Source organism: Mustela lutreola, chromosome 9 (genome assembly GCF_030435805.1).
Source record: "Mustela lutreola isolate mMusLut2 chromosome 9, mMusLut2.pri, whole genome shotgun sequence".
NCBI classification, from domain to species: domain Eukaryota; kingdom Metazoa; phylum Chordata; class Mammalia; order Carnivora; family Mustelidae; genus Mustela; species Mustela lutreola.
The window spans coordinates 1,201,079-1,269,402 of NC_081298.1; the positions used below are offsets into that span (position 1 = coordinate 1,201,079).

Genomic DNA, 68,324 nt, shown 5'->3' on the forward strand with positions numbered 1-68,324 from the left:
CGCGTTTCTGATGTGCTGCCAATTAAATAGACCCGAGTGTAAGCGAGGCCCAGAGTAGTCGCTGTCCACGCCTCGCGTCTGTGCCCAGGGACCACCCAACGGCGGCACAGGGTGCGTGAAGCCCGGGTACCGTGCACTAGCACAGCTGGGGCATGGGGGCACTAGCCTCTGACCCGACCAGAAGGAGCTGCCTAGGGCCCTGCAGCAGCCAGGAATCGGTGGTGGAGCGTCCTCAGAGCTCTGCCCAGACGGACCCATTCTGGAGAGGACCCATTCTGGGGAGGGCCCATTCTGGGGAGGCCGGTCCCCGTATGGGCCCTGTTTGCTAAGAGGAACACTGAGGCAGGGCTCAGTATCACGTGTTCAAGGTCACACACCTGTTAAGTGCCAGAACTAAGATCAGGTTTGGAACCACCCTCCACGGGGAGAGCACTTTAGAAGTGAGTGTGTGTACGAGCACACGTGTGCACGCTCATCCGTGCACATGGACCTGCGAGCGCACATATGCACATAAACGTGCAGGCCACTCAGGGGGGTGATGCCCCAGATCTCAGCAGAGGCCCCAGAGGCCCACCAACTCCTGTAGCTTCCCGCCAACCCCAGACTGGACGCCAGGAATCAGGGGAAAGCTGGGTGGGCGTGGCGCTTGGGACCCAGGAGCCCTGCCCACTTCCCTCCCGGGCTGAGGGCAGCTTCCCCCCTGCCCAAGGCCCACTCTGGGGGCTGAGGGCAGCCTCCCCCTGCCCCGGGGCTCTGGCCAACATGGCTGGTGTTGGGGCGTCCCCCACCATGCTGCGAGGTGCCGGGTCTCCCAGGCCACCGTCAGATGACTGTGGACGCATGGGGACCCTCCCGGGAGATGGGTGCTGCCCCAGCCCTGGCGGCCCAGGACTCTGCCCCCCTGCCCGGTTCCCATCAGGCCTCTACTCTGTATGCCCTGACCTGCCGTCCTCACCCATCATGTGTCCACGGCTGGCGTCCCTGTCCATTCACAGAGTTACCTTGTAAGTTTTTGCTGTAGGGATGTCCGTCGTGACGTCTTCAACGGGCCCCCGTGGCAGGACATGGGCGGGTTTCCGCGGTCCCCCGTGGCAGGACATGGGCGGGTTTCCGCCTTTCCTTTGCTTCTTTCAGCCACTTCCTTTGCGGCATTTCAGGACCGGACATCCGGATATCCAGTGTCCCTGCCTCTGGCCTCCCTGCAGGGCTGGGTGGGACCTTGCGGCCGGGGCCTGTGCAGATTCTCCTCCTGATTGGCAGAAGGCCACCCTCCCGCCGGGTCCTCCGGTCGTGGGGAGAGAGGGCCATGCCCCTTGTGGGGCTCAGCTCTGATACCGTTCCACTGGGGCCGGGCCTCCGGCATCAGAATGTGGGGGACACAGCCGTCCACGACACCTGCCTGGGCCACTGTATCGCTGTGGGGCCTCCGGGAACATCACAAGGCTTCTCAGACCTTCTCAGACCTCCGTTAAAAGGAATCCCAACCACCTGCAGATGCAGACATGTGACTGTGAGCCCCGTGTGCATGTGCCCGGCCCGGAGAGCCAGGTGCCGTGTCCCCCAGGGTCCCGCGTCCTCTGACTCTCGCCCTCACTCCCCTAGCCGCACGTGAGCGGCTTCTCCCAGCGGCACTCCAGGCCTGGGTCCCGGGCTCATCCCTCCTGCCTGGGACGGTCCACGGGGAGCTTTGACACTACACGGCTCTGCAGGGGCTGGTGTAACCCCCAGCGGGGATGTGGCCGGCATTCCCTGCCCTCTGCAGTGGGGCGAGGGGACGTGGCTCCCACAGTGGGATGGAGCCTGTGGAGTCAGCTGACCCTCTGCCCCAGACCTCAGCTGGACGGCGGGAACATGGGGTGGGGAGGGGCGGGCCTTGGGGTCTGGCCCTGGCAGCGCTGGGCCCTCGGGGGCTCCCCCGTCTGATATGTGCTCGTCCCCGACTGAAGCTGCTGTGCCTTGCTGGCAGTGGGACCCCATCCTGGTGCTGACCTGGGACTCCTGTCCCTCTGGCCTCTCCTCGTCATCTTGCCTCCTGCCTGAGCAATGCCGGCGTCTCTGGCACCACGTGGCCAGCCTCGCTGCCAGCCCTGGCTCCTGTTTGGTCCCGGGCACCCTGCTCCCTCCTTCCCCTGCGAAATGCGTGCAGACATCGCCTCCCAGGAAGCTCCTGCCCGCCCCCCAAACTTGCCCTTGCACTTTGACTCCTGGATGCTCTGTGCCCCTGGACGCCCTTCCCTGGCCAGCCTGGCCCAGTGGTCACTTAGGTGAGCTTGGTAGACCCCATCCTGGGGACCTCATGGCCGGGGGTGCAGCAGATGTAGACTGGCATGGATGCAGTGGCCAAGCCCGTCCCGGCGACGGGTCCCTCAGAATGCTACAGCACGGCCGTGGTCAGTCCTGCAGGAGGACAGCATCCTAATTCCAACATTGAAGGGATCAAAACATTGTGTTTCAGCCTGGGAACGGCTGGGGGGGGGCCAGGGACCTCTGTTTCTCCTTTAAATAATATGACCAACATGGGTAGCGGACCAGCTTTCCACCTTGGACAGGACACAGACTCCTGTGTGGTGGCGCCCCATGGCCGCGGCAGACACGGAGGGACCACGTCACGTGTGGGCCCCCGTAGTGAACGCCCGAACAGACAGCTAGAGAGGAACGCGGATTCACGGTTGCCACGGAGAGCGGGGCGGGGAGCTGGGGGTGGCGGCTAAGGGGAGCGTTCTTGTTGCCATGATGAAAACGTTCCAGCTGCCTGCGGGGTGGTCGGTCATACGACTCTGTGAAGAGACGAAAACCCACTGAGTTTCCTTTTAAATGGATCAGTTATATGGGGTGTGATTCGTATTCCAATAAAGCTGTTTGTATGAGTTGAAGGAAGTGCCCAGTCCACAGGCAGGGACAGGACGGAGGGGCTCCAGAAGCATCGCTTCCTATCTGGTGCGGGGCGTCCCTCCCCATGAAGGGGGTCTGAGGGCCTGCCCCGCCAGGAGAGGTTGTGGGGGCACTACCAGTGGGAAATCGTAATACCCTGGCTGAGCTGTCCGTCCCTACCCCCTGCGGCCCTCCCGCCAGCCTGGGTTTGCTGCCGGGATCTCTCTGGGCAGCGCCTCCTGTTCCCTGCCGCTCAGCACAGGGCCTGGCATGTAGCAGGTGCTCAGCTCTCAAGTGTGGTCCCAAACGCCAGGGAGCCTCTGCGTCCTTCAACTCAGGCCCCCTTGCTCCTGGCTGATGGAAGTGGCCGGGGCAGGACCCAAAGGAGGACTGGCATCCGGCTCACATTCGCAGAAATGTGGGGTGTGGAAGGAAGAGAGGGCCCATCTGCAGGCTCAGAGCCCAGGACACCTCCAAGCTCATCCTGCCCTGGGACCCACCAGCCATCATTGTGGACTCTCTGGGTTCCTGGCACCCTGCTGGGAGGGGCTGGCGTTGGGCCAGGGGTCATAGCCAGAGGTGCCTGAACTCAACCAGGGGAAGGCAGGGCACGTCCCGGGAGCCCTGAGGCCTTGGTCCTCCGGCCACAGACCATCCCCAGAAGACAAGGGGACAGAGGTGCCCCGCCATGCCTGTTGGGTGAGCTTCGAGGGGCACCTGCCCTGGGCACCCTAATGCCTCGTGGTGACGGGGCTCCTGCCATGGCACCGCGGGTACTCTGGGCCAGGGGCTGCTCTGAACCTCTAGCCAGGACACGGGGGCCCAGACTGCTTGCCGGCATCCGCCATGGCTTCTTCCAGGGTGTGTCTGCTGAGCACTGTGGTGGCCACGTGCCGGCTCTCTAGGAGATGACATGGACAGGCCATCACCCCACGTGGTCACAGCTCCCTCAGATTTGGACACTCGGGGAGAAAATGCCCCAGGGGGGCGCCTCTCACACAGAAATGCACACGTTTCTCCTGCACGAACCGTTGTGTCCGGCCGTCCTGGTCTGAGTCCTGACGCTCTGCGCTGCTCTGGAGAGTGGCAGAAAGCGGGGCCCTGGTTTGAGGACTCAGGCCCACTCACCGGGGGCTGAGCTCTGGAGGGAAGGGACTCTGGGGTCACAGTGAGGGAGGGGAGAGGCCCACCCAGGCGAGCTCGGGGCCCGGAAAGCACTCATCTGGGGCCAGCGTCCCTCGGACTTGGAGAGCCCGACTCACAGAAACCCACAGGAAACACGTATAAAACCACCAAACTGCAAATTCATGGAAACAAAACACATTGGACCGAGAGATAGGTTTTAGGTATTAAAATATATTTATACACACATCATTTTAACGGAGGACACCCGACAACAGACACTCTGCGAAGTCCCGCTGTGACCGGCGGCTGCGTTCCCATGAGCCTGCGGAGTGCTGCCGCTCTGAGGACGGGAGGGGGGCAAGCTGGACACCCCGAGAAGGCGGCTCCCGCGGGCCCGTGCCCATGCGGATGGCCTCACGCCTGTGCCCTATGCTCAGGAGGAACCGGGACGTCAGGCCCGGCAGGCCAGCAGGGTGTTGTGGACAGAAGCCGCTGGGAAGCATGGCCGGTGGTCAGCCCTGCGCTGGGGGCCAGAGCATCCTTTCATCCAGTGCTTTCGATGGAGCCACACATAAGGCCTGTGTGCGCGGGGAAGGCGGGGGCGGGGGGTGCTCCCCAGGCTCCGGGACAGGAGGGTGACCTCCGGGAGCCACGCCCAGGCCTGCAGGCCTCTTTGATCTTCTAGAACAAACAGCTCAGGTAAGATTGCATAGATGGTTCTGATGTGTCCAGGGGAAATTCAGTGACATGTGGCTGTGTCCTTCACGGAGCGGGAAGTGGGAATGGAATGGCTGCTGGGCCTCATCCTTCCCGAGCTGGAGGGACCATCACCCTGGTCCCCAGGGTCTGGGCTAGAGGTGTGCCAGTCTGCACGTGCCCTGCTTGCTCTCCCTGGTGTCTGTGACTCACACGCGTCCGCCACCAGCTCAGGACCCTTGGAATCCAATGGGAGGTTTCTGGGGGGGTCCTCAGCACGGAGGGGGACCAACCGGTGAGGGGTCAGTCCTTCCAGGGAGAAATCCGACAGCATTCTCGGGAAGTGCCCGTGGATGGAGGGGTGCGCCGTCAGACGGCGCTCTGCAGCCATGGGGCCGAGCGGGAGCCCCGGAGGTCCACGGGGCTGTCGGAGGCCGAGGACGGGCTGGGCAGAGAAGCTGCCAGGCCATCGGGAGACTCTGAGGGGGACTTGTACAAGAGGCAGGCGGTGGTGAAGAACAGGAAACCCAGCACCTGCGGGGAGAGGGGGAGCTCGCTGGACCACACCAGAGCGGCCTGCCCCGCCCCAGCCCTGCTCTGATGAGAGCACCCTTCTTCCTGCAGAACCCTTGTGAGGCCCACAATGCTCTTCGTGAGGGAACGAAAACACCATTTGACTCAAAACAGGACCCAGAGGAGGTGGAGGGCTTCACGGGCTAAACGGCACCCCAGCAGAGACGCCCCAGCCCCGACCCTCAGAACCTGCCGCTGGAAAGAGTCTTCGCAGATGTCCCTTCAGTTAAGGATCTTGAGATGAAATCACCCTGGCTTTGGGGTGTGTCCACCTGGCATGCCAGGTGCCCTTATAGGAACAAGGAGACACACAGGGAGAAGGCCACGTGACCCGGGGGGGCAGAGAAGACCCAGCCCGGATCACCCCCCGCCGCCCCGGCAGAGCTCCTCGAGGGACCGGACCCTGCGCCATGTGGGTGTGGGACGTCTGGCCTCTAGAGCCGAGGAAACCATAAATATTTACGGTTTTCAGCCCCAGGTTTGTGGCCCTTGCTCAGCGTTGCCGAGGCGCTCGGAGCTCAGGGCCCCGCAGGGCTCCCATGCGCAGGGCGCTGGGCACGCAAGCACTCCAGCTGCCGCCTCTCTCACCTTGTACACCAGCCCAGTGATGAGCATGTACCGGCTCATGGCCGAGTTCTGGTACACGAAGCAGGAGCCTTGCTGCCCACACTGGTCCTGCCAGAGCAGGCACGCCTTGTCAATCACCCAGCCGAAGGCGATGGGCCCTGGGATGCCCCCTGTGAAGAGAGGCCCGTCAGTCCTGGCCACGCGCCGGGCAGGGTGAGAACCCGACTGTGTGGGTTCTCAGAAAGGGGGCCTCGGTCTTCAGTGATCTCAGGGGTGCAAGGTGGGCTTCAAAGCTCCCTTCTGGGGGGACCTCTGATGCCCTTTGTGCTAAGGAGAAGCCACCCTCTGGGCAAATCAATGACCATGGGTCCCTCTAGTGGACTGTTAGGGAATGGCGTCCTTCGCTCCCTGGGCAAAGGCCACCTGGGACGCACACCAGGCAGGTGAGGAGACAAATGGTGGGTGCCCTTGTGCAGTGAACACACTGTGCAACTGTACCACTCCACAACGCAGTGCACAGTACCTAGAGTTCTAACCACAATCCACTGGATTCCCAATGCAAAGGATCTCTGCCGGTCACAGACACACCTGAAACGGAAGATAGCATCAACACTCAGCGGAGGGTGGCAGTGTACCACGTCACACCCCCAGGCCTGCAGCCAGGTCCTGGCCCAGCCCCCAGCCATGTCACTGCCTCCCAGGGTGGGAAGCCCGGCGCAGAGGCAGCTCGTGCTCCTGGGGACCCCCGCACGTACCCTGCGGGATCTGCAGAGCTCCACCGTAGCGTGCTGCAAGGGAAGGTTCTGGACCAGAGTGAAACCCAGGCCCGGGGCTTACCGTAAGGTTGCCGTCAGTGCAGGAATGCTGCTGAGGAATGTAAAGATAATTACAACGAATACGAAAACCAGAAGGAGGGACTTTCTTTGACAAGTTGAAGTGCATTTCCCTGCAGTAGCATGGCCAAAACCAGAGGAAAAATTCTGAGGGATACAGCTACAGTCTCGGTATACCTGAGGAGCGCAACAACAGCGCCGATTACCGGAGGGAGGGGCAGGGGCCCTCCCCGAGCGCGGCGCCCTCGGCTCGCGGGCAGCAGCCGGACTCACCTTCCGGCCGTCCGCGCCAGGCGCCGCCTCCCCGGGGCAGCCCGCGTGGCAGGGGGAGTAGTAGGTGAGGCCGTTGGAGCCACACACGGGGCTGTAGTGCTCGGGGCGACAGGCACACGGGGCGTTGCAGGCGGCCGTCAGCTCCAGGTGGCCTTTGGGCAGGGGCCTGCGGGCGGAAGACAAGGCGGCGGTGGGAAGGGGCCAGCACGGGAGGCGGCGGGGGGGGGGGGCGGTGTCCGGCCTCAGGACTCGGCCAGGCGGCCACAAGGGCTCCAGCCGAGGAAGGCGCTTCCCACGCACGGAATCGCTGGAAACGCTCACGCCACACGCGCCGTGCCCCGTTCTGCTGCGACTCCCCGGCCCCGGCGCGTCCTGGCGCCGTCGCAGAGGCAGCGTGTGCCCGGGGCCTGGAACACCAGCACCAGGAGAGGACCCAGGCCAAAGCCCTCCGCCGTGGCGCCCGCACGGGCACAGCCTGCAGCCGCACGTCTGCACAGATCGTGTGCGCACACACAGCGGCAATCACGGACACACACGATTTCCTCGTTTCCACGCAAATAGGAAACTCCATCCGGCCATCTGGTCCTTCCTGCTGCCCTCGGGCACTGTGTTCTGCAGCGGCCTCAAGCCCAGCTCCCGCCTCCCTCCCGTGGTGGCAGAGCCCTCGTGGGGGCCACGGCAGTGGAGCTGGTCCCTCTCCACCAGCGCCACGAGAGGACCGTCCCACCACGGCATGCTTGCGCTCTGTGCGACCTGTCCACTCCGCAGGGAATCCCAGGAGGGGCCGGCCCAGCCCATGGCAGGCCGTCCACACCTGCTTTTGCTCTTCCCCAAGTGCCAACAGAGGGCTGCTGCTCTCACATCCCTATGATGGGGGACACGTGAGAGCCGACCCTGGGCCACTTTCCGTGTGCACACGTGGAGGGGAGCTGGGCAATCACGGTCTCGCTTCCCAGACCAGAACACTGGGCTCATGGCTTCTTAAGGGCTGACGCTGGGCTGTTTCTGAGTGACCGTGAGCCGATGTCTTGCGGCTGTGACCCTCTCCAAAAAGTGACCAACTGCCAACCCCACCTTCCCCATCCCTCGCGGCCACTGGTGCTCCCGATCGGTGTGCTGGGTGTCCCCCCAACCCCCAGTGCCGCCCGGCCCTGACCTGCCGTTGTAGTCGGCTGTCACCCCCACCATGGGCACGTTGGGGCACTGGACGAAGAACACGAAGGTGGCCAGCAGGCTGGTCAGGGTGCAGAGTGCACACAGCTTGACGACACCCGCACCGCGGAGCCTGCATTTGTTCACAAGGAAGCCGCCCAGAAACGTTCCACCGCCGCCTGCTGGCACTACCAGGTACCCTGCCAGAGAGGGGGTGCTCAGTGTGGTCTTGGGGGGTGCAGGACAGGGCCGGCAGCCCACTGGCTCTTCTCGTCCCCAGGCTACGGGGGGGCAGGGCGGGGAGGAGACAGAGGCCCAGAGCCGTCCATCTGTCCATGCAGCAGCCGCTGGTTGGGGGCCGCTGGGGGAGTTTTGGTCCTGGGACCCCCAGGAAGGACACCCGGCCACCTGGAGGTGGAAGGACGCAGAGGTAGGGCAGGTCTGGGAGGGGGAGAGCCCAGTGGCCCCTGCCCGCCTGATGGGGCGGCCCCCAGCACAGCGTGTCCCCTGGCCCACCCAGGCTCACGGGCATGGCCAAGCCCGAGCGTCCAGCTGTTCAAGGGGGCACCACTGCCTAAACCCCTTCTGCAGTGAGCCAGGGACGACGAAGGCCCAGGCCCTGGGGGAGCGCAGACAAACTGGGTTCCCCCGTGCCGCCCCCCAGAGCAGATCCCCTCCAGGAGGGTCTGCCGAGAGAACTGGTCAGCACGCTGCAGTCGGCACTCCCGCCTCTCGGGAAGGACCATCAGGTCCACGTGACGACACCGCTGACCGACTCCCACTCCCGGGGCGTTCCCTGCAGGACCACAGGCCCACGAGCCCTCACGCAGAGCTGGACTTCCCAAAGATACTCCAAAGACCCCTCACCCATCTGAGAACTCACGAAAAGGCAGAGGACCCTCCAAGATGCCACAAGTGTTCTCACCAAACAAGGTGGCGGCTTCTGAGGCGCTCAGGCTAAACTGGGACTCCAGGAACTTGGGACCAAAGGTGGACATGCCGGCAACGAGCGTGGTCTCGGTGGCCCCAGCCAGACACAGCAGGACGAATGCAGGGTTTTTCAGGAGGAGCCAGATGGAGCTGGATGGGGAAGAGAGAAGAGACAGAGGGTCAGAGTGGGCCAGAGCAGGGTGTGTGGAAGTACTGTTCCCGGGGGCCGTGGTCCCATCCACCTGGGCCTGAGAGGGGAGCAGAGTGGGCTGTGAGCTGTGGCCACTCTGCATTCATCCCAGAGAAACTGAGAGAGGGCATGAGGCTGGGCTTCAGCTGGTGGGGAACGGGCTCCAGGAAACAGAGCTGCTAAACTGGGGAAGAGCCTTATCAGTGCTCCCCCCTCCAGTGCGGGGAGACCCTGAGTGCATGGTTCAGTGACCTGCGGGGCAGCTGTGACGACCCTGGCAGATGGCCTGAACCAGGAACCGGGGGCTGGGGGAGGTGCTGTCCCATGTCCAGGACTCACCAGGCCCCACGGAAAGGGAATGGGCACCGGGGGGTGGGGCCCCTTCCCAACTACCAGCACTGGAGAAGGGGGGACAGAGGGGCCCCTCCAAGGAAGCTCCGAGTGGATAGGGCCGCCCCCCTGTTCCTCTTGGTGCATACTTGGTGGGGGCGGTATTGCCGGATCCCGAGGGAGGATCTTGGCATCAGCCCCCCGGACCTGGCCCACTGATTCCGCAGGGAAGCTGGCCTTGCTCCCTCGCTCTGGACAGGGAATGGGACCCCTGCATGGCCCTGGGGGGTACTTGGTTTCAGGTCTCACTGTGGCCAACTCTGAGAGCGTCAGGCATGAGCTCTGGCGGCTGTACCCCCATGTCCCCGCCGAGGGACGGGCTGGGCACCGAAGCCTGCCCCACACTGCCTGGCCTTGGGATGGGCACCAAGTTTCTTTGAGGTCCACTTGCTCTGGCTAAACTGGGGCTCTGCATCTTGTTGGGGTTCAGGCCTAGCAGGGCCTGAGTGCTGGTCACTGCCGAGTAAATGTCGAGAATGGCACAGAACGGGGCGCCCGGGGGCTCAGTGGGTTAAAGCCTCTGCCTTCGGCTCAGGTCATGATTCCAGGGTCCTGGGATTGAGCCCCACATCGGGGGGGGGTCTCTGCTCAGTAGGAAGCCTGGCCCCCCTCCCCCGCCACCTACCTCTCTGCCTACTTGTGATCTCCGTGTGTCAAATAAATAAATAAAATCTTAAAAAAGAAAAAAAAAGGGCACAGAACAAGAGAGACTCCTTAACGAGTCTTTCCTCTGAGCAGAAAACATGAAAATCACAGCCGTGGGGTCCGGAAGTAAAGACGCTCAGCTCAATGGGGGGGGGCTCTCCCGCCTGCCCGTCCCGACTCCCCGAGCCGTCCCCAGCCATCTGGCCACTGGGCAGCAGGTGCCTGGACTAGGCCCCAAGGTGTTTGCAGGTATGGTTGTCCCTGACCCCGGGGCTGGTGAGCGAGGTGGGCTGGGGGCAGAGGTCTCTCTGGAGCCCCCGGTCCTGGCAGGCCGGGTCATCTCGCTCCTGCACTGAGGGAAAAGCAGGTGGTGGCCATGAAGGACACCATCCGACTGCGGCTGGGAGCAGCTCTGAGCGGCCCCCTGGGCTGAAATTCTCAAACCCGCAGCTCAGAGCTGTTCTCTGAAGAGAGCAGGTGCCAGTGCTGTCCTCGGGAGCCCCAGCCCCAGAGACCCAGCTTCCAGGGGTGCCTCTGGTCACCCCTGCGCCAGCCGGGAGATGGCCGCTCTCATCTCGTGCACCTGTCACAGCAGCTGCGAACACCTTCGCACTCAAACTCTCTTTTTAGGACGCAGGCCGACAGTGAACAGACGTCGGAACCTGCAGCCATGCCTTGGCACGGGGGCCTGGAGCAGCGTCCAGGAGGGACCTAAGGACAGACACTCCCCTGGGCCCCGGCATCTCCCACGGGCAGTGCTCACACCCCGGGGCCATTCCCCACCATGGTTCTCAGCAAAATTGACTTTCAGGCTTGAAAACTGATAACAATTCTCTTCGGTTTGGCAGTTGGGTCCCATGTCCAGGAAGGGAAGGAGATGCCCCCAGAGTGGGTGCGGGGGGGGCAGGGCTTGGCTGGGGTCTGCGCCGGCCCCGGCCCCGGCCCTCGTCTGCTGCACCGGCCCTGGGTTGGGCTGGTCCCCTCCCCGTGAAGCTAACAGGATTTCTTACCAATAGCTGGTTCGGGGAGCTACGCCTGGGCACAAACCTCTCGGCCGCCATCCCCAGGGCTGCTGACCTGCTGGGGCCCCAGGCCGGGTGCAGGGAATGGAGGTTCTGCTCCGGTGCAGGCAGACTGGCTGGGCTGGCCCCACACAGACGGTCTCGTAGCCCTTGCCCCTGCGGCCCTGGGCCAGCTCAGCCTGCTCTGGGGGTGCCCTCAGGAGTGGGCAACGCTAGGCTGGTCTCACAGGAAGTGGGAAGCTGGAGAACCAAGCCCTGAATGGGTCAGGGGCCACCCCCCAACCCGTAGCAGGACAGCCCTGTTTCCTCTGCATGAGGGAAGCAAAGCAGCAGACAGCGGACAGCGCGGGGCCCTCCCCGGAGGCCACCTCTGATCCTGATACCTCTTCACATCGCCACGGCAAACAGGCAGAGAGGGGTCTCATTCCCGCCACTACGAGCCCCCAGCCCCCTGAGGCCGGTTAGACACGACCGTTACTGGGCTCAGGCCCGGAGTCCTGGAGGGGCAAGCGGCACGCAGTAACCCCGAGGACCCAGGCTGGCCACCGTCCGGGGGGCTCCTTTCCCACCCGCGGGAGAGGCCTGCTGCAGGACGCCTGGGCCCGTGAAGAGGGGTGCTGAGCAGCCAGGAGCCGCCGACCCGCGTCTCTCTGAGACCAGGGCAGGCCAGGGATCTTCCAGCCCGACTGTGTGTGCGGACGGTGAAGCCGGGTCAGGCCACACACAAGGGAGAGCACAGGAGGGCAGGGGCTGGTGCAGGGGCTGGTGCAGGGCCGTGAGGGCAGAGCCGGGGACAATCCCTCCTCCCAGGGTCCACGGGGGCGGGGGGGGGGGTGGTGGGCACGAGCCCGGAGCCCAGCAGGTGACACTTCCTGAATGGTCAGAGAAGGCAGAGGAGGAGCTGGCCCTCCCACAGGACCAGCCCGGGGACGAGGCTCTGGCTGCTGCTCCCTCGTCTCCCCGTTTTGGGGCAGAGACCTGAAGTGCCCCGGGTCACGTGGGAGTTTTAGGATCTGTGCGCTGACCACGTGGCCCTGGAAGGCTCACATGGACTCTCCTAGCTTGGGGTCAAGATCTGGCAGGTGCAGACCTCCCCAAGGGTCCTCAGGACACGGGACACAGGTGAGAGGCACACACCACCCCCCGGAAGGGACTTACAGAGGCAGATCTCTGATGGTTTTCCCGAAGTCGGGGCTGCTGGCAGCCTTGTGACTGCTGTCCTTCGACTGGTGTGTTTCAGACACTCTCATGACCACGTAGCGTTGGGAGCCTGGCAGCACAGAGATGTCAGCGGGCGGGGGGGGGGGGGGAGACCGAGGGCGTGGCTTGAAGCCCCTCCCCGCTCCCAGGTCTGGGAAGGTCCCCGGTACAGATGTGGTACGGGGCTGCAGCACGGTGACCGCGGACCTGCTGGCCGAGAGGAGACAGGTGGGGGAGAGCAGCAGCAGGACCCACCCCGGGGCCAGGGGGGACAGAAGGAGCTTCAGACTGGAGGGGCCACGGGGGGGATGGAGCCCGTGGCCAGAGGCACGGGGCAGGCCAGCCCTGCAGGACGGGGCCCAGACGGTCCGGGTTCCCCGCCAGCCCAGAGGAGAAGAGGGTCGCACCCACCTGGCAGCTGCCGGGGGTAGCCGAGGATGGGGATGGCGGTGAGGAAGGCGGCGGCCCCCGCCCCCAGGAAGCCCACCCACCAGGCGCCGACCCACAGTGGGCTCTCGGTGGTCAGCTCCGTCCTGTGGGGAGAGGCACGTGGGGTCAGCGTCCCGTCCACGGGCACTCAGGGCACCCGCGCTGGCCATCCTTCTGCACACGGGTCCATGAAAACCTAAGCCTCCTGGTGGGTGGCCGTGGGGTGTGGAGTGACCAGAACCTGCACGCGGACCTGCGCCCCCTCCCCCACCTGCCCTCCTGCCTCCTCCAGCTGGCCGCTCCGGGCCTGTAATCTGTCTAATAAACGGGTCATCTAGTGAGCGAGGCGCCTTCCCGAGTCCCGTGAGTTGTTCGAGTGGCTCATCTCGCCCAAGAGCGGGATCGTGGAGCCAGGCTGGACGGAGGCTGCGGGCACCCGGCACCCGAGGCTGGTGTCGGCCGCTGGGGGGGTCTCCTGCGGGCTCTGCACTGAGTCTGGGAAGTCTGTCAGAACTGGGTTGAATTTGGGGTGCCCGGCCGGCGTCAGGGAGACCCCACGGGGAGGAGTCACCCTGGCAGCTCGGAAGTCCACAGCCACCCCGCCCCGGGCCTCAGAGAGACGGGTCCTGGTGTCGCCTGGCTCCGGGAGCTGCGGACCTGCCACGCCGTCCCCGCCCCCCGGCCCCCGGTCCGCCAAACACCAGGGAGGCCCCTCGGCCCCCATAGCGCTGTGCTGTCCCAGGGTGCAGGCAGAATCAGGACACTCACCGGCGGCCGATTTCGGTGTAAACGTTCAGCAGGGCGCCTCCGATCAGGTAGCCGGCGGCTGGGCCGAGGATGGCGGCGGTGTAGAAGACGGCTGTGGAGAGAGGGAAGCTGCGGAGGGGCCCCGGGGCCACCGGACAGGAGCCCCCCCCCCCGCAACAGGGCGCCCTCTGCCCCACGGCTCGGGCCCTTCAGCCCAGGGCTCGTGTCCACACAGCCTCCACCGTGTTGGAGATCTGGCTGCTGTCAACGTTCCGTTTTTTTTTGTTTATTTAATTTTAGTTTTTTAAGCAGACTCCGCAGCAGCAAGGAGCCTGACGCAGGGCTTGAACTCACAACCCTGAGACCAAGACGCGAGCGGCGTCCACGGACGGAGCCACCCAGGCGCCCCTGCAGCCGACGTTTAAAAAGTACCTCTACAGATTTCCTGTCAGAGGCAGCGGCAGGCAGCACCGGACTCTGCGTCCCTCGAGGGGACAGACGTCCCCAGGGCCTCGTTGTGTGGGCTGGTGCTCTGCTCAGCGCCGCCAGTGCCCCGTCGCAGTGACCGGACCCCGTGTCCCTGGGTGGGCACCGCTGAGCCGCTTGGAGGGACAGAGCCCAAAGTGAAAGGGAGGAAGCCAGAGTCGGCACACGAGGTGTGGCCAGGCCCCGGGTGCCGGCCGGTCTCCCTCGAAAAGCCTGGCCTGGCAGGAGGGACGTGGGGCCGTGGTGGGCACGAGGCTGAAACCCAGAAACCTCAGTCCGTGTAAACGTGGGGATCTTGGGAGGAGCGGAGTCTCGGGCTGCTGCGGGCAGCAAGGGGCCGGCCGACCCCGGCCCCGGGGGAAGGCCCGCGCGCACCTGCGGCCTCACCCGTGACCACGCGTGGCCAGCGAGGACGGAGGACGTGCCTGCCCCGTGCCCCCGCAGCCGCACTCACCGATGTAGACCGGGGAGTAGCTGGACTTGACGTTCTCGTCCAGGTAGGTGACGCCCAGCGTGTAGAGCGGCGTGGCGCCCATGCCGTGCAGGAACTGGCCCAGCATGAAGACGACCCGGTACCCGGACAGGCCCGAGGCGCGGTCCCGGCACGCCACGCTGCGGTTGGCCCGGCACGTCCCCACGCCCTCGGCCACCTCGGCCTCATAGGCGCCCGCAGTGAAGTGCGGCAGCGCAAACAGCAGCGAGCCGGCGCCCAGGACCAGCACGCCCCGGCCCAGCCAGCGGGGCTTGTGCGCGCCGCCCCCGAAGTAGCTGACGAAGGTGAGGCACAGGCAGGCGGCCACGTCGTAGCAGCTGGTGATGAGGCCGCTCTGGTGGCTGTGCAGGTCGAAGCGGCGCTCGATGGAGGTGACCACGGTGCTGACGAAGCCGTTGACGGTCATGCCCTGCAGGAAGGCCGCCGCGCACAGGAAGAGCAGGAAGCCGCGGGGCGTGTTGAAGGCCTGCAGGCACCTGGGAGCGAAGGCCCCCCAGCCGCACGCCGCGCTCTGTGGCCTGGCCGCCACGTAGCGCATCTCAGGGGGCGTCCGGGGGCCGTGCTTCTCAGCCTGCAGCGGGCACAGTGGCTGGCTGCAGGCGTCCAGGGGGCTGTGCACGGCAGGACCCAGGGCGCCGTGGCTCCGGGGTGAGCCGAGGGAAGCCCGCCTGCTGGGCGGTCCGTGGCCGCACCCGCCGTCTGCGGCTGAGGGTTGGCTTGGGAAGACCAGCTGCGGCTTGGAGACCAGGGTCTTGTCCCCCATCGAGTGCTGAGGCATCTCCGCCCGGGGGGCGCAAGAGGCAGCTACAGAAGCCGCCCGAGGGTAGTCCAGTGGCTGGTTTGTTCTGTGAGAAGAGCTTCTGGTTAGAAAACGTACGTGGACGCTTGACCACACCGACATCTCGGAGAGAACACGCCCCGTCCTGTGCCTGGTCCCTCGGGGCAGCCGGTGGCTCTGCTGCCCACTCCCCAGTCTCATGGGGCTGACCTCCTGCCCCTCCTGCATCCAGGGCCACACCACCAAAACCCACACACCTGGACAAGGCCACAGTCGATGCCCGTGCGGGCCCCAGGACCACCCTGACCCAGCCAGTCCCCCGTGGCCTCTGCTCGGTGGGCGTGAGCTGTGCTCGCTGTTCTGGAGGGACCGCCCCGGTGGACAGGGCCCCCATGCCGTCCAGCCTCCGTTCCTCATTAAACTCACACGCTTCCAGCTCTCACTTTGGTCCAGAGTCTGGAGGGTAATGAGGGAAGGGGTGGCAGCAGGGTCGCGCCCTGCACTCGCTGCCGCGGCAGGTTCTCAAGACGTCACTTCGAGACACGTGTGCGGCGACACGGACAGGTTAGGAAGACAAGGCACCCGCGCCCCCTCTGTCTGCCACTCCCCACCCAGCCCCATTCCGGGGGCCCTTCCTGGGCTGGGGGTGGGTAATCCTGCCTCCCGAGGCTCCTGGGGCCCTGCCGGAAAGCGCGGCACCGACGTGGGTACACGGCTGCCTCTGCACACCCCAGGCGGCTGGTTCTCCCACCCGAAACCAAGCAGCAGCGCGCTCGCACACGCAGTAGGAGAAGACATCCCACCTGCGCTGTAGGCGGCGGCTGTGGGCCCTTTCCGCCGGGGTCTTTACTTTCCCCCAAGTGACCTCTGGTTCTGGGCTGAGCTGTGTCCCCCCGGAGGAGACACTCTGTCAGCCATGAGAGTATGGGGACACGGCGTCTTTGGAGAGGTGAAAAGCCATCAGGATGGGCCCCGCTTCACTGGGACTGGGGTCATAGAGAAAGGGGAGGCCAGGGCACAGGCGCTCGCACAGGCGGACAGCACGTGAGAACCGTCCACCAGCAAGGACAGACCCTGGAGCAGGGGCTCCTGCGTGGCCACCCCTCCCCCTCAGGCATCCCGTTCCAGAGCTAGAGTAGTCAAGGCCTGGAGTTTCAGCCCCGGGTCTGCGGTCCTTCATCTGGCAGCCCCAGGACTCTGACACACCCTCCCACTTTGCGTTGGGCCACTTTGTGCTCAGAGGCTCCCAGCAGGTGTGAAGCCTGACTTTGGAGCCTTTCTCCGGGAGCCGTGGAAACAGCACAGGCTTGAGCTCTGAGGTTTGGGGAGCAGCCTGCTGGCCTCGCCCAGGGCAGGGGCCCCGTTGGTGGTGACCCAGGACCACGAAGTGTCCTCAGACCCAGGTTCACCAGGCCCGCCCTGCCCCCACCGCGCATAGTCCAGGGGGTCGGGTGGACGTTGGCAGGGGCTCCTGCCGTCCGTTCTGTCAGCAGAGGCTCCTTCCTGCAGCCTAGTAAAGCGCAGCTTTGTTGTGCCCTGGAGGGGCCTGGAGGGGGTCAAATGGTGGTCTCCCCAAGAGACAGGTGCTTCCAGACACTCAGTGTGACCTTATTTGGAAGAAATGTCTTTGCTGATGTGATTAATGGGTTGAAATGAGGTCATCTGGGTTTGGGTGGGTCCTAATCCAGGGACAAGTGTCCATAGTAGACAAGACACAGAGACGTCGCGTGACAACAGAGGCTGAGACCGGGCAGACGCAGCCACGAGGAAGGCGGGGGACAGGAGCTGGACATGCGGGAAGGACCCCAGCTGGAGCATCTAGAGGGAGCGCAGCCCAGCCGACACCCCGATCTCAGGCTCTGGCCCCCAGCGCTGGGAGAAGCGCCCGGTTCACAGAGCTCTGCTCGGAGCTGTGGGAAACTCACCAGCCCGCCCCTGGGGACGCCATGAGCTGTCCCGTGTGGCCCGGTTTCCAGGAGGCCACAGGCCTGAGGGGAGGTGGCCACTGAGCTTAACAGACCGCTCAGAGCCTGTGGGCGTGCGACCGGCCGTCCCCCTGACACCACAGTGAAGGAACCGGGACCAAGCCCGCGGTGTCCGTGTCCAGAGCCGGCCGCGTACCACGGTCACGGGTACCCACAGGCTACCTGCGGCCAAGTGCCAAGGCCGTGCGTGTCTGCAGAATTCCACGGCTGCCGTCCCCATTGGCCACGAGTGTGCTCGGGCCTTATCACAGAGCCGCGAGGCCAGCAGGCTCGAACACGGCAGAGCTGGGGGGCCGCTCCTGGAAGAAGCTCTGGCCGGCTGGCAGCTCCGCACGCCCAGACCCAGCTGCTGGAGCTGCGGTCACAGAGGCCACCTCCACACGCACCACGTCCGCACCCCGACCACGGCAGAGCCCGCAGACCACAGCCCCCAGCACGAGCCCCGGCACCTCCCAGCCCACGGCTCAGGCAGGCCACCAAAACAGCACACGGAGAAGCACCGCAAAGGTTCGATGTTACCCCAAATTCCAAGGCCCAGAGGCCACCTGTGCTGATGGCACCACAGCGTTTTCCTCTAGATGCGTGCACGTGTGCACACACGCATCTGCAGATCCACACGCCCACGCACAGCCACCTGCAACTCCGCACACACACACACACACCTGCTCACACATGAACCACACACGTGATGCAGGGCCCTGGAGCCCCGGAACCTCCACCGGGCCGGGGCCATGGGAGCCACGGGGAGCTCCGGGAAGCCCCCAGCAGCCTGCGGCGGGTGAAAGGTCAGTATCGGGCCTCGGGAAGGACTCATGGGCCGGTACCCCGAGGAGGTGGTTGCGACACCAGCCGCTATCAGACACCCGCTCACTCAGCCCCGGCTTGCCTGGCACGCTGGGCTCTAACCGTTGGTCCTGCCTCTGCGGGAGTGAGGGCTCAGGAGGTGGCCGGGCAGCTGGCCTTTGTGATACGGACGGCCACAGCGAAGAGTTCTCCCTTTAGAAACCAGGAGCCACAGGAGCACGGCACTGTGCGGCTCCGAGTCCGTGGTGAAGTTTCCCCTACAGCGACTGTTGAGGGTCTTGGAAGTGAACATATGATGCTTATGCCGGCACGCCGCATTATTTAAGGCAGAAATCCAGTCCGGGGTACCCTCAGCTGGAGGACCCACTGGTGGCCGCCACCTGTGCCTCAGAATTGAACAGCAGCCCTCGGAGCTGTGGGCCGCGAGCCTCCTCCCGGGCAGCCTCCTCCAGCAGCTCTGGTCAGCAGCCTGACTGGCGTGCGCCCCCTCCCCACTGTGCGGTCCCCTGGCAGCTCGGCAGCCGGGATGGGGCCTCTGCAGACTGTCCTGATGCCTGGAGTCCTGCCGCCGCTGCCCTGCATGGTCTGGAAGGCTCTTGCTCTCACCAAGGCTCTTGGTCAGACGGGGAGGTGGGCCCCCCAGGGACACCACGTGAGGAGGGAGGTGGTGCCGGAATCGTCCGCTCCATCTGTAGGCCAGTGGCAGAGCCTGAACGAGTCTGGAGACCTGTGACCCTCGGAGTCTCCCAGCCACCAGAATGGTCCTGAGAGTCGTGGCACCTCCAGAAGACATTTCCGAGTTTGCACCAGGATCTCGGGCGGATCTGGTGCCAACAGGTGCACGGGGTGCCAGAGACAGCTCTGGACGAGGGTGCGCCGACAGTCATGCCAAGGTCTGAGGTCAAAGGATGTGCTGTGTGCCCAAGGACACCATCTCCCGTAGAGGCCTGTCGGCGGGCCTGGCCCACAGGGGGCCAGCAGCCCTGCCTGAGAGCCTCACAGCTGTAGTGGCTGAGCCCAGCGGCACACACCGGGACGTGCAGGTCCAATGGGCACAGAGCTGCTCTGTCTCCATATCCTGGCCCTCAGATCCCTTGTGGGCAGTCCTTTGGGATGTGGGCACGTGACCTAGGTTGATCACGGGCACTTTCTTTCCAGGGTCTGCTCCCAAGATGGGCAGAGGGACACCCAGGTGGTCAGTGTGGTCACCCGGGAGAAGGTGACTTCCCGGCTGCCCTTCCTGCTGGCCACCCGGGCAGTGTCAGCTGACCCACATGAAGGCCAGGCCGGTGGCTCTGTGGACACTGTCTATGGTTTGTATCTTAGGCCCCCGTGGGGAGGACGGGCAGAAGGTGCCAGGGGCTGGAGGACCCAGCGGCCCACACGGGGAGGGAGCGGCCCCTCCGGGGAGGACTGAGCACCACTGTGCTTTCTCCTGGAGCCCTAAGAGCATGTCCATCACAAACCGGTCTGGACAAAATGTGTGCCTGCTTTCCACCTGCTGATGAAGCCCGGCGGGCACCTTCTGTGGGGGCCAACGTCCCGGTCAGTGGGTGCTGAGCCGAGCTGGAGTAGTGGGCCGGGCAATGCAGCAGGAGGCAGAGGCAGGAGACAGACCCACGGGAGCCAAGGGCCACAGACAGTGCTTAGCAGGAAGGACAGGCCGAGAGGCTGCCCCTACCCCTCGGGGGCTCCAGGTACCGTCCACAGGTATCCTCCCCTGAGAGCCCCGGGGCCTCCCCCACCCGGCGACCCCTCTCCGTCCTCCGCCCGGAGCTACTGCTGATGCAGCCGGACGGTGGGCCCCCCTGTCAGTCTGGTGTGTCTGCAAGGGGGTTTCTAGAAAGATTAGTACTTGAATTGGCGTACCCAGGGCAGGTGGGCCTCGTCCGATCAGTTGAACGCCGAGATAGCGCAAAAGGGCTAACCCTTCCCTGAATTCCTCCTGCCTGGCTGCCTTGGAACCAGGACATCACTCTTCGCAGGTCTTGAGCCGTTGCGCAGTCCAGACGACCAGCGCGCACCTACCTCTTCTCTCGCCGGCTGCCGGCCGCAGACGGGGGACCCACCCAACTCGTAACTGCATGGGCCAGGTTTCTAATAATTAATTGTTATCTGATATATAGTCTATAAATATATAAAACATGCGTATTTATATATAAAATATAAATTTATATTAATACATAATATTCATAACACATTATTTGTATTTTATAATATATAATATATTGATTTATATATAATATAATTACACAATATATATTTATATTATTATATTATAACTTATTGATAGAATAATGTAAATAACATATATAGATTCATATAAATAGTCACAGAGAGACAAAGAGATGCATAGAAAGATCTAAGTGCGCACAGATACATATGTATCTCTCTCTGTGTCTGTCTCTCCTCCTGACCATTTCTGCGGAGAATCCCGAGGGACGCAGCGGGTAGTTTCGCACCACCATCTGCTGTCCCCAAGGCCTGTGCCGGGCAGTGGCGTTTGGGGACCTCCAGGACCCGGTCCTATGCGTGAGGTGCTCGCAGCCCCCTACACCCAGGGAAGTCACGTGGGTGCCAGCGGCCAGCGGTCCTCGAGCAGGGAGAACAGCAGAGCCAGCAGAGGCGAGAGGCTGAGCTGGCCTGCAGGGGCCCCAGGAGGGCTCCAGGGCCGGGGGCCTGCCCTGCCACCATCGCCGTTCACAAGCATTCTGTGGCCCAGTCCTCAGCCACGTGCCTGTTTCGGGGGGCGGGTCCTCCCCACGGAGCCAGGGGTGCGGCCCCAGGATGAGGGACAAGGCTTCCATGGGAATGCCAGCAGCAGGAAGGAGCCCTCCACCTCCCCATGATTTGAGCGGGCTGGGGGCTCTGTCTGGGGTGCAGCTCACAGGTCGGGCCGGCCCTTCGCTGCGGCCGTCCCCGTCGTGGGGGAACAGCGAGGCTGTGAGCTTCCCTGCAGAAGCCCGGACGGCTTTCCAGACCCGAGACACACACCCTGGACGGCCTCCCCCTCCTCCAGCTCCTTCCCAGGGAGCCCGGGGTCCTGGGACCTTATCACACCCTCCAGGCCTGTCCCTGGTCCCACCGCAGCGAGGAGCCCCCCGTCTGTTCCGGTGGGGAGAGAAGCCCCTGGGGACTAGCCGCGAGGATAGTGTGTTCCCGGGAGCCTGGGGAACAGGCTCTGCACCTGGGGCTGCAGTGGGAGGGACAAGGGCGCGTGTGCACGCGCGTGTGTGCGTGTGCATGTGCGTGTGTGCGCGTGTGCTCGCAGGCTCACTCGGGAGGAGACCACGGGTCTACACTGGCCTGGCCGTCAGCCACACCTCCCAGAGTCTGAGCCACTAGGCTCCTAGAAATCTGGGTCTCACTTCCTCCTCCCCCACCCCCACCCACAGGCCCCCCTGGCAGCTGCTGGGTGAGAAGCCAGTGGGCCCCTGGGTGGGTCGCCACAGCCCCGTCTCCGAGAGCGGGGCCCTGGTCTCAGTCCAGGGGGGCCCACCTCTGCTCGCCACAGATGCCTGCACAGGGCTGTCTGCAGTCCTAGCAGGTGGGAGGGGCGCGGGGTCCTCCTCTGCCAGGCTCCCAGGGTCCCTTGACGCCACAACAGCGGGTCCTCCTCTGCCGGGCTCCCAGGAACAGTCTGGCTCTGGCCCAGCAAACGCCCCCGGGGAGGCCGGGGCCAGGGTAGGGGAAGCAGGGGCTCTCCATGTCGGGGCCAGGGCGCCCCCAGGCTCCCTCCGGAACCACTGGCTGGGGTTGTGGCAGCTGGGGCACGGACCGGTTTCATTTCTGCTTCCTCCCTACACTCCAGCCAGCAGGACCCCTTCCGACCGCCCCTGGATGCTCCGAGGTTGACAGCCACAGCCCATGTCACCGTGACATGTGCCACACGCCACATGGAGGCCCCAGCCTGAGCTCCCACACCACAGGGCTCCACCCTCTCCTCCGTCCTGCTCCTGCCCTCGCCCCCTCCCACCCTGGTCCTTCCCCAGACCTGCCTATGACCCTGGTTCCTTGCCACCCCCCGCCACATGTGACCCTGGGTCCTTCCCCAACCCCTCCCTGTGACCTTGGGTACTTTCCCCCTTACTGTGACCTTGGGTCTCCACCCCCACCCCCCCACCCCACGCCACGACCCTGGGTCCTTCTCTCGTGACCCATGGAGGTTGTTCAGGGAGCTCTCTTCTCCTGCCACCGAGGCCCATCCTGGTGTCTCTCCCTCTGACTGGGGGGGGGGGGGGCTTTTGCTTGTTGAAGAAGGGGCTCGAAGCTACTGAGAGAGCAGATAGCGGGTGGCAGGATCTGGGGTGACTACAGCAGTGCCTGGCCTCCCGTATTTGCATGCCTAGTGACCATGCAGAGCTGAGTGGGCGGGAAGCTGGCCACTTTGCATGGAGGCCAACAATGAAGGACTGTCCGAGAGAGAGACGGAGGACCTGCCCCTCCACGGGTGTCTCGCCCAGACTTCCTGCTCCCCACCCAGTCCCCACCAGCAAGCAGACACATGGGGAAGGCAGGACGAGCCAGAGAGAGGCACACGCAGGTTTACTCGTCTTCCCCACCCATAACGACTGCTCCGAGGAGGGGACAGAGAGAGGCTGCGCTGCGGCCAGGCCGCTGTTCCCATCTTGGGCAGGTGGTAGGCCTCTCTGTGTCTGCGTTTCTCCGATCCTAACAAGAATGTGGCATCATGGGGAGGAGGGAGATAGCCTCTCTCCTGCTAGTGGGTCTGGGCACCACGTGGAGCTCATGGGACTTGAGACCTACAGAAGGGCCTCACAGGGTTTAGAGCGGCGGGGGCACTGGCTTGGCCCCATAATGGGCCTGTCTGGGCACAGGCAGGGTCAGCCAGGTCCGGGTGACATCTTAGGCCCGTGGGTCCAAGGACCAGCCCAAGGGCATCTGTGAGAGGCCGACCACCAGGACGCACATAAACGTGGGGCCGGAATGGGTGACTCTCAGACCAGCAGATCCCAAGTCCTAAAAGGCGTTGGGCCAGGGAGCAGTACCTTGAGGACCTCCAAGTCTCCATGGAGAAAAAGCCACCCCTAGGTGAAGAGGACGTGTGGGTAATTCCCCTGGGACCCTCCCGACCCGGTGCTTGGTCCTCAGGAGCCTGGGACCCTCCCGACCCGGTGCTTGGTCCTCAGGAGCCTGGGACCCTCCCGACCCTGTGCTTGGTCCTCAGGAGCCTGGGACCCTCCCGACCCGGTGCTTGGTCCTCAGGAGCCTGGGACCCTCCCGACCCGGTGCTTGGTCCTCAGGGGGCCTCGCCTGCCACAAAGGGACCACCTTTGCCAAAGGGCAGGTGGTTTGCAAAGCGTGTCCACCAGCCCCCAGAATTGTGGTTCGAGAGGCTAATTCCGTGTTAGGCTGGTGGGAGGGGCCTGCACCATGGCCACCAAGGGGAAATGAGGGGTGTCTGAGGACAGCAGGCCGAGGGCCTGCGGCAGGAAGAGTCCCCATGACCCGCCAAGGAGGGGAGGTGACTCGGGGCCCAGCAGGCCAGTTTCTTCCCCTGCTAACAGGACCCAGGGCCCACCCCCTCACACAAAAGCCCTGGTTGCCAGAGACCAAGCTGGTGCCTCCTGCCCGCTCATTGGGGTGGGGTCCTGAGGGGCCTGGGGACCATCTGTCGTGGGGGAAACCGGGTCCTGCCCCAGAGTGGGCCTCCACACATCACCCTCACGCTGAGTCAGACAGGCAGCTCAGTGTCCCAGAACAAAAGCAGCTGGGAGTGTCTCAGGATTATTGTGTGTCCCCTTCCAAAAGCAGACAATGGGCTCTTTGCCACACCTGAAAACAGGAGGCCACGTGGCTCAGTGGGGAATGTTTCTGTGGCTTCTGTCCCCAACGGAGAAAGAAGCGTGGCCGGGAGAGTCTGAGGGTTCTGGTCACGGTACCAGTTGCACCGCTCCCTTCTGACCCACGCCGAGGCCTTGGGGACCCAAACTGCCACAGTCAGCATGAGTCCACAAAGCCAGAGACTGACACGGGCTCAGCCCTGTTGAACTGGGAGCCGGATGAATGTGCTCCGACCCTTCTAGGTAGCTTGGAAGCCAGACAGAGACCAAGAGCTCAGGATGCTGCGGCCGCTTGTTGAGGCAGGGTCCGCCGGAGACCAGGGACAGCCAGACGAGTCAAGTGGAGTCCCTCAGAACTGGGTCCTCTGACAAGGATGGAACATCAGCCCCCAAAGCCCCCTTCACTTGGCCATTGTCGAGCCCAACCTCCGGACACCCAGCCACCTCACCACAGACTGGGAGGGACTTGGTTGGGACCTGCTCAGGGACCCGCTCAAGGGGCCACACCCCGGGCAGATGAGGCCATGGCCACCCTCGAGGGAAGCAGCCCCATAAACCATGTCCAGGCAGTGCCCAACAGCTCTGCCCAGCAGGAAACAGCACTGAGGCAGGGCCGCCATGGGGGTCTGACCCCAAGGACCTGCTGTCCCCTCCCCTCGCAGCTCCTGCGAAAGCTGGCTGCATGGGCTCACTCCCCAGAGGCCCCTCCCCGGATCCCACAGGCATCGGCCCTCCAGGCCAACGGCCCCAGCCTCCCCAGCCTCCCCCCACCTGTTTCCACACTGCTGTCCGTCAGGCCAGCCTCAGCGGGATTGTCTGCTCCCCACCAGGTACAGAGTTGCAAAGTGTCAGGAGTCACCCAAAGCTGGACTGAAGCCTCCCCAACACATACTAGCGGTGTGCCCGCGGGCACGTGCCCCGATCTCTTCTTGCCTTAGTTTCCTCCCTGTGAGACCAGAGCAAGAGCAGCGCCTCAGATGCCGTGTGGGGCTTAGCTGAGAGCTCACAGCACTTGGCTGCCCCGGTCCGGGCCACCGGCTCCCTGAGCAGCTCTGCCCAGGCTCCTACTACGAACCTGCTACGACCAGAGGCTCCTGGGAACCCCGCCACTCCGCGCCGGCAACGACAGAAATTTCCCAGCTCGGCCCCGTCTGGGTTCACTGAGTAAAGCCAGTTTCGGATTAGGCGGGGGGAACCCAGGCCCCCAAAAGCACGGGGTGGCGCAGCGATGGGAAGCGGTTCCTTTGGGCGGAAAAGTACTGAGGCGCCCCCGCGCCTCCAGAACAGGCCCCGCCACCAGGTTCCCCCGCGCACGAGGGAGCGCGTGCTCGCTGCCTGTCTCCGTCCTCGTGGCGCTGACCCCGCCGGGCCCCGCAGGCTCCACTCCGTGTGCCCTGCCCGTGCCCGCCGCAAAGGTGGGAGGCCGGCGTCCACCTCGGGCTTCCCGGCCCGGGGCCAAGGGCGCCCACAGGGCGCCTAAAGCGGGTCGGCTTCTTCGCTTCCGTCCTCCCCAGCCCTCGGCCCGCAACCGGGCACCCGGATCCCCTAGCCCCGCTCGGCGCCGGCTGCCCGCGGTGGGGCCGGAATAGGCGCCGGCCGGCGTGGCCCCGCGCGGGGAAGGCTCCGCCCGCGCCCCCGCCGCGACGTGTGTGCCGCGCCCCCGGCTCGAACAAAGCCCGGCCGCCCGCGAGAAACTTCTGCGCCTGACGATTTCCTCCTGGACTCAGCCGCAGCCGATCCGCCGCAGGTGGAGGCCGCGCGCCTCTGCACCCCGGGGAGCCGCGTCCGCCCCTGCCCTGACCCGCGGGGCCTGCGCCTGCGTGCGCGCCCAGCCACCTGCCCTGGCCACCAGTCCCGCCGCCCCTCCCGGGCCGCTGGCGGCGACGGAGGCGCGCTTGCCCCCGATTTCCCCGAGGCAGCCGGGCCGCGGGGCGCACCGCCCGTGCCCTGCGTCCCGCCCCGCCGGCGCGGCGCCACCTGGAGCCCGCTGGCCCCAGCCCGGCGTCAGCGGGCACCTGCCGCCCTCCTGACGTCAGCAGGCCGGGGCCGGCGCGCCCGGGCGGCGCCCCGCGATGGCGCCCCGAGCCCCGCGCCCTTGCCCGCCGGAGCACTCACCTTCCCGACTCCCGGCCGCCGCGCTGCGCCCCGCGCTCTGGCGGCTGCGGGCGCGGGGCTCGGGCTCCATTCATCCCCGCGGGGGCCGCCCGGCCCCGCAGCGACCGCTGGCCCCGCCCACCCCGGCCAATGGCTGCGCCGCGCGGGGGCTGGGCCGGCCCCCCTGCGCCCCGGGCCCGCCCCCGAAGTGACAGCCCCGGGCGCGCGCGGCGGGGGCGGCGGGGGCGGCGGGGCCGGGCGGGTCCCCAGGTCTCCGCGGGCCCGGGCTCCCGCGCCTGCCCCTGACGGATCCCTCCGCAGCCCCGAGACGCTCCAAGACACCGCGGCCCCAAGCTGCAGGCCGGAAGCCGAGAGCCGAGCGGTGGCGTCCCCAGGCCTGCGGCGACTCGGTCTCTGAGTCAGACCTGAGGCGAGGGTGAGAGGAAGTGTAGTTTCCCGCCAACCCTTCGGAAAAGCCACCCGGGGCCGGTGGGGGCAGGGCAGCGGCGCGGGGGTGCCGGCCGGGGTGCGCCTCCGCTACGCCTCCTGGGGTCCGGGAATTGGGGGGGATGCCCGTGGGGGGCCCACCCTGGCTCGCGGTGAGGCCAGCACCCTCGCCCGGGGAACCCAGCCCTTCCTGCCCGCAGCGTCCTGGCTGGAATGACCGTGCCTGTGCCGGGCGCAGCAGGGTGGGTCGCATAGGCGGCAGGGCCCCCAGAAGGAGGTCCCCTCCGAACCTCACGCTGTCCTCCCCTGTGTGACTTCCAACACGTTGCTTAATTTCTCTGGGTCTAGTTACATCATCCGTACAACGGGGCCGATGACAACACTTCCTCCGAGGTCCCTGATGGCCGTAGGTGGACTGAGGCAGGGGCCCGGCGGAGCCACAGAGAGGGCCTCTCAGGGTTGCCCAGTTAGTACAGCAACAGCGGATCACACTGATGCCCCACAAGGGTTCCCTTTTAGTGTCCACAAAATGAATCCATTTTAGAAAAAGTCTATCTAGGGGCTCCTGCGTCAGGGTGGGGGTCTGTCTGTTAAGAGACCACCCTGTGATTTCAGCTCAAGGCTCTGATCTCGGGGTCATGAGATGGAGCCCGAGCTGGGCTCGTCGCGGAGCGTGGAGCCTGCGTGGGACTCTTCCTCTCTCTGCCCCTGCACCGCGCTTGTACGTGCGTGTGCTCGCTCTCTCTCAAAATACAGGGGAAAAGAGAAGGAAAGGAAAGAAGTCTACAGAAGTCAGCGCGTGTGTGTTCAAATCCTGACGGCAGTTGGGTTTGGGTAAGGAAGAGACGACCAAAGCATGATCAGGGGCCGCTTCGGGGCGGCAGGGAGCCTGAGGCCTGCGCAGCCACGGAGGAGAGGAGACGTGGGCTGACCTCTTCCTGTGGGGGCTGGGGAGGGCCGGTGCTGGGGCTCATGGATGCATCCATATTTGCTCGGTTATTTGTGAAATGCTCTGCCTTCAGAGGGTTGGCTGCTGCCCACTCGTGCCAGCCCCCCTCCCCCGGCTTTGTCCTTGCCTCCATGCACACATCCACACCTGGACGCTGGGGCGAGGTCTGGCCACTCCTGGAGTATCGGCCTCCATTCCCGGCCCCACCGTGTGAGAGGAAAAACCACCAACAGCGTTCCCAGGAGTTCTGTCTGAGGATGAGGGACTGGCGGGAGGACCTCCCTGTCTGCTTGGAAAAGGCCGGCGAGCTGCTCTGCAGACCTGGCCTCGGGGAGGAGCACGCTGGGAGCAGCATTTCCCAGTGGAGCTGACTAGAGATCACTTTGGTAGGTAGTGAGGTCCCCGTCACGGGAAGTGTGTGAACGGAGCGGGTTGACCTTCCGGAGCTGATGGTGGGAAAGCATGTCACACGTCAGGAGCAGCACTGGACTCACTGTTCCCAGACTTCACTTTGGATTTTATTCCTTGAGACGTATCTACATGAACAATTCACACATTTTACTAAAACAGAACGTTTCTTTCTAAAGAAGTAAATGCGCGTCTTTATGCTAAAGAGGCTAGCTTCGACCAGATAAAGGACAAGAGTTCACTTCTAGCCAAGCACTACCACCTGGGAGCTCTGAGCCTGGGACCTGCTCCTTCCTTGTTTGCCAAAGGCCTGGTGTCAGACAGCATCAGGGACAGGCTGTCGCCGAGGGACAGGAGACTGTCCACCAGCAATCGGGATGAGGAAGGAGGAGAGGGGCCGCTCCCCTGCGACTCACTGCTGGTCCGGGCTCTTTGGGTCCTGTCTCCATCCATCGTCCTGGCGACGCGGCCCGCGTCCACCCCCCAGAAACGCCAGCCCCCAGCGAGCCTGGGCTCAGGGCCCTTCCCTGTCAGCACTGCCAGGCTGAGCCTCTCACCGGACAGGCTCTGCCCCGGGAATCCTCCCGAGGCACTCACCCACGGGCACGATTTGAAAGGTAAATCAGGAGCAAACATTTCAGACATATTAATGCAAACTGCAGCCGTCGGTTCTCCGAAGCTAACGAGTGCGTAGGCACCTCGAGAGGCCCGGGGAGCACCGGTGTGCCTGAGACCCACCCCGTGCAGCCTGCCCCTAGGGACGGGGTGGTGCCTCAGGTTGGGTGCCGGCCCAGACTCCAGGCCCCTGGAGCCGTGGGAGCGGGCTGCGGCCTGCTGTCCACCAGCCACCCTACCTTAGAGAGGGAGGGAGGAGGTTGGCGAGAGGTCACCCGCGGAGCCCAGCAGGCTTTGAGAACCAGAGCAGCCTGATAAAATGCCCTGGAACATTCTGAACTCAATAACGTCTATCCCGGCGGGGTTTTGTCTGGAGCGGAAGTAATTAAAAGGAAAAGAAAGAAAGAACCCAAGTTCCACCGGCTCCCCTGTGGTCCTCCAGGGGGATGCCTGGCCCTGCATCAGGATGCTTCCAGGGACTCTGAACAAGCTAGGTTCATGTTCATGGTCAATCATTCTCCTTGGCTACCATCTCTGGAGGCACCCCAAACCCCAAAGCACTGAAACGTGCAGGCTTCTGCTGTCACTGCCCTCCCCCTGGACGTTCGCTGGCTCTCCGCTCAACTCACGTCTGGGCCAGACGTCTCCTCCCAAGCTCAGAAGCGAAGACAGAAAGAAACTCTCTCCGGGTCTTGGGACAGGTTCATGGCCAAACTGCAGGTGTCCTGGTCCTTCCCCAGCGGACAGAGACACCGCATTCTTCGCAGAGGCCACCAGCAGACTGGTCACTGCTCAGAGACCAGTCACAGAGACGAGGGTGTGGGTGGAGGACCACACAGCCCCGAGCTCTGAGGGCCGCATCAGAGGACACAGGGGACACTCTCAGTTCCAGGAGATGCAGGCCCCACAGAGTGGGGGGAACCCCTCTGTGCCGGCAGCCCCATAGCCCGGCGTGCCAGAGCGGTGGGGAGACAGCGGCCAGGCCCCCGCTGCCCGCAGAGCCCTGCCCTTGTCCAGACCCGGGGCGGCTGCCAGCACTTCCCTAGAAGGATCATTTGACCTTCGTAAGAATCCCCTTTAGGCACTCGCTTCTGTAAAGAGACAGCTGTGTTTGCCGGCCAGAGGGCATCCGCACTGCCCGGGCCTGGCCCCCGGCTGGGAGGGGTGGGGTCAGAGGGTGCACTGGCAGGGCCCTTCCTTCCAGAACGACCTCGAGCTAGGGGAATTGTTGGCAGCTTCACAAGTGTGCGCAGGCCCCCCCCGACGAGCCCCGAGAGGGTCGGGCCTTCCAGCTTGCTCTCCCGGGGACCCACGGAAACCCCGTCACTCGTGAATCCTGTCCTTGCCTTGACTGGCAAGGTCGTTTGCATCGAAGGTGCTTCTGTGGCGACGTTTAAGGCAAACGTGCACAGAGCCAACAATTACGCGTAGGCCTGCTCCGGCCTTCCTTCACGGTTTGCTGCCGGGAACCACCGCCGACGGCGCGGGCGGGAGCTCTTCCCGACACTCTCTGCCCTCCGCGTCTTCGTCCCCTCAAGCCGCGGCTGCTCCCCAGGACGTTGACCGAACAGGAGCGAAAGACCCCAGGAAGGGAAGGGCACAGGGACCTGCATGCCCACCGTGAAGCTGGGGGCCTGTCCCCATGCCTGTGGAGACCCCCGTGCCCTACTGGCCCTGGCCCGGCTCGTCCAATGTCCCCGACCTGTGTCTCCCACTGGCCTGGGGCTGGAGCTCGCACTGCTTGCCTGGTATCCGGCCCCTTGCCCTGCCCTCCTGCCCGCTCTGGTCGCCCTCCCCACGCCAGTCGGCCCCGCCGGCCCCGCAGACATGCCGCGGGTCGTCCCACGCCCGTGCTTACACACCACTGTGTCCTTCCTGAAAATTCCTTCTTTGCCCATTGTGGACGTCTCCAGCCCACCTCCTCCAGGAAGTCTCTCCCCGCCCTGGAAGCCGGCTCTCGGAGCCCTGTAGGTCTTTGTCTGTGGGCCTAGGCCTCGCCCTGGTGTTTCCCAGGCGGCACACCTTCCAGCAATCGGGCCACGCAGCGTCTGACCCCCCAGGCTGTGAGCGAGGCACCCGGGGTGAGAAAGAGGGGACACACCTTCCTGAGACATGATCGCAAGGGGCTGCCTCAGTTTCTCCCAGCCCTGGGAGACTTCCTGGACGTCCACAGCCTGGCGCCAGCCCCGGGTCCCTTCTGTTTGCTCCCAGAACTGCTTCTGGCCAGGTGGTTCTGTTCACTGGGTCACCCGGACACGGGTCTGGCTGAACCAGAGCAGTGAGTGGCCCTTGGGTCACCTTCCTCCCCATCCATGACCCCAACCTTTGTCCTGGACTACACGGCTCCCTCCCACAGGGGAGCTGCTGTGGGGGGGAGCCCTGCTCTCCCACCGTGAACCCCGCTCTGGGGTAGCTGGGGAGGGCAAGTCGGCAGGTGCGGGCGGCAGAGGCAGGCTGACCTCAGGCAGCTGACCGCACGCCGCTGTCCCTGGGAACCAGTGGCCCCTGTGGAGGAAGGGCAGAGGGCTGCAGTCCCACGGAGGAGGGGCCGTGCTCTGCAGGGAGACAGGACCGTGGCGTCGGGAGCTGGCCAGGCGTGAGTCTGGGGGAGCAAGGGGCACAGGCAGAGAGAAGACCCCTCTAGCCCAGAGCAATCCTCCACCCTCGTGGGACGGGCTGACTTGGGACTTGGCCCGAGAGGCCATGTGTCCCTGGAGAGCCATGCAGGGGGGCAGAGGGTTGGGTGACTCTCTCCCAGCAGCGCGGTTGTGATCAGAGAACAGCTGGCGGATGCCCCCAGAAGGACCCCTGGGGGATGGGAGAGAGTCCTGCCCCAGCGTCCCAGGTGCCCCTGGACCCATCAGCCGGTGTCTTCTTGCCCCACGCCGGGGCAGGCTGAACCAGGGGGCTGGGTGGGTTCGGGTGGGTCCTTGGGGAAGGTGAGCGACAACCCCCGAGACCCCGTAGTGGTGAGGAGATCTTCCGAGAGTCCCCGAGAGTTGAGAGTCGGTGGCCGCCGAGCCCTTTCCCCAGCCCAGGGTACACACACCCAGGGTCCTCTCTGGCTCGCGGAGAGGACTGGATGTTCTCTTAAACCCCAGGAACACAGAGACCCCGAGGGGATTTGAAGATCTGGCTTCATTTCCGGATCCCAGATGGCCTGTCCGTCACAGGAAAGGGGTGGCTCGAGGCTCTGCAGGGCCTGCAGGGCGCCGGCCTCCCTCCTCCCTCGCCGCTCCCCTGGGGGCTCCTCCTCCCTCCCGGCCTCCCCAAGGGCGAGCCTGCAGGGCCCCTGTCCGCAGTCACACAAGCCACCTCCCCCAGAGATGCTTCCCACAAACCCTGCCTCAGGCTCCCCGCTGAGCCCGCCGAGGTCACCTCCAAACCTGGGCCCCACATCCTCTGGTGCAGCCCCCGCCATGCTCCCCGCTGGGAGCACGGACCCCTGCCCTCTGAGGCCCGACAGGCCCTACGCCGTCCTCCACTCCCTCCGCCCACCCAGCCTGGGAGGCAGGCTCGCCGGGGCTCCAGCTCCAGACCCAGGAGTCCTCCTGGCTCTGCCTCCCAAGACCCGCCACGGACCTCCCCGTGCTCCCCAGGAGGACGTCCGTGTGGGTCTTTCTGGCTGAATCCCACCTCAGTCTTGGCCCAGGGCCGCCTCCTTGGACCCCGGTGTGCTCTCTCCCGGGTGTTCCCGTCTTACATAGGGACCTGTGGGCCCAAGTGTTCCCGTTCCCCCGTCTCCCCTCACCCCTGCCTGCGGCCGGCCTCGCTGGTCCCCTGGTGGACCCCCTGGATGTCGGTAGGGGCCGGGCTGGGCCCCCATGCGACAGCCCCTGCGCATCTCAGCGTGTCGGGAGAGTGATCGGCGCCGCTCCCTCCGTCTTGTCTCATCGCCTGTTGCCCACGTCTGGGTCCCTCCCCAGGGTCCCACCCCCACGGCTGCCCGGACCCCCCAGTCCCCTCAGCCAGAATGTCCCGCAGCCTCCTTAGGGGTCCCACTGCCCTTCCTCCCTGCCAGGCCTTTTGTCCCCTTCCTCTGTGACCCGCTGTCCGCCTCCGTCTCTCTGTCTCTCCGTCTCTGTCTCTGACTCTGTCTCTCGCTGTTCGTCTCTCTCGCTCTCTGCCTTCTCCCGTTTCAGGAATTTTATTTATTGCAAAAGCAACATTACGACAGCATCACAGGAAGTGTTTAAAGGAGAAGCGTTTGCTCCCGGCCCAACAACCTGAGCCCGGCGGCTGCTTTCCCTGTTTTTCTTGTTTTGTCCTGGCCTTGGGCAGCAACGGCCTGGGCTCTGCGCGGCTCCAGAGGCCGCCGTCCTCGGGTAACACTGTGAACACATCTCCCACGCGGACCCTCCTCATCCCCAGTGCTGTCACCATCCTCCCGCTGACGGCCACAACCGGTGCAGACGGGGGCGGGGCCATCGTCCCAGGCTGCTCCACGCAGAGACCACAGATTGTCCCCCGCTTTCCTGTCCCGAGGGAGCCGGCACAGGGGACCTCGGCCCTGGCCGTGGGCTCCCTGCCATAGCCGTGGGGGGAACAGCCTTGGGCGCGTACTTCCTGAGGCCCGGACCGAGGAGGCCCAGGCGAGCAGAGGGACGTCACGGGGGAGCTGCCGCGGCCATCACACGGGAGCCGGGCCTTTGTCACACGAGTGTCCGTGCGAGCACCGTGCATGGCAGCTGCGTCCCTCCGATGTGGCCCCTGCTTTAGTGAGAGGAGGGAGGGCGCCTGCTGCGGCACGGGGGCTGCAGGAGGAGGGGAGGGGCGAGTGCTGGCTCTTCCTGGACACTCTCCCTTGGGCCGTGAAGCACCTAGTCCTCGGTCTTGAGAAATGCGCTGGGGCCCAGGCACGCCAGAAGCCAACCGCCCCCCATCTGGTACCCTGGGAGCAGCCAGAGATGGGAACTTGGTGAACTGCGCAGCTCAGGAGGACGCCCCGCCGTGATACTGTGCCTCTGAGGATGGGCTCCGTCCTCCCCCTTGGCGCCAACTCCCTGGGTGGCGCCTGGCGCCCAGCAGTGACCCCCTCAGTCCCTCCTGCTCGCCTCCGTCCTGAGCCAGGCCGGCCACCATCCTCGGTCAACACACCACCCACGGGGTGGGGGAGACTGCCTTCCTGCTTCTAGCCCCCTCCTCAAACAGGCTGCTCCGCCTCTTCTCTCCCTCCTCCCCCCTCCCCCTCTCTACCCTGCTCCTCACTAGAGCTCTGCCCCAGGTGGGCTGGTGCCCCACCCCCATCTTTTTCTCCCAGCTCCAGGCTCCTGATCTGCTGCGACCACAGCCTCCGACACGTTCCTGCCATCTCAACTCCAACACAGGCTGCACTGGGACGCTTTGCATCCACAGGACGATATTCGCTCCTCCCTAAGGACCCCCAGAGAAGGTGCCCACCTCACCCCTTCCCCTATGGGAGGTTCTGGCAGCTTCTGCATGGGTCGAGGTGTAACTCCCTGGGGAGGGGCTGACCCAGATGGGCAGGCAGGCTCAAGTCACAGGAGCACACCCACGTTCAGAGCAGCCCCACTCACACCAGCCAGCGGGGGGGAGGGAAGCAGCCCAATGGTCCATCCACAGACAGACGGATGAACGAGGTATGTATGTCTATGCAGAGGGATATTCAGGCTTAGGGGCTGGTACAGGGCGGTGGTGCTGGGTGGGGTTCCGGACGGCACGCAGCATACTTGGCTGAGTGAGATTGGGGCCGCCCTGCCTGCTTCACTCAACTTCTAGTGATGAGTGACTCATAGCTGGTTGCCTCCGATCAGGGAAATGGAAAAACCCCAAGAGGGTTAATAAATATTTTCCTTATATACTTCATTAATTGTGTCTCTCCATGGCCTGGGAGATGTTAATTTCCTTCCGTCCAGGTCTCACTCACAGTGACAAAAACACTCTCTGGGCGTGTCTCTGCTTCCTGGATCCCACTTGTAGGGCAATGCTCCCTCGCTTTATAGACAAGCCGTGATGATGATAGTGGTGGTGGTGATGATGGTGGTGACGGTGATGAAGATGATGGTGGTGATGGTGGTGATGGTGGTGATGGTGGTGGTGGTGATGATGAAGATGATGGTGGTGATGGTGATGGTGATGATGGTGATGAAGATGATGGTAATGATGGTGGGATGATGATGGTGGTGATGGTGGTGGTGATTTTGGTGATGATGATGGTGGTGGTGATGATGATGATGGTGGTGATGATGGTGTTGAAGATGATGGTGGTGATGGTGGTGGTGATTTTGGTGATGATGATGGTGGTGGTGATGATGGTGGTTGTGATTTTGGTGATGATGGTGGTGGTGATGGTGGTGGTGATGATGATGGTGGTGGTGATGGTGGTGGTGATGGTGGTGGTGGTGATGGTGGTGGTGATGGTGGAGATGACGGTAGGTCAGAAGCCGGACAAATAGCTCTGGGTTTGAGGATAGGCCTGGAGGTGAAAAATGGAATGTTATCTGTAATAATGAGGTGGCATTTATCTGAGACCAGAGCTGGGGGCCCTCTGTGTCGGCTTGGCAGGGAGAAGACTGGGAAGGAGGGGGTGTTGGGCACATGGTCTTTCTAGTCTCTTGTAACGTCCCGCTTTATGATCCTGTGTCTCAAGCCCGATTGCCCTTAGCCGCATGCCTGCCTGGTCACAGCGGGCGGCTGGCCTCCTCCTTCCCTTCTTGGCACTGTTTACCTGTGCCAACCACACCCTCGGCAGGACCAGACCCCACCCGGAAATGCATTCCGGCCGCTTCTGTCCCAGGCGCTGAGGCTGGGTGGGCAGGAAGGTGGCCTGCCCAGGGCGGGTTTTCACAGTTGCGTTTTGTTCTGTCTTGGTGTTGGGTGGCATTCAGCTCTAAACCAAAGGATGAAAGCAGTGGGACTCCATTGCGCATGGTGGAGCGGAGAGCGCTCACAGGCTCCAGCCGTCGCCCCTGGGTGCCTGGCCCGCTCGCCCTCACTGGCCCCGGACAATGGCCAGGCTCTGCCCCCTGCGGCCCGGGGCACACAGCAGGAATGCGCTTTCTGTATTTCCACTCTGTATCACAGGCCGTCAGTTACCTGGAAGTGGGCAAACTGAACTCCTACCATGGGACTTGCATTAAACATTCTCTGGACTCATTTCTGGGGAGGAAGTAAAGGCCCCTGCGTGTGTGATTCCGAAGCCTGTGCCTGGGCGCCGCCGACCCGCGTGGACCCCGCGGGACTTGCTGCCGACCCGCCGGTGGCTTTCCGCTGCTGGCGGGTACCGCCCTCCCCGCTCCCACGTGTCGCAGCCACGGAGCCCTCGTGCCCGTGTCTGGGAGGCGAGAGGGCCGTCTTCCCGGGTCTGCAGCGAGGGCTGCCTGTGCCCTCCCCGCCCCAGTCCTGCACCACCTGCTCTTCCTGGTGAAGCCGGACAGAGTGTGGTGTGGCGGGCATTTCCTTTTTTTGATAGTGACATATTGGAACGATAATGAAGAACTTCCCTTAAAAATATCCAAATGCAAAAAAAGAAATATCCAAAACCAGAATTGCCTGGAGGTTTCTTTGAAGAGGAAGTTTGCTTCCGGGAGATTCTGGGGCTGAGCCCACTTCTGAGATGGGGCGTGGGCCCAGGCACGAACGCCCGGGGACCAGGGCCCAGGCTCCGTCCCTGGCAGCCCCTGGCGGTGCCCTTGGGGAGGCTGAACTTGTCGCAGCCAGGCCAGTGGAAGAGGAGCCAGTGAGCTACCGGCCGTGGGCTCAGGTCTGCCACCTGCACCAGAGACCGTCACTTCCTGTCCCTCTCTCTGCGGTCCCTCCCACCCTGGGCAGGAGGAGACCGCCCGCCATGCGCCTGAAGGTACAGAAGGACCCCCTCGCTCAGCAAGCACCTCTGCTTTGGTCTGGTTCGGGGAAGGGGGGCGGAGCTCAGCCCCACAGCCCCCGCCAGCCGCACCGCGAGCCGGGGTCCCGAGGCCTTCGGGCTGGAAGGACACAGCACCTTTAACACTTGTCTCCCCTGGATCTTCCACCCAATGGGACCTGGGAGCGAGTTACGTCTAGCCGTCCTCTCTAGCACCTTCAACTAGGGTCCTAAGTCCTTGGCCACTTGGACCTCCTCCCTGGAATGTTCTGTCCCCAGTCAGGGACGCTCACATGTGGCCAGGGGTGTGCATGGTCTGAAGGTGGGGGACATCCTGACGGCCTGGCACCCCGCCCACCATGGCTCCAGATGCGTCTCGGCCGGCGGCTCCCCCAGCGGCGGCTGCCCCCTGCTTCGCCTCACAGAGCACCCCCCAATCCGCTGGCATCCCCTCCGCTGCCGAGTCACGTCCTGGATCCCACTCTGGGCGGCTGGGACTTCTGGTCGGGCACAAACGTTTCTGGTTGAGCTGTCAGCGGCTGAATGTCCTTCCTGTCTCTCGACAGGAAAGTTTCGACTCTGGAAAATTACCAGGCAGGGAAGCAAGGGAAGTTTCTGCCCTGGCCGGTCCGAGGGAGACGTTTCCCGGGCTGGTCTCAGCCTGCGAGAAGCATTGACTCCTGGTAACCTTTATTAGCAACAATCTCCTAACAAACAAACAAACAAACCCAACCAACCGATTTCCGGATTTTGTGCAGCTGGGAAAGCTGTGTCCCAGGCTGTCCCCACAGACACCAACCGGCTTGTGCTGGAGAGACTCTGTCCTCCGTGAGGAGGAGCTGCGCATTCGGACATACGTGGGCCCTTTCTGGAAGTCTCGGGAAACCCCAGTGACCAGCTGAATTGACTAAAACAGCAGCCGCACCCCTGCCCCAGCCCTTCCCTAGGTAAACCACCCTGTGAAAGCACCTGGTGTCAGGTACACACCAGTGACAGGTAAAGCACGTGGTCAGTCATGCGAACGGAAGTCAGCATCCCCGAGCGGTCAGCTCAGCCTGGAGGCTTCGGGAGGGGCGGGCCCAGAACTGCCCCCAGGGTGCACCTTTGCGGCTCTGCGACCCCGCACCCGCCGCGAGGGCCAGCAGGTCTGCCCGGCTGTAAAATGGGCGCCGGCTGCACCATGGCCAGAGCGGTGCCACCGTGTGCTGGCGCCGTGTGCGCCCCGGGCCGCCCTGGGGCCACCATCCCAGTGGGAGCTCACAGTCACGGAGCACCAATCAGACTGGGATTGCTTCCCGGCTTCAAGCCCTCCACGGGCCCCGTGACCTCACTGTCCTTCCCGCAGAGGCTGTGAGAACTTTCCACCGCTGCTGTGACAGATCACCGTGACTCCAGGGCTGAGAATGACCCACATCCATGGTCTTACAGCCCCAGGCCCAAGTTCAGCCCAGGCCTCCCGGCTGAGGTGTGCACAGGTTGGGGCTCCTTCTGGAGGCTCCGGGAAGAATCCAGGCCCTTGTCTGTTCTGGCTCCTGGGAGTGTTGCTTTCCTTGTCTGGGTGCAGAGGCCTGGGGTGGGGGGCATGGACTTGCCGCAGAAGCAGAGGAGATGAAGGAAGAAGGGCAGAATCGGGGCTCCTGGGGCTCCTGCCTCACCTCTCTCTGCAGGACTTGTCAGGTCCTCTGGAACCCCACTGAGTGGGTCTCCTAGGGTGGCCGGCCGCACTGGGTACCCCAGCTCGTGTGGTCTTGGGGCCCTTGCTTGTCCCTCAGAATGGCAATAGTGTCACCTCATGGCCACTAACCCAGGCGGGCTGCCTGCAGGGGTCGGCGACACGGCCTTTAACACCCGGGGCCGCCTGGCAGCCGCAGCTGCTTTAATTCAACCTTAATTCAGTTCGACTTTTTAAAAGATTTTTTAATTATCAATGACAGAGACAGCGAGAGGTGGGGCACAAGCAGGGGGAGCTGGCGAGGGGGAAGCAGGCTCCCCCCCAAGCAGGGAGCCCGTGCAGGGCTCGATCCCAGGGCCCCGGGATCACGACCTGAGCCGAAGGCAGGCGCCCAGTGATGGAGCCCCCCGCGCGCCCCCGTAAGTTAGATCTGAATTTTAATGGCGGCTCGGTTACGAGGAGGTCGAAGGATGTTTGGAATAACTTCGGCAAAGGAATGTCCTTTCCGGCGTTCCGGGACATCCCAGCAGGATCGGCGATTTCCAGCAAGAACTCAGCGGTGAGCGGAGACCGGCCGCTGCCGTGGGACGGAAGAGCTCGACGGCTGGAGGGGGCTCACCCTGCGGCTCCTCAGGTCCGTGACGCGCGGCAGTGGCACATTCTGGCTACACTGGATGACACAGGACGTACCGTTGAGATCAGTTTGGCCTGGTTCCTGCAAAATGACATGCATGTCTCCTGCTTTTAAGGCCTGGGCTTCTCAGGTGCGGGGTCCGCGGGAGCCCAGCCCAGTCCCGGGGACGTCCCCGCGCCACCTGCTGGAAGCGTGTTGCCGGTGCGGGTCGGGCTGCGCTTTGGCTTGGGATGCGGCCGCAGGTTGGGAGTTCCGTGGGGGCTGGAGGCCTCTCCTCGAAACCCCGAAACCCCAAAAAGAATGCCCAGCAAGGAACAAGGCTGCTGTGCCGGGGACCAGCCAGCATGGAGGGCCCCCGCCAACCCCTCCTTTGTGTCCCCTGCTGGCCCCCAGCTGGCCGAGTGCAGGGAGGTGGGGGGCCACCCCGCTCCATTCCCCCTTGTGGGGTACTTCGGGGGAGGGGCTCATGCTCATCCGTGCCCCGTGGGCCCTTGGGGAAGGGGCTGGGCTTGGCCTCATGTCTCTCCCATCAAGGCCACTTCCAGGGGCACCGTGACACCAGCATGACTCAGAGCCCAGGCCTCCAGGCTCAGGAAACAGCAGGTCATGTGGGGTCACCGTGGTTTCTCCGTGACTGTCACCAGGACCTGGAGTGGAAACATTCAATAAGCCATAAATCTTTCCCCGGGAAAGTCCCCGGTCTTTGTGGGGCTGCTGTGCCATCAGACCTCTGGCCTCTGCCTCCATTTGCTGGTGGCCAGGCAGGGCGGATGGGGAGACTGAGGCACAGGACCTACTGTCCCATGCTGGGACAGGCTTCGAGGGAGTGGGCGGCAAGAGGACACAGGGGTGAGGGCTGTGCCCGTCCGGAGAGCAGCGGGACGCAGTGGCGTGGGACATGGTGCCCGTGTCCCAGGTCCCCTGAGGGTGAGGTGCCCAGCCCTCCCGTGTCCCCCTGGAGGCCAGCTGGCCCGTGGAAGTGCCAGGAAGGCGCCGGCAGCACTCCCCGCAGCCCTGACTCTGGGTAAATGAGAAAGAAGGCGGCTTTCCACTCACGTTCCTAGAGCATCTCCTGGAATGCGCGTCACATACCCCAACAGGCAGAGGCCCATCTCATCCCCAAGCTCGCCACCCGGCTGTGCGCTGGCGCAGTTTCTGTCACCGTCATGTTTCCCTTCCCGTGTCCCGCACTGGCCCCGACTGCGGGCTGAGACGCGAGACCAGCACCCAGAGCTGTGAGCAGGGCCGCGGCGAGCGCGTCCGGAGTCCTGCCCGCCTCCCGCAGGCCGAGCTCCCACCCCATCGGGCTCGGGAAACCATGAACCCGCACAAGTATGCAGGGGAGAGCACAAGGCCCCTGGAGAGCCGGAGACGGGCTTCGGCCGCTGCTAGCGCTGACCCCGCAGCACCCGCGCAGGCCCTCCTGGCCCGAGTCCACGCAGGAAACACAGCCTCGAGGCCTTGCCTTTAAAAAAAAAGAAAGAAACATTTATTATTATTACTTTAATTTTTTAGAGGGGGAGGGGCAGAGGGAGAGAGAACCTCCAGCAGACTCCCCAGGAACATGGAGCCCGACACGGGGCTCGATCTCACGACCCTGAGATCAGGACCTGAGCCGGAACCAAGAGTCAGACGCTCAGGCAGACTGAGCTGCCCAGGCGCCCTTTCTAAAATCGGACCATGGGTTGGTCCCTTGTTTTAGTTTGTTGTCACTGTCAGGCACGCAGGGCTGTGTGAGTCTCCAGGCAGCAGACCAGGCTTGACGCTGGGGGCCGGCACCCTCCCTGCTGCGCAGACCGCCCCGCGCCCCCTCTTCCTGCCCACCTGTGGGCTCCTGACCCAGGCCAGCCAAGCTGCCTGGCCTCTCGGGTGACGGTGCTCCTGGCTCAGAGGGCACGGCATGGAGGTCTGGCCCTGGTGCCCCCCCGCCCCCTCCCCACCCCCACCCCCCAGCTCAGACCCCTCTCTGCTGGGGCTTACCACAGGGGACGCCTGCAACCCCCGTGGGCCGGGCGAGCCCTCCAGTTCCCGCATGAGCACTGTCTTCCCCACGGGCTGAGGGAGAGTTGCAGGGAGGGCCGACAGCCAGGTCCGGCTGGTGTCACGGGCCCTTTACAGGCCCGCTCATGTGACACGCGTCCAGGCTGCCAGGGGAGGAACTGGGAGGGCCCACTGCCCCACGTGGGCCACCGCTGAGGTCCAAGCATGAGGGGCGGGTGGCTCTGGACGGCTGGCCACGGAGTCGGCTGGGAACATCTCAGGAGCACCGCAGCCTCTTTGCCACTGTGGAGGGAAGGTCCCAGGCAGGCCCAGCCCTGGGGCCGGTGTCTCCCAGTAACTGGGTCTGACCGGGCTCCACCGAGACAGAGCAGTGCTCCTGGAGCGCTTTCCCGGCTGCCAAGCCAGGGCGCCTGTTGCCTGGCGGGTCGCACAGTGTCTCAGAGCGGGAGACGCCGATTCTAGCGGGCGCTCTACCCAGCGAGTCGGGCCGCCCCGGCCCCACCGGCGCTCGGGTACTGTTCACACGGACGACTGCACTGCCCCATTTGATCCAGAGCTGGTGGACGTCCTGGGCGATCGGAGGTCCGGTCCCAGCTGCACTAGTGATGATGTGAGTCTGACGGTCGCGGTGGGGCTGGCGTGCGGCCGCTCAGCGGGTTGGGCGCGAGCGGAGGCTCCGGGGCTGGTGTCCGGGGCGACCACGGCAGACCCACGTGTGTCCTGCCACTTGCAGCGGCCACACGGTCTCTGGGCCAGGGAAGCTGACGGTGCGTGCACATCCGTGCTGGAGGCCCCGGGGCTGTGGCCAGTCACGTCCCAAGCAGTGACGCCCAGTGCCGTCCTGACCCTTGGCCACTGACCTGTGTCCACAGCGCGCTTGGGCCCTATGCCAACACCTCACATTCTGTCCCGGTTCCGCCTGTCCTGAACCAGCACCAGAACTTTCCCCAACCCTGCAGAGGTGCCTGCTCCTCCCAGTCTTGGTTTCCCCACCTTGCAAATGAGGCAGGTGGACGCTGACACACAATTGTCTTTTAACGCTTGCTGTCCTGTCGTAGCGACAGAGGGGCCCAGTGGCACAGAGAACCCAACAGAGCCACGCTGAGCACCAGTCGGGGGCCTTCCTGGGACCCTCCGCCCCGGCAGCCTGCATCTCTCTGGTTGTAGGGGGCAGGAGGTCTCGGATTTGTTGTGGCCCCTACGGCCCTGGCTACACCCCCTAGTAGAGACATGGGACCAGAGACTGAGGGACGCCAGGCACAGGGAGCTGCCGTGTTCTTCTTCTCTCTCGGCACGAGTCAGCGGGGACCCTGGACACACGGCCTCTCTGTGCCACTGAAAAGGAGCAGGTACCTGTGGACGACACGGCTGGGCTCTGGGAAGGCAGACGACACTCAGAAGGGAGGGAAAGCAGCCAGCCAGCTGTGCTGGGGCCGCCCAAAGCAGCTAAGGACACGGGGCAGGCTGGACAGCGCCCAGGGCTGGAGCTCCCCGTCTCCCTGTCACCCCATCTTCTCCCTTCTTTCCTGTTCCAGAAAGCGTTGTAGGGACGTGTGGCTGAGAAGGGAGCTGCCCTCGAAGGAAGGGGCTTGTGTCCACGGGGGCAGCGCCCAGCTTTTCTGTGCTCCTGGCTCAGGGGCACACTGGTGGCCCAGCTTCAGGGCAAGTTGAGAAAGGCTGCCCGGGTCGGCGTCCTGCTCTGGGCCCCTCTGGCTCCAGCGGCCCCAGGACCCTGGGGTATTTTCGCTGGTGTCTGCAGGTGTCCCGCAGGGAGCAGGTCAGCAAAGAGAGGGGCCCATAGCGCGGGCCCTGAGCGGAAGCCCGGAGGCGTCCGGCTGGCCGGGGGCCGCACCCTGCTGAGCTCAGCAGCCGTGGCTTCCCCCGAGTGCTGTAGACGGAAAGTGACCTTGCTCTGTAACCTTGGGAGCGCAGGGCTCACACGTGTCTGTGTTTGGCTAACTCCACTCACAAGACTGTCTACAAGCTCCAGCCACGTGGTGTGTTTCAGTCTTTTTCTTTTTTTAAGATTTTATTTATTTATTTGATAGACAGAGATCACAAGTAGGCAGAGAGGCAGGCAGAGAGGGAGAGAGAAGGAAGCAGGCTCGCCGCCGAGCAGAGCCCGATGTGGGGCTCGATGCGGGGCTCGATCCCGGGACCCTGAGATCATGACCTGAGCCAATGGCAGAGGCTTAACCCACTGAGCCGCCCTGGCACACCCAGCCTTTTTAAGCTGAATTATATTCCCTCGTGCGGACAGACCACACAGGTCCCTTCCTGCACTGATGTCCCCCTGGACCGCGTCTGCCTCTCGGCTCCGGGAACAGCTGTTGCGCACACAGCCGGGGCGCGCGGACCGCCCCTCCAGACCCTGTCCGTTCTTCTGGGGGTTACGCCCGTCAGTCCAGCGGCCGGGTCAGACAGGGACTCTGCACCTGACTCTGACTCTGCGAGGGACGGCCACCCGTTTCCCGGCGCCACCTGTCTCGTGCTGTCCTCCGGGAGGGCATGTCCGGTGCTGGCCGGCGCGGCCGGCTTCTTGCAGGTAACGCTCTGTTCTGAAGACGCGTGTGGTCCTCACACCCAGCTGAAGCCTGTTTATTGGCCTCGCCGTGCCGTGTGCCCTCGGACAGACACACAGCCTCTCCTCGTGCAGCCGCTCATGGGCGTGTGGGCTGCAGCTCACACTCCTTGCTTCTGCAGCATTTTCGGGGCCGCACACGCTTCTCCCTTGAACGGACCACATGCGTAGACGGTTTCCAGCGCTAGCGGTGTCATGACTACCGCGTGCAAATCTTCACACAGGGACGTATGCGGTTGGGACATATTTCCGTGAATTTGGCTGGGCTCTTGGCTCCTTGCCTCCAAGCGCACCCCATTGCCCGTCTGCCCGCGCTCCGGAAGCGCCAACCACACTCCTTCCGGCGGGCATGGAGGCTCCTTTCCTGTTCTTTGGCCAGAACTGGTTTTATGATTTTAAAACATTACCTGCCAGTTTGACAGAGGATTAGCCAAGAGCCGTCGATGCTTTCATGGCGTCTCCGTTTCCAGTGAAGGGAAGCGCTGGTTGCCGGCTCCCTGGCAGCGGTGCGACTTGCGTGACACCTGTGCGGGTCTTTTGCGCATTTCCGGTGGCTGTGCTCGTCCTTCAGAATGTATTGCTTTACGAGACCACCATCAACCCTTTGTAGCACACCCTGAAACACTTTCTCCTGGTTTGCCGTTTGCTTTTAATTTGGGTCCATGGTATCTTTAACCATCAGCTGTTTTAAATTCTTACGTGGTCGATATGTCCGTCTTCTGTGGCACTTGGGAAGGGCTCACCATCCCGGAGCAATAGCGCGGCTCAGCCACGTTCCTGCTATTTCCTCCGACGGGTGGGTCTGGGTACACAGTGATGTGAAGCTGCTAAGCTTTGGTTCAAATGCTTATGTCAGTAATCAGCGTAGTGACCGGAGTCGGCAGATGGAACGTAATTACGTGGTTAAAAATGGGTAGAGGCTAATTTTTCTACAGATCTTCATCAACCGCCCAGAGCAAACTTGTTTGGCCTCAGTCCGTGGGGTTGGAGAGAATGATTTTCCCCCAACTGCTGATTTCTCGCGTCCTGGGCAGTGACCCCGGGGTCTGGGGTCCCTCACAGGGCCTTTGCCGACCACCACGTGTGCACACAAGGTCTCTGACGAAGGTAAGAAGAGACCAGGGCAGCATCCTCTTTTCCATGTGGCGTGTGGCTGCGGCTCCGGGGCTGCGGCTGGAGGTCCGCCCAGTGGGCCGGGGAGGGGCGGGTGCCCCGGAGGGTGGGGCCAGACCGAAGGCTGCCTCGCACCAGGCAAGGACACCCCTGCTCACAGTGCTGGGCGGCGTGGAGAAGACCGGACTTGTGGGATTTCATACGTCAAGACTATTTTTGTTTCAAGAGTTGAAAATTGATGAACGCCGGAGCTGTCACGTGTCCTGTGGGAGGCCGGTCTCGCTCTTTGCCGGAGTCTCGAGCATCAGCAGCTTTCTGGAAAGCAGCCTTTATGTTCAGCGTTGGAGCCGATGCCTGGGCTGTGGGCGGCGGCAGAGGGCCCAGCAGGCAGGGGACGGCGCGGGGCCCCTGGGACCGGTGTCAGTCCCACTCCTGGTGTGCTCCGATCCTAAAAATTTTGGCCGATGAGGAATCTTGGCGCTTTATGATCCTTGGGCCGACGCTGAGGTGTCTTGGCTGGACCCTCACGACCACGAAGCCCCGTGGTCCACGGGAACAGCCCCCGGCGGCTGGGACTCACCACCAGCAGCTCACTGTGCCCCAGTTTGCACCTACCGAGGGGCGGGGAGCCTCGTAGCGGCCCTTCCTAATGGACATCTCCGCCACAGAGCGGGTCCTCCTTTTGGCCGCCGAGGAAGGACAGCAGCTCTGCCGCCCGCACCATGTCGGGCGCTTCTGTCCTTGTCCACCGGCCAGTGAGGTATCGGCGGACGTGACCCAAGCGAAGGCCTGAATTGTGTGTAGGGGCCGGGTTTGCGTTCTCGTGCGTGTGCCGTCACCCCGACGTGGCCTGGCTGGAGCCCCCGCCGGTCCCCCTGGCCGGAGCCCCCGCCGGTCCCGGGAGAGGAAGCCACGTGGGGGTAGAGCCCAGCCCACAGCCCGGACCCGGCTGGGCCGGCCCTGCCCCGCCAACCTCAGACTCAGGAGTGAGGAGGAAACGCTCCTTGCCTCCTGCCGCTGGGGCTGCTTGTCACGCAGCAGAGACTGACGGACACGGAGCTTGACCGCCAGGAGGTCTCACAGACTCAGGTGTCACCTTCCTCCTCTCTTCCCCTCCAGGGCAAAGCGCACTGACTGCCCTCCCTCGCTCTCAGAAGCTGACCCCCGCGGCGGCCAAGTCCACATCTCTCGGGCCGGGCCGCACTGCCTCCCGTGGGGAGCTCGCCCCTCCTGCCTCTGTCTGTCCGCCCCCCACCCCCACCCCCACCCCCACCCCGTCCGTTCCCAGCCATGGTGTTCCTGGAAGAGCAGCGCAGCCCCCGGCCACCGGTGAGCCTGCCGGCCTGCCCTGGGGCAGGAGCCGCGTCCATGGCTACAGCCAGGGGACTGCTGGCTATGCCCGAGCTCTTCCTTCCAATGGGGCGGGAGAGGCCACGGTCCTCGCAGCCCCTCACCCAGAGTTTCTGCCAACCCTGTGATCTTCCCCGGTGTCCTGAGCCACGAGGGGCAGGGGCCCAGGCTCTGGTCCACACAGGCCAGCAGCTCCTGGTACTGCCTGCCCGGTCCGGCCCCACGGCCGCTCAGCGGAGCAGCGAGCTGGGAAGGGCATGTGGGCCGAGCTCCTGCTTGCCTGGAGAGGCTGCCAGGCACCACCGGGCTGCAGGCAAGGAGGGGTGCCCTTCCCAGCTGGCTTCTCCCCCCTGCCCCCGGAGCTCCAGAACAACCCTCAGGACACGCTGGGACCTCCCCTGCCTCCTACCTACCCCCACACCTCACCTCCTCCCCTACTCTTCTCTGCACAGCAGCCATGAATTTAAACCCATCTCTGTTGTGGCCAATGGCTCTCAGCCCCTGCCTAGTACGTCTGCCTAAAACCCGGCGTGCGTCCACCCATCCCTCGGGCCAGGCACCTGTATGCTTCCTGCTGTGGGGTTCTGTGGTTGTCTGGGCCACTCGCACCCACAACAAGGCGTCAGACCCACGTGCGGCTACACAGCCCTCAAGCCCCTCCCATCCAGAGCACACGCATGGGCTAACTTGTGTCTGCAAAACCGTCTCTTCTGTAGGGAACGTTCAGATACTGATTTATTTCTCTCCTTCCTTTTCTGACGATGCATTGAAATTTCAGAAGAGTTTTGGATCTACAGAAACATTGCAAAGAGAGTGTGGGGGGTCACCACATGCCCCACACCAGCCGGCGGCTCCCGAAGGAACACAGGATGGGAACCGGCTTCAACACTGGGCCAGCACGTCCCCCTGGGCTCCTCTCCGCTGGGATGCTCTCTCTCTCAGACTGTCCTTTTTGTGGTGACCGGACAGTTGGGAGGACAACTGGTCCAGTGTTTTGTAGAATGACCCTCAATTTGGATGTGTCTGAGGCTTTTCTCACGGTGGGCTCTTCCCGTCTTCTCTGCTTCCCGATGCAGGTCACACGAGACCAGTGCCGCACCACCCCAGCCCACTGCTTCAGCCTGAACACGGGCCGGCCTCCTTCAGTGGCAGGTGACAGAAGACACAACCTGGAAGTTCAGAGCATGTTTGATTCAGGTATGGCTTGATCAAGGCTTTAAAAGGTATTGCTAAGATGAGATTTCTCTTCTCTGTGCCTCATCTGCACTGGCTCTGTCCTCATGAGTCCGCCTCACCGACACAGACACGGCCCCCAAATCCCACCTCCTGGAACCGACTCATACTGATCTTCCCAGGGCCGCACGCTCTAGTGTGGACGGCAGCCGACAGGCCGTGCCGGGAATGCATGGGCTAGAAGAGAGCAGCAGTAGACGCCCCAGGCAAGAACAGCCCACCGCCGCAGGAAGAGGGGCCTGGGTCCCCCATGAATGTCTTCTGAGACAGAGAAGAGACCCTGAGCAGACACAGGCCCTGGAGCCCCGTGGAGGGGTATCAGGGCTCGGCAGCGTGCCCTCAGCCCCGGCTCCGATCGTTACTCAGTGTGAGATGCGGTGTCGATGCCCCACGATGATACTGCGGGTGAGTGACCATGGAGCAATGAGGCCACCGTTGCCTGGGTTGGGAGCAGCCCCCGCACGTGGGGCCGAGTGCCACGGAGCCACGAAGAGGCGTCTGCAGTATGAGAAAAGTCGTTTTGGGGCACAGTGTAGACGAGGCCCGTGTCGTCCATCAGGAGCTTGTCTTGGGAGGCGACAGTTTGCTCGTTCCCTCGAACGGGATTTATGGTGGAACTTCATTTTTATGAAGACCTGAATGACCATGGCCTGCGACGGACACAGCGGCCCTCACCGTCTTCAGCGGGAGGGGGGCTGGGCCTCGGGCGGGCACGCCGCACGGAGGGTCTGCTCCCGTGGTGATGCGGACAGGAGGGTCCCGGGGCCAAAGCCCGCAGCGCCTTTGCTGGGGTGATGGTCCCCTGTGATAGGGGACATGCAAGGGATGCTGGGGACCTTTGACCCCCGCAGCTGTCGCCAACCCAGGTATCCGCCCTCGGGCCCCACCCCTCCTGGGGGCTCCAAATTCTCAGAGAGCTGGAGCTGGTGGCCCACTTGGGCACAGTGCCCTTCCGTGGGCGGGCCTGGGGAGCAGCACCCCAGGACGGAGCCCTGAGCACTGAGAGGAAGCAGCGGTGTGGGGCTGCGAGGGAACCGCAGCGGCTACAAAGCCTCGGCCCAGCACTTCCCGGCTCAGGGTCCACAGGAGGATCCCGGGGAGCAGGGAGAGCCAGGCCTCGACGGCCACCCCCTTGCTGTGGCGGGAGGGCTGGCCGTCTGTCGCTTGCTGGCTGTCCCCAGCTCAGTCTCACGCTCCGGCTCTCTCTGACTGAGCTGTGTGTTCCCCTCCCCGTGGCCGTCAGGTCACGTCCTCCCCTGGTGGGGCCGTTGTCCGGTCGAAGAAGGGGCGTCACCTGGCGGCGCCGTGAGCCTCACTGAGGAAACCAGGACGCAGGGCTGCTTGCAGGGGTGCGAGCAGGAGCCTCCGAGAGGCGAGGTGGGCGCCTGCCTGCCACTCCCCAAAGGGGCAGCACTGAAATTTCCCTGGGACGCTGGACCCCATTACTGACCAGGCCATAGCGCGGCCTCAGAGAGGCACGTGTGCTCGATCCGCGAGGGCCGCTGGGGCCCGGCCGGCGCTCACTCCACTCACTGACACTCAGACCCGCAGGCCCGCTGGCCATGAGGGCCGGAGCCGCCCCACGCCCCATGAGGACGGGGACCGGGACTGGCCTGCGGAACAGCCTTCCTGCCCTGCCCCGACGGCCCGAGCCCACCGCAGCAGCAAACACCCGGCTGCCCCCAGAGAGGCTGAAACGCAGAGGAACCTGGGGGGTGGAACCCCAAAGGGGTCCCAGGTGGGGCCTGAGGCGGGCAGTGGGTGTCTGGAGCGGAGGGTCCTGGCAGCTCAGCAGAGGGTCCTGGCAGCCCTGTCTTCCCTCTCCGGGCCCGCCCCCTCAGCCTCTGCCCGTCCAGCCTCACCACTCCCCTGCCGCTTGACCCCCAGCTCAGCACCCCGGGCCCCTCCCCAAACACTTACCTTCTGCAGACAGGGCCGTGCCCGGAGCCTGGAGCTGGCTGCCCTGGTCTGTGTCCCGCAGGAGGCGCTGTCCTGCAGCGGGTTTGGCTCTGAGACAAGGTCAGGTGTGCAGAAGCCTGCTGAGGGGGAGGAGTGGGGAGCAAGGGGGAGGGGCTCCTGCCGGCTGGAGGGGCACAGGGGGCGTGACCAGGTGGTGCAGGAGCACCCCGGACGTCCCGCACCCGCACCCTGCCTGTCCGGAACCCTTCCAGCCGGTATCACGAAGGACGCAGGCCCACAGGCTTTCCTCCTTCCTGACCAGCCGCTGCCTCTGCTCCCTACAGCGCGGTGGGGAGGGTGTGAGGGCCCGCCCTCGGAGCCCAGCCTGCGCTGAGACCCTGCCCCCAGGCCCCTCCTCACCCTCCCTCACCTAGGGGCTGGCAGGGAGGGGCTCTTACCCGTGGGAGAGGCACCGTGCTGCCCTGAGGGGGGGTGCAGGGCTGACTGGGATGCCTTTGCCTGCGGAGATCCAGGTGGGCAGGTATCCCAGAGACAGGAGGGGGAGCCGCGAGAGGGAGCCCTGGAGCCCCGGTCTGGCTGTGGGGGCTGCTCCGTGAGCCGGGAGGGGGCAGGCTGGGGCGGGGGATGAGGGCTGCCCCTGGGACCACTAGCATCGCTAGTGGACAGGTCAGTAGGAGCTGGATGCTCAGGTGTTGAGTCAGAGGCAGGAGCGACTGGGAGAACCGGGGACAGATGGTGGCCCCTGCGGATGCGGAGTGACAGGGTTGCAGCAGCAGAGAGGGCCCGCCCTGTCCCCAAGGGGAGCTCTCTCTCCTGCTGATCTGCTCTTACTCTAGGCTCTTTGGGGGATATGCCCAGGTGCCTTCTGACCTCATCGTTCTTCCCAAACAAGGGACACCAGATCTGGAGGGACCCAAGCGTGTGGGCCGGACTGCAGCCGCAGGTGGTGAGGGTTGGGTCTGGGGCCCTCAGCCCCCTGCAGCCCCCCACCTCTCAGCTCCTGTGGGTGGGTCCTGAGAGGCTCCCCCCAGGTTAGTGGGCGTCCCACGGAGCAGGCAGGGAGGACCCCGGGTTCGTGGCCACCTGGGTGTGGCCAGATGGTCCACACGCCAGCACGTACCCTCCTTCCCAGCCCTCTGTGCCACTGAGCAGGGCGGGGGGCGGGGGGCGACAGGGGCCCCGGAACGTGTGCTACACCCCCTCCCAGCCTGGCTGGCCAGGGGACGGCCCTCGTGCGTCTCAGCCCAAGCCTCGCCTGGTGCTGGCGTCCGGGACATGTTTTAGCCAAAGGAGCTGTCGTGAGACTTGGGTCTTGTGTCTCCGTTCCTGCCCCGTGCTGAAGGGCCGGGCGCATATGAGAAGCCTCTGCTCCCGTCTCCTCCTATCCACTGAGTCAGCCAGACTGACCCTCTCCCCCAGGCTCAGTGCTCACCAGCTCTGCCGTCAGCCATCTGTCCCCAGAGCTGGGGTTCGGCGCCAAGGAAACCTGGTCCCACACGGGCTCTGCTGCACCAAGCGGTGGGAGCGGCTCCAAGAATGCCAGGCGGGGCCTCTGCGTGGTGGGGAACATGGTTCTGAGGCCCCGGCTCTGCCCCTCCTGTCCCCACGGCTGTCGGTCGACTGGCGGCGGCTCCAGCTACTGCCTGTGTCTGAGGAGCTCGGACGCAGAAAAGGAAGCTGCTGTGTCCCCACAACGATGACATTCTCTTCCGCCTGACCCGGCCACAGCCGCCCCTGCCAGATGCAGGACAGCTCCGACCGGCACCCCAGAAAAGAGCCCCCCACAGAGTCCTCACCACCTGCCTGGGCTACGGGTTCGGCCGGGCCCGGGACCCGGCACCCAGCAGGGGCCACACGCCCCCACGGGGCTCACGGCGATCTCACCACCAAGCCTCGCCCTCAGGAAACCCTTGAGGCCCTGGTGCGGACTGGGCTCTGGCCCATCCCTCCACTAATCATGACTAAAATCTGGACAAGATGCAAACAGCGCATGCTGCTGAGGACACACCGACACAGAGGAACAACCTGAAAGGCGTTTCGGGGTCTTTCCTGCAGTTCTGCCCAGGCGGCAAGCCCCGGCCTCAAACCGGCCCATCCGCACAGGAGACTAGACGCGTAGAGACACCGGGAAGGGAGGGAGCCGGACAAGAGGGTCTCCTCGTTGTGAGCACGGCCCTGCGCACACCTCAGAACGGCCCTACAGGGCACACGTGAAGCCCGGTCCACGGAAGGCGAGTCGGGCCCGTGTGCGGCACAGCATCTCCGAGGATGGAGGCGGGACCCGGAGTCTGTACCGCACCGCGTCCCAGGACGTAAACAGAATCAGTCCCCAGAAACCAGAGGAAAGGACCCACCCTCTGGAGGAGGACGAGGGCCAAGCAGCCCCAGGCGGACCCGCGGCTCGCAGAGGGCGTCCTAACGATGTTTGTGAGACCGTGCCCCGTCTCTCTTACAGAAAGGACAGAACAGGATTTGAAATGAATGTAAGAATTCTCAGCCGAGACGTAGGAAATAGAAGAAATGAACAAATATTTCCGAATCCCCAAATACAGTATCTGAGATTAAAAAAAAAACTCACTGTTGGACTCCGAGCAGACCAGAGATGCAGGAGCAAGTCCGTGAACTTGAAGGTGAAGGGAATGCGACGGAGGCTCGGGGGTGGGGACGGCGGCGGAGCCCGGGCACACGCGGCGTCCCGGGAGGAGAGGAGAACGGCGGGCAAGTGTTTGAAGGAAAAACCACGGAAACGCCCTCCATTTGGTGAGAGAAATAAGTGCAAACATTCAGGAAGCTCAGAGAATCCCAGAGAGGATGAACTTAGAAAACCACACTGAGAAACATGATTCTATGCCCCAGCTGGCTGGGTCGGTTACGCATCCGACTCGGTCTCCGCTCAGGCCTTGATCTCAGGGTCGTGAGTTCGAGCCCCACCTCGAGCTCTGCACTGGGTGTGGCGCCCACTTGAGAAAAAACCCAAAAAGCAGAGACTGATGCAGTAGACGTAAGGAAGCCAATCCCGGGACGCTCCAGCCACGAGAGACACACGTTACATACCGACACCGGCAGATCAAGTCATCCGAAGGGACACGGTATTCAGTTCAACCATTCTCCCCCTCTCACGTTCACTCTCAAATAAATAAAATCTTTTTTTAAAAATGTAGGCTGCTTTTTACTGAGTTTCGAGAACTTCATACGCTCCGAATTCAAGTTCTTTGTCGGGTAAGAGGACGCGCAGGTGTTCCTCCCAGTCTGCAGCTCCTGTCTTCGTTCGATCTCTGACCTGCCCCAGAAAGAGCCGACGTTCCTAACGTCCATGAAATTCAATTTACAAACTGTTTTTTTTTTAATGGGTCAATGCTTTTATGTGTCAGATCGAAGATCTTTGACTAATGCAAGGCCACAAGAATTCCCTTTCCTATCATCTGGAAGTTTTATGGTTGCCGATTTTCGATTTAGGTCTCTGAGCCATTTTGAATTAACTTTTGAATATGCTGCAATGCGTGGCCCATTCTTTCTGTCTTTTTTGGCACATAATAACCAACGGTTCCAGCACCGTTTGTTAAAAAGACTGCCTTTCCCCCATCGTATTATCTTTGAACCTTCACCGAAGTAAGTCGACTCTATGTGTGGCCTAATTCTGGCGTCTCTATTTTGTTCTATGCGTCTATCAGGCCGTAATCGGTGTGAATCTGCCACTTGGCTCTTCTTTTGGTGAGCCTAGCTCCTTCTCCTCTCCCTGTAAATCTTTTTTTTTTTTTTTTTTTTAAGATTTTACTTATTTATTTGACAGAGAGAGATCACAAGTAGGCAGAGAGAGAGGAGGAAGCAGGCCTGCTTCTCTGCCGAGCAGAGAGCCCGATGCGGGACTCGATCCCAGGACCCTGAGATCATGACCTGAGCCGAAGGCAGCGGCTTAACCCACTGAGCCACCCAGGCGCCCTCCCCGTAAGTCTTTAAAAAAAAAAAATAGGTTTTCCAACTGCTACAGAACATTCTGCTGTTTTTTCTTCTGTTTGGATTTGCGCTGGCTCTGTGGGCCAGTTTGGGGGAAGGCACACGCAAGCAATCCATGAACACGGTTCGCCTCTCCGTTTGTGTGCGTCGTAGCTGAGTTCTGCAGTCAGGGTTTTGTGGGCTTCAGCTGACCACACGTACGCTCATTTCACTAGATTTCTAAGGATTTCGTAGGTATTCGGTGCCATCAGAGATGGAACTGTTTTTAATCTCAGTTTGCAGGGGTTCGCCGCTGGTAACAAACATAGAACTGATTTTCGTGTAGTGATTCTGTATCTGAGGAACTTGCAAAACTCACTTATTTCTTCCTGCAGCGTTTTGTCAGTTCTCTGGGGCTGTCTCTGCAGACCGGCATCATGGTGGGGTAGAGACGGCTCTGCGGGTCTCTCCTGCCGGTAGGTCATACACCAGCTTGTTCGTTGTCTTATTACGCTGTCCAGGCCTTTCACCATCAGATGAGGTTGGGTGTGGGTTTCTTGTTTGTCATTTTTATTTTGCAGACGCCCGGCACCCTGTGGAGGAGTCCCCTTCTATTCTGAGTGTGTTGAGGGCTTTCTTCATGAGCAGACGTCAAGTATTTTCCAATCCTCTTACAACGTGGGAGATGTTCTCACGGCTCCTGCTCTCTGAACTGTCCATGTGGTGACGGCAGGACTCGATACCGCACGAGCCGCACGTCGTCGGGTTAACTCCGCTGGGTCAGGAGAGCGTTTATTTTTCTTCTTGCCGGATTCGGTTTCCTGGTATTTGTTGAATGATTTTGTATCTGTAATGGACTGAATGTTTATGTCCCCCCACCCCGAAGCCTCTCAGAATTCAGACGCTGAAACCCTAACTCCAGCGTGACGGTGTGCGGAGGCAGAAGTGATTGGGGGTGGATGGAGCCATGAGGATGGGGCCGTCCTGGGGGGATTCCAGGCCCTATAGGATGAGTCAACCTGTCCACGGGCACGTCATGGAGGGGCCATCAGAGGAGAGTGACAGGATGTGGTCTGCAAAGCCGGAGAAGGCCCTCGCCCAGAGCCAGATGGCCCTGGCACCCTGATCTGAGTTCCAGCTTCCGGAAGCCCGACAGGACGGGTTTCTGTTGCCGAAGCAGCCGGTCTACCGGACGGTTAGGGCCGCCTGAGCTGGCCTGATGCTCACGTGGCCCGGCCTTCCCTTCCGCCTGCCCGGGGACACCCTGCACTGTCTCTCCAGCGCCCAAGCTGGTCAGAGCGAGGCGGACACAGCCAGAGCCCCCAGTGGCTGTCTGGGCATGCGGTCATGTGCTTCAGAACCCCCCCCCCAGATCAGCCCGACGGGGGGCGGGCAGGGAGGGACGCTCAGAGCTCGATGATGTAGCTGGCCCAGGTGGCCACCGGCCCTGTCTCCCCTCCTGGCTCTCGAAGGCTTAAGGTCATTGCCTTCCCGAGATGACTTCAGGGAGCTCATCTCTGCCAGATCTGAGTGCCGGGAGCCAGCACGGGCCGGGCGCCAGGCCCACCGTGTGTTGTCCTCATGCCTCCCCCTGCCTGGGCCCCCCCAGCCTGTAGGGACCTCTGTGTCCTCGCCTGAGCAAGGAGCCTGCCCTGTGGCCGCCGTGAGGATGGCCCAGGGTAGGTGCCCAGGGAGGCCCTCCTCGGCCCCACCGCTGGCATTGGCAAGGCCCCGGCCCATGCCGTCCCCACAGAGCCCCTCTGTAGGTGAGCTGGTGCTGATGGCCGCGGGCAGGTGTCAGGGAGGCGTGGAGAAGCCGGGCGACACTGTTCACGCTCTTGTCTCTCCACAGTCCGCCAGCTGCCCCGCACCTGTGCCATCTGTCTCAGGGCCTCCACGAGGTGAAGAGGAGAGACAGAGCCCCGCCTCCCTCGCGCCGGCCCCCGCCCAACCTGGGAAGGCCTGGCCCCACCTGGGGCTCTCTCGGAGGCTGGGACTGGCTCCCGGGCACCGCTAAGAGCTGGTGTAGGAAAGGCCGGTTCAGCGCGAACCATACTGTGCCTGTCACCGGCGCTTCGGCCCTTTGCCAACCTTTGCTTCACAGGCACCAGCAGACGCCTTCGTGGCCGAGGCCCACGTGCCGGCTGGTTTCAAGCCCTCACTGTCTGCTGGACGTCAGGGTGAGGGATGGGTTGAGTCATTGTCCCAGGATGAGCGAGTCGGGACCTGAGCCTCCCACCCAGGGAGGCCCCAGGTGCTGCCTCGGACACGGACGTCCCCAGCCTCTCCTCCTGCTGGGTTTTTTGACTGATGGTGAGTATCAGGCTGGGGAGGGGGCATGGTCATCCCCGTGCGGGCAGAGTGGACTTTGGAGGGTCTGGACACTAATAAGCCCAAACAGAAGGCAGAGAGGTGACTCTGAGGGAAGGCGTGGGGCCTCCCGCTCTGGCCGGCGCCCTCTCAGGCCTCCCCCTGCACACAGGCAGGCAGGGGACTCTCCAGCCGAGCAGCAGGCTGGAGGCGGTTCTGTGCATCCGTCTGAGTGTGCGGTGCCGTCTGGCCACCTGCTTCTCGCCGGTTCTCACAGTTTGTCCCACGGATCCCCGACGATCCTGTCCACAGCCCCCACCCCAGGCCTTCCCGGGGGGCTCGGGACGGCAGCCCTGGCATCTGCTCGCACCACGGCCCCTTGCTGGGTCCTCCTCTTAGATGACCTAGAAGCACTGACTGGCTCCCCCTCTGCGGTCCTCACCAGGCTGGACCCACCAGAGAACAGAACTCAGGAAGGTTGTCTCGCTACCCCTGGTGCCCTCCCCCGCCTTCCCCAGACTGACGCAGTGGGTCAGCGAGGGGACAGCCGGTGATTTAATACGCAGGCCAGGGAGGAACCTTCGAGTCAGTGGTTCTCAAACCAGGGTCCCAGACCGGCCACGTCACAGAAATGCGTGTTCTCAGTGCCCCGGACCCGCCGAGCTCTGGCTTTGACCAGCCCTCTGGACGCACCCGCTGGGAGTGAGAACCGCTGCCCGGTCCACCCCTTCCCTCTCCGGGCCAGCGGGGCTGCAGGGGCCAGCCGGGCCTCGGCAGACTCAGGGTCCTGGGGGTCCCAGGCTGCACTCATCCGTACAGCCCACATCCTGCAGGCGGGAGGCGCCCGGTGGTCCTGTTGCTCTCGTTCCCTTGCGCCCATCAGGGCTGGGGCCGTGCTGAAGGCGCTGCCTCGGAAGACAGCCATGTTAGCAGACTGGCTGGGAGGAGGGGGGTGCGGGGGTGCGGGGGTGTGGGGGTGCAGGCGGGGGTGCGGGGGGCAGGGGTGCGAGGGTGCAGGCAGGGGTGCGGGGGGCAGGGGTGCGAGGGTGTGGGGGTGCTGGGGTGCAGGGGTGCAGGCAGGGGTGTGGGGGTGCGAGGGTGCGGGGGTGCATGCAGGGGTGCGGGGGGCAGGGGTGTGAGGGTGTGGGGGTGCAGGGGTGCAGGTAGGGGTGTGGGGGTGCAGGGGTGCTGGGGTGCAGGCAGGGGTGCGGGGGTGCGAGGGTGCGGGGGTGCATGCAGGGGTGCGAGGGTGTGGGGCATGCAGGAGGCTTCAGACCGCCGCTCGCCCACCGCTGCACACAGACCAGCGACGCACTCCTCACCTTCTCGCGACAAGGGGCTCTGTAGGTTTGGGGTCCCCTGGTGGGAAGGGGAGTTTGGAAGCCGCAGGAGTCCGAGCTTCTCGCCGTGGACGAGAGACGGGACTCTGGACCCCCCGCCCACCACCAGGTTGGCACACTGGGTCACGCCAGGGGCGCGTGGGGGAGAGCACTGGCCACGGGCGGAGGTCCCGTCGGATGCTGCAGTTGGAGACCCGAGCCTCAGTCTCCCTTCCCGACAGCGGGACGCGGCCAGGGGGATGGTGCAGGAATGAGCGGCGGGGCCACCGTGAGTGACGCACAAGCTGGCCGCCAGCTCCAACCAGGCGGCTGAGCACCGCTGTCCCCGACCCCTGTGCCAAGCCGTGACGTCTTGCTGACCTCACCTTTATCCCCTCAAGGCTCTCCTCCCACCCCTACCCCGGCCCCCCTTCTTCTCGCGGGTCATAGTTGTCCGAGGCCACAGGGCTCAGCCCCTCCTCCCCACCCACACCTCAAAGATCACCCATTGATGACCCCAAATTCACACCAAGGTTCCAGAACTTTCCCTGAGCTTGTCAGAGCACTCGGTCACCTGCTCAGCCCCATGAAGGCCCAGCAGGCTGCCCAGGCTCTGTGAGGCGAGGCAGCACTGTCCACAGCTGCCCCCAGGCTCAGGTCGCCCCAGGCTCTGCCACTGGCGCCTCAGAGTCTGGGTGTCCCCCACAGAGATTCCTCCCCCGCGACCACCCACTCAGCAGCCCCTGGCCTCACCTTCAAAATAAATCTGAAATTCGCCTTCTTGTGCCACCGCATGACCCAAGGGATCAGCTTGAAACCCAGCCTCCCCCCTGCCCTCAGGCGCCACACACCCACGCCCCTTCCCAGAGCAAACCAAAGGGGTCTCACGAGCAGGGGGTTCAGGTCCAGCCTCCTGGCCTCCCCCTGCACTCAGAATAAGCCCCGGCTCCATAGTGGGACCCAAGAGGCCCCTGAGAGTGACCGCTGGCTCCGTCAGCCTGGGCCCTGGCCAGGAGGGCCTCCCTTCAGGGCATGGACCATCCATCCCGTCCCAACACCCACCCCAGGGCCTTTGCACCTGCTGCTCCTGTCTCTGCAATGTTTTCCCCCACAAGGCTGTGTAGCTGCTCCTTCCCTTGGCGCAGGCACCAGTTCAGATAGTTCTTCCTTGGAGCAGTCTTCCTTGACCGTCCAGCCCATCCCGTCTGCTCCCGAGACACCTGACCGTCCCTCAGCTGCTCATTGACACGACGGCCCCCTGACCCCTCCTCTAGGTGGTGACCCGTGGAGGCAGCAAGCTCCTCGGGCTTGTTCACTGAGCCCTGCTGCACACCATGCTACAGAGAGACCTGCTGGCACACACCGCGGATGGAGGGAGCGGGATCAGAACCTGGCCCGGGGGAGTTCGTGGCCCTACCTATCTGGGCACAAGGGGGGCTGGCTCCCGGCTCCCGCCACGCTCCCTGCACAACACAGACCGGGCTGCGGCTGCGGGGTCCACGCCTGGCCTGTGAAGGCTCCGGGCAGCTGCTGGGGCTGACGAGGCTCCTGCAGGGCAGGGCAGGGCCCCCCAGGAAAGGGGCTGGAGCAGGGGTCCCGGGCTGGCCCAGCTGCACCCAAGCCCGGCCCCAGAACCCCCTCCCAGGCAGGGGTGGCGAGCCCGCAGACAGAGCTACTGGCCTGGTGACCCCCGTGCCTGGGGGTGTGGCAGCTCCCGAGGGGCGGGGCTCCCCGTGGGGCCAGGCTCCTGGCTGTGGCCTCAGAGGAACGAAGCCAAATCCCAAGAGGCTTAGCCTGGGAGCTCTGCAGGGGCTCTCTCGGCCTCAGTTTCCCCGGCTCTAAAGCAATCACAGCTTGCCGGGGTGCACGGAGCAGGTGCGCCCCTCCCGTCGGAGTCCCGCCTGCCCTTCGTGGGCCACCGGAGCCCGCCCTGCCTGCTTCCTGTCTGGGTCAGGCTGCTGAATTATTCAGCTGGCGCGGGGCAGGCCCTGGCAGGACGGGCAGGGGGAGCGGCTCCTGGACCGCATCCCGACCCTCCAAGGCTCTGACTCATCTCTGGCTCCAGCCGTTCTGTTAATGGAACCACAGTCCGGGCCGCCTCCGACAGCCCCACGGCCCGGCCCCGCCGCCAGGCCGCCTCTCCCTACCCGAGGCCGCCCCTCCCGGCTCCCCGCTTGCAGGCTGGCTTTGGGGAGCGAGGGCCACACGCACTGGCCCACGAGATCAGACGTGGTGTTTGTAAACCCGGGCTCCAGCCAGCCACTGTGCTGACCCCCGATCGCCACCGTCCCCGAAGCAAGGGATGAAGGCGTCCTGCGAGACGCCGGTGGCCGGGCTGCCGACGGCCTCGCTCGTTTCCTCACAGAGTATTTCCCAGGGCCGTGGAAAGGGCTGTCGCAGGATTGCTCTGGGGCGTGTGCATGTGTGTGAGTGTGCGTGCACACATGTGTGGGGTGCGTGTGCCCGTGTGAGTGTGCGCGTGCCTTGTGAGTGTGCGTGTCACACTGCAACACTTGCACACGTGGGGTCCATTGCCCTCTGACTCCCCGTGTGTGCACGTGGGTGCAAAGGCCCTGACCGAGTGGGAGTCGGGGTCCGGGTCCCCTGCGCCGCAGGCCCGTCAGCCTTGGCGCTCCCAGACTCGGTTTAGGACTTCTCTGCACTTGTCGTTCCTGCTGGTTTACTGCAGAATCCCCACGACCAGTGTTTCTGGGTCCCTGTAAACCGTCGGCACCAGGTCTGCCGAGAGAAGGGTCCTGGTGCACCCTCAGGCCCCTGCCAGGACAGTCCCGGTCCCTTCTGCAAGGAGAGGGTCTGTGTGCCGAGAGGGCCAGGAGTTCCCAGCTCGAGGCCCTCAGGACAGGGCTTGTCCCGGGATGGGCAGCGTCCCTGGGGTGCGGGGAAGGACTCCCTCCTTCCTTGGACCTCAGGCTGCCAGGAAGGCCAGGTAAGGGGACTCTGGGCAGACGTGGAACAGCCCCTGAGGGTCTAGTGCAGGGGTCGGGACCGCAGCGTGCCCAGAGGGAGAGTCCCGCTTCAGGGTCTGCCATCCCGGGCCCTCGTCACCCCCAGCCTACCCGCCGCTGCTCCCAGGGAGTCTCCGAGCTCAGCTGCTGCCCGGACTGCTGCTGTTTCATAGAAGCACACTCATCTGGCTGTCCTCAGGGAGCAGAAAGCTCTTCAGGGAAAGCTCCCTTCTGGCCAGGGAGTCAGAGTTCCTTGAACAGAGCAGCTAAGAGGGGGACAAAGGTCAGGAGGAGGGGCCTGCTGGCCTCCCCAGGGCCTCAAGCTGCAAAAGCAGGAGCGCAGGCTCCAGGAGGAAGACCGCGGGTGCAGACGGGGTAATGGGTGAGTCCCGGACGGGGTCCCCAACCCCGTGCCATAGGGAGGGGCAGGTGCTGCCCAGGGTCCGAGTTCCAGCCGTGTCCACACCCAACCAGCCAGCCCAGGCATTGGGTCATAAGTGGCAAAACCTCCCTCGGACAGGCCCCCAGGCTGGCGCACTTGGGGCCCCACCAGCTCTGATGCCCTGGACTCAGGTGGGCATCAGAGCTCCCTACAGCCCACCCATTAGCACCAGGGCCCCCGTTCCCAGCACGGATGGTAGATGTCAACCATCAGACCCGCGCAGCACCCCACCCCGTGCAGCCGGCCCCCCGGAGGCAGATCCCTTTAAGGCCAGGTGCTGATGGAGGGGCCCGACTCAAACCCCATGAGTCCCACCCTGCACGGGGGATCACGTCCCCTTGGTCTCTCTCTCCGTCTGTGATATGGGGATGTCAGGGGGAGCCTGTCCCGCCGTGTGTGCTGGGATAGAGTGAGGGGCGTGGGGTGCTGAGGACAGGGCCCACAATACCCAGCCGTTGTCTCTGCAGAAACCACGCCCCTCTGCCCGCTCCGTCCCCCAGATGCTTTCTCCAAGCTCAGCAGACCAGGGCCCCCGCCTCAGGCTCCTGACATTGTGGGCCCCCTGTGCTGGACCCAGAGGCGGGTTCGAACCCCAGCTCCGTCTCCCACACGGCCCGACCTCTCCGGGCCTCCAGCTCCGTCTGCGGCTTGGGGACGCCAGCCCCACCCAGCTGGAGCCACAGCGAGGATGCAGGGAGCTGACCACGGGCACAGGCTAAGTCCGAGGTCACCTTTCCACCAGCAGAGCCCGACTCCCAGCTGTGTGTGGGGAAGGCCATGTGCAGACTCCCAGCCCCCGAGAGCCAGGCTGAGCCGCCAGCCAAAGCAGCGGCAGCAGAACGGGCTTCAGGAGACCAAGAGGCGGCCATTCAGCCCAGACAGCATCCCAGAGGTGACCTTGAGTCTGACATTGAAAAACCAGTCAATTTCGATAAGCAGAGTGGAGGGTGTTGGGGACAGGGAGGGCATGGCAGGAGGTAGGGAGACACCCACAAGCAGCAGCCCCCTTGGTCCTAGACCCTCTTCCCCAAAACACAGGTGCCGGCGGGAGCCCAAGCCCCCTGCCCACCTGCGTGGCAGAAGCCATCCTCTGCCCCAGTCCCTCCCCCAAGCACAGCACACTGACCCCTGGGGACCCACTTCTCTCCTGCTAATGGTGATGGGACCCAGGCCCCCCGAGACACAAAGGCATGCCAGGAAGGGCTAGTGTTTGAGCTGCCTGGGGGCCGCACGGTGCCCCCCTACAAGGGATCGCGACCCGTGACAGCCTTCCTCCCCCGGCTCCCGTGAGCCCCCGGGCCCCGGCTGCCTGTCAACCCCACGCGGCTCACGGGAGCTGAGCATCCCCAATAAGAGGCCTTGGAATATGGATGAGATTTGGTCATTCTTACAGGTAAGCCCGACTCAAAGCCCCGGCAGATTTGTGGGAAGTTGGTTATTCAGGCCCGAAACGGGAGAGTAAATCTCGCCCCGCATGAGTCACGGCCTGCGGAGCCCTTACCCTCAGCGGCTGCGGCACGTTCTGCCGGCGGCCCGGCGGCCCCAGACTCTGCCGTCGGTCGGATTTACGAACCCCAGCCCGGCCGGCCGGCCACCACCCCGGGGCGAGCGGCGCTCGGGGATGAACGCGGCCCCCGGAGTGCGGAGCCGGCGGCCGCTCCTCCAGAGTCTGGAAGCGGCTGGGGCTGGAGAGGCAGCGCGGACGTCCCCTCGGCCCACCCTGGACACCAGCTCAGGCCCAGAACCTTCGGCGGGAGAACGTCCGAGGCCATGAGTGGAACTTGCTGGGCAGGCTGAGACCGCCGGCGAGCCACATCTCCAGGACACACCCCAGCCGAGATGGGTGGGGGTTGTGGTCAAATAGGGAGCGTCGCCCTGGGGGCCAGCTCCAGGTGCGCCCACCACCATCAGAGGGACCCCGCAGGACCTCTCACGACAGGCTTCCCTCCCCTCCCCCTCCCTGCTCCTCCCCGCACCTGCTGGCATCACCTCCACACCAACTAGGAGCCCCACACCTCTGACCCAGGCTCTGACCCAGGCACCCCAGTCAAAGACACCAGTGCACCCCACTTAGACAACCTAGATGCCCAGACCAGGGCTGGCTTTGGAGCGGGTGTCACATCGCCCTGAGTTTTCCTGGAGGGAGAGCGCCCTGCTCTGCCCACTGGCCTCGAAGCCCCCACTTGGCTGGAGCTGCCGGCAAGGCCCGGCCCTGGGGTGAAAGTCCACGGGACCAGCTCTGGACACTCGGTCCCCCAGGCACCCTGAGAGCTGTGTGGCCAGAGCCTCGGCACACACTTCCCAGAGATGCCCGGGTCAGGGGGCTTGTGGGGCATCCAGGCTAGGGTCTGCAGACGTGGCACTACCCCGGCCAGCCTGTCCCCCCTGCTTTTCTTAGCAGCTCTCAGCTCCCCCTGGCCACGGACCAGGCTGCGCCCCGAAACGGGTGTCCCCCACGCATGTAAACAGTGAGGTCACCCCCTTGAGCCCACGCAGGGCCCCAGGAGCACGTAGATCGCACGTCCATGGGATCCTGGGAGCAGGACCTGGGTGGTACCCTTGGTTGTGGGGCCCCCAGCAGCTCACCAAGCACCAGCAGCAAGGACAAGCTACAAGGTCCCACCGACGTCACCAAGCCTGGGCTGGACAAGGAGTGTGGTGCTACCAGCCTCGCCATCTGCCGCCCTAGTCTGGACCTTGGCTCCATTACCCCAGGGCTCACCGTGGCTGAGCCTGGCTCCCTGCTCTCCAGGGCCACTGGCTCTCTGTCAGCCCCATTTCAGACAGGGAAACGGCCCAGAGAGAGGCAGCGGCTTCTCTGGGCCACACAGAGTGAGCGGCGTCCGTCTGAGTCCCAGACCGCCCCCCCCGCTCTGGGAGACACAGCTCTGGGCATGGCCGCCTGCTGGCCCCCAGGGGACCGAGAACGTTCTGGAGGCCAGCAGGCTTGGCTGCGTCTGTACTAGACTCGCCCACAGCCAATTCTGAGGGGACAGCCAGCCACCTCGTCTGTGTGGCTGCCTCGTGGGAGTGCGGCGTGTGTGGTGTGGCCGTGGGATAGGGAGCTGCTCAGGGCACTCCTCATCCGGCAAAGCGAGCCCTTGGCATCTGCCGCCGCGGAGTCGGAAGGCCATAGCGGCCACAGGTGGATTTCATGACGACGCCCGGCCTCGGGGCTCACACGTTCTGTCACCAAACACTGGTCTGGTGGTTGTCCTGGAGGCGCCGTGATCAACACTGAAACGGGCTGACTCGGGGTAAAGGGGCTGAGCCTTCCACAGGCCGCCGAGGCCTTCACAGCAAAGACACCAGGCCTGTGTGTCCAGCCGGTGGGCCGCCCGGCAGACAGATGGATGGACAGATCTGTCCGTCTTCCCAGCCAGAAAGACAAGCAGGTGACAGCCAGCGGGTGGCCGTGGGTAGAGGCACAGACTGAAACAGACAAAGGGGCCGACACCATGTCTGTCTGTCTGTCCCCAGGAACCTGATGAACACAGGCAGACACAACGGCTGCCTCCAGCTTTCCCAGCCTGTCCCAGTCTGTCCTCGGAGACAGGAGTCCGGAAGCCCAAGGGGCACAGTCTCGCGTTCACCGTCGGACCAACTTAGAACGACGCCCGGTTCCCCAAATTTGTGCCTCCCCCTTCTCTGCAGTCCCAGATCTCCTACGGAGCCCTCCGCGGTCTCCACCTCCCCTTCTCCGTCCGTGCCCCGCCAGGCCCGCTGCTGGGTGTCCGCTCATGGGGCAGCTGGCCCGGGAGCCCGGCCATGGCCCCGGGCATGGATGGCGTGGGCAGGACTGGCCGGGGAGCGTGGCTACTGGGCGGCTTCTCCTGTGTCTGCCCACGAGCCTGGGGGCTGGACAGAGGCTCTCTGTGCAGCCTGGCTCCGGGGGGCGAGTCACAGGACGCTCCCAGGTCGCACCTGCACTGCCCTGCAGACTCGGGGCAAAGCCCTCAATGCTTCCTTTTCAGCCGGCCCCGCCTCGCAGGGCCAGTAAGAGTCAAGTGAGAGGTCTGCAGCCCTCGTGTGAAGTCCTCCCCAGGGACACGGCCGCCAGCTGCGGGGGCAGGGCGGGCGGCGTGCCCGAGGCCTGATTTCTCTGGGCCTGGGACCTGTGCCTCCGTCCACACCTGAGTTTTCTTAACGAAAAATTTCCAGAGTCACTTCTTAAGTAAGACCAACCCTTGCAGGGTCCCGAGAAGAGCGCGGATCTGGCCTGGAGCCTCGCCCCCACCCCCACCCCCACTGCCAGCTGCCTCGGCCGCAGGTTCTCCACAGCCTGTGGGGCAGACGGTGTTCAAACCCTGGGCGAGTGTAGACATTCTAAAGCAAGTGGCCCTGGGGCGCCCAGGGGCTCCATAGTGAAGCGTCTGCTTTCGGCCCAGATCATGATCCCAGGGTCCTGGGGTCAAGCCCCGCGCTGGGCTCCCTGCTCCGTGGGGAGCTCGCCCCTCCCCCTGCCTCTACCTCATGTGTGTTTTCTCTCTCAGTAAAGAAATAAAATCTTAAAAGAAAAAATAAAGCCAATGACCCCAAGGCACCTGCTCTGTGAGCCCTCCCATGACCTCACAGCCCCCCATCCCGGCCCTCGTGACGGCACGCCCTCTGGTGACCGCACGGTCCTGTGACCTCACAGCCTCCCTCGAGGGCACAGACTCCGCAGACCCACCTGGGCCCGCAGCCGCGGCGGAGAGCTTGGTGCAGCCGGGCTTTGACGCGCGCCAGGTGCCGGGTCCTCATCAGGCCACAGGCCCCGCCCTGCCTGGGACCCGCCTCCCCCAGCACCCGCAGGCCTCTGGCCACCGCAGGCCGCAGGCCGGGTCTCCTGAGGGATCTCCACTCCCCACCCACGGAGCGAGCTCCGTGACCCCCAGCGCCCCTCGGCGGCCCGATCAGCGCTCGGCCAGCCCCTGTTGCCGACAAAGACACTGAGGTTTGGGGCGTGCTGTCCCTTGCTCAAGGTCACAGCAGGGTCTGGGTCAGGCTGCAGGGGCACCGCTCTCAACTCCTCACAAGACTCTGAGCCTTTGCTCTTCCTGGAAAGCCCTCTGCCCCCAAGTCCCGGGGGCTCGCAGGCCCCGGTCTCCCCCACTCGGCCCCGCAGCAAACCCCGCCTGCCAGCACGGTCGCTGGTCCCCACGGGGAAGAGGGTCGTGCTGTCCCCGCGGAGTCGGCCACCGCTCCGGGCTCACGGCAGCCACTGGGAGCACAGCGGGGCTGGAAGGGACCCAGGCCCCCCCGTGCTCCTACCTAGGCCCGCTGTGGGCAAAAGGCCTGCTCCGGGGGCTTGGGCTAAGCCTCCAGGGACAAGTCATTCTCCTTCAAATGAGCCCAAGTCCCACGTCCTCGTGGAGAGGGGACACTGCTCAGGAGCGAGAAGCCCCTTCTGAGATAAGTCGCCAAAGGGGAATAAAGGTGAGTTGTGCCCCTTTGTTCACTGTACCAAGCCCCAGGCCTTGTCTCGCTGCTCCGAAGGCCAACGACAAGAGCGCGTGTGAGAAAGTGCAGGGGTGAGGCTGCTGAGAGCCCCTGCGCTTGGGGCCAGAGCCCAGAGAAGCTGCAGCAAGGGCGGGCCTCACAGGGACCTTTCCCATGACCCTCTCCGAGCCACCATTTCCAGAATCTGCTCCCGAGCTTTCCGAGGACACCCCCAGGGGTCAGTAGCAGCTGCTCCAGGTGTGCTCTCGCCAAAGACCACAGGCCGCCAGGTCCGAGCCCTCGAGGGGAGTGGCGCAGCCGCCATCCCCATCCCACAGACGGCACCATGGAGCCGCGGAGAGCGGAAAGGCTGCTCCCGGCCTCAGGGCCCGTAAGGGAGGCCCAGGGCCCCCAGCCCAGGCTGTGCCGCGTCCCTCTTCGAACCCTCCTGCGGGCCGTGCTTCCCAGAGGCCCTTCCTGGCGCTGCCGGCCCCGTGGGGGTGCTGCTTCCTCGTGCCGGGGCAGGACTTCACGGGGTGGGGGGTGTGAGTGCACAGCCCTCGACCAGTCGCAGCCACGGATATTAGCACACTCGTTATTAATTATTAATATATCAATACAATTAATACAGCGCGTGTTAATAATTCATGCCCGCGCTCCAGTGTGTGGAGGGCACGCCAGCGGCTTGGCAGGCCTGTGTTCGGACCCGGGAGTGCCCAGCCCTGCGGAGTCTCTGGGTTAGCACCATCCTTCCCAGCTGCGCCAGGAACCATTAGTACGCAAGCATTTTAATTAACTCATGCAGACTCAAATGAACGGCCCTCATCTTCCAGCTCAAGGGTCCCTGTCTGCCTCCGGCTGGAGCCTTGTTCCTGGGCTCAGGGACACGGGCAGGGAGCCGTCCCCGCACTCGGCCCTGCCCGCCACCACCCTAGGGCGCGCAGGGTGCTGCCTCAGAGGGTGCTGGTGGGAGCTGTCCTGCATCTGGTCCTGCAAAGGCCCCCACGGCGGCCGCACCATCACGACTGTGTCTCGTCACGCGCTGCACTCCTGCCCCCCGCCCCACCGTCCTTCCGGAGCGCGGTCTGGGCAAGTGCAGGGGGCAGAGCAAGGCCCTGAGAGTGCTCCCCAGCCCTCCCACTCCCGGGCAGCCTCCCCACGCAGGGAGCTCCTGGTCCCGGGTGGGGGGGAGGACCCTCCACGCAGGGCTGACAGGCCACATGATGTACAGATGCGGTGCCGTGTTTTTACGGTGACAGACAAGGCTGATTAGAACATGTGCCACGCTCGGAGCTGGCACAACCTTCACGGAGAGTGGCTGGAAGGTCCCGGTTGTGGCCTGGGGCGAGCCCCCTCAGGATGGCTGGAGTTACCAGGAAGGTCTGCCGGAGGGCCCTCTGCTGACCCAGAAGGGGGCGGCCGTGGGCACAGGGAGCACGGGGGGCCCACAGGTAGGAGCGAGGGGTTCTCAGGGGACCACGGTCATTGTCCAGGGACTGACAGAACTGCGCTCCTCTGCTCTTGTGTCCCGAGGGGGAATTTAAATGTGTAAGTGAGCACGTCCAGTGTCTCAAGGGGCCCCCGAATTCTTCTGCCGCAGATTCCCCACGAAGAGTGACTGCTTGTCGGGCTGGATGACACGGAGCAGGGAAAGGGACTCAGGCGCACCCCACACAGGCCATGTACCCCAGGGACGACAATGTGGGTCCCTTGGTCTCCCCATGGGAGCCGCGTAAGGCAGTCCCGATTCACGGATGAGAACAGGCTCGGGACATCTTCCCCAAGGTCCCAGATCAGGCCTGTTCTGGGTTCTGTTCGGCACACACGGCAAGGGGCCGACTCTGCCTTCAGACTCATAGAAAAGGCCTCTTCGGGCGACCCTGGGGGCACAGCCGCAGCCCTCTCTTCCCCGCCACGGCTCGCCTCTCCCCGTGGGACAGCGGCATCAGGGACAGGGGTCTGGCCGCAGCTACCGAGCTGGACGAGGTAGGTGGTGGGCCAAAGCCCCCTCACCTCCATAACTTGCTTGGGCCCTCGGCCTCCGGGGAGGAAGAGTGACCCCTGCTATATGACGACAGCAGGGGCTTAAACCCGCTCCTCGCGACAATTTTGTCACCCTCGGTTTGAGGAATTGCTTCACGGACGCCGCATAGAGAGCCAGGGCCCGGGCGCCCTCCCTCAGGCCTGTGACGCAGGCCAGGTGTCCTCAGGGCTCGGTTTCCGTGACAGATGCCAGCAGGCCTGCCCGCCGGCCCCACCATTGTTGCTAAAGACCTCAGCGCACCTTTGGGTCTTGGGTGTGTCCTGGGGATGAGGGAGCCAAAGGAGGGCCTGGGGGTCAGACATGGGGTTTCGGTGGCCCCCCTTCCCCTCTGTGCTGGCCAGACCCCCTCTCCCCACCATGACGGAAGGAAGCCTCCAACCCCCGAGGGACCCCAGCCCCGCCCTGGACATGTCTCGAAACAGAGCTTGTCCCTCTGCGTTCTCCTGTCTGCTCAGCCATCTGGGGGGCCAGTGTCCCGCGTGTGTGCCCCCCCACTGCTCTGCCACCCGCCGAGAGGCCAAGGGGCGACCCTGGCTGCTGTCCAGAGGCCAGACTAGGGCTTCAGGGCCTCGGGAAAGGTCAACACAAAGGACAAACTGAGCCCAGGCAGCCCGCCGGGGCTGAGCACTGCCCCACACCGAGTCAGGGGGAGGGGCCCTGGGTCTGGGTGCGGCAGCGGCGACCCGGGGAACTTTAGGAAGAGCCCCATGGGGTCCTCAAGAGAGACCGCAGAATAGAGCAGAGCAGGTGGGCTCCCCAGCCTCTGCCCACGCCTGCCCCCGCACCCGGCGGGCCGGCCAGAAGAGTACGACCCGACTCAGCAACGAGCCGTTTCTGGAAGACGCGATTCTGCTCCTTTGGGGAGAGAGGCTGGGTATTGGATACTGTTAGGCGTGACGGGGGCACTTTGCAGAAAGAGGGATTAGCCAGGACATAACTTCGTCCTCGAGACGCCAGTCTTAGGTTTGAAAGCTGCCAACGGCTCCATCCGTCACGTGTCCCTGGTGGTGCTGGAAGACATAGACACCCTCCATCTAGAAACTTCTGTGGGATTCAG

At 64.1% G+C, this 68,324-nt stretch overlaps 1 protein-coding gene and 1 long non-coding RNA gene across 6 annotated transcripts; both read right to left on the bottom strand.

Annotated features, from left to right (window-relative positions):
• Nucleotides 1-4,207: 4,207 nt before the first annotated feature.
• On the bottom strand, nucleotides 4,208-26,238 carry SLCO4A1 (solute carrier organic anion transporter family member 4A1). Of its 5 annotated transcripts, XM_059133029.1 has the most exons (13): nucleotides 26,109-26,170; nucleotides 15,658-15,856; nucleotides 14,584-15,467; nucleotides 13,665-13,755; nucleotides 12,879-13,000; nucleotides 12,426-12,537; nucleotides 9,016-9,170; nucleotides 8,095-8,290; nucleotides 6,939-7,104; nucleotides 6,670-6,842; nucleotides 6,356-6,420; nucleotides 5,854-6,002; nucleotides 4,208-5,226 (listed from the first exon to the last, which is right to left on the bottom strand). In XM_059133029.1, exons 2-13 carry the CDS (start codon nucleotides 15,792-15,794, stop codon nucleotides 5,062-5,064), a joined length of 2,415 nt encoding a protein of 804 aa, XP_058989012.1. In that variant the 5' UTR covers nucleotides 15,795-15,856; nucleotides 26,109-26,170; the 3' UTR covers nucleotides 4,208-5,061. The 5 variants fall into 5 exon arrangements, 3 of the variants coding, with proteins under 3 accessions (XP_058989012.1, XP_058989013.1, XP_058989014.1); XM_059133030.1 differs by lacking the exon at nucleotides 15,658-15,856 and having other exon boundaries at nucleotides 26,109-26,238; XR_009344541.1 differs by lacking the exon at nucleotides 4,208-5,226 and having other exon boundaries at nucleotides 5,864-6,002; nucleotides 6,670-6,696; nucleotides 26,109-26,175.
• An 11,632-nt stretch (nucleotides 26,239-37,870) lies between these two features.
• On the bottom strand, nucleotides 37,871-41,523 carry LOC131808218 (uncharacterized). Its single transcript, XR_009344729.1, has 3 exons — nucleotides 40,615-41,523; nucleotides 39,691-40,099; nucleotides 37,871-38,715 (listed from the first exon to the last, which is right to left on the bottom strand). It is a non-coding gene; the product is annotated as an uncharacterized LOC131808218 (long non-coding RNA).
• Between the last annotated feature and the right edge of the window lie 26,801 nt (nucleotides 41,524-68,324).

Bases quoted from the DNA above. Each gene is read 5' to 3' on its own strand.
- SLCO4A1 (XM_059133029.1), bottom strand. From the start codon at position 15,794: ATGGGGGCCCTGTCCACCGGGGCGGTCCCTCCAGAACAGCGAGCACAG. The intron at 13,001-13,664 runs GTGAGTGTCCTG...CTCTCCCCACAG, and splicing joins TACACCGAAATCGGCCGCCG to GACGGAGCTGACCACCGAGA. The intron at 6,003-6,355 runs GTACTGTGCACT...CTCTCTTCACAG, and splicing joins GATTGTGGTTAGAACTCTAG to GGGGCATCCCAGGGCCCATC.